The sequence below is a fragment of the Lottia gigantea genome (assembly GCF_000327385.1).
Source record: "Lottia gigantea unplaced genomic scaffold LOTGIsca_60, whole genome shotgun sequence".
Lineage (NCBI taxonomy): Eukaryota > Metazoa > Mollusca > Gastropoda > Lottiidae > Lottia > Lottia gigantea.
This window is the reverse complement of record NW_008710050.1, coordinates 1,156,742-1,228,830: the sequence shown is the minus strand read 5'-3', so window position 1 is coordinate 1,228,830 and position 72,089 is coordinate 1,156,742. Positions and strand designations below refer to the sequence as shown.

The window sequence follows — 72,089 nt, the reverse complement described above, 5'->3', positions numbered from 1 at the left end:
AAGTCTATAACGAAGACAATTGACTGGAAATGACATTCAATGGAGTTTTACGTCGTAATGCACTTCACTCCATTTCACTGCAATTAATTGACGTACCGTAATCGACCAGAGAAAAGAATTTAAATAAAATACACTAACTAATCAACTCGAAATTGTTTAAATTAGCTTGTTAAATCAATTTGTACCAATCCAACTTTCAGTCAGACGCCTGTGGTTCCTGCAATCCCACTAAAACTAAGTGTTGGGTGACGTCACAAATCGCCAGATATGTTTATCACATGAGGCCTTTCGCGATTAACGACGTCATTTAGTTTTAGTTGAATTGCAGGAACCACAAACGTCTGATTGAAAATTGGAATGATGCAAATTGATGTTATGAGTGTTTCCGATACACATAAAAAAAAATATAGAAAACTTCTTTACAATATCTTTAAGTATACAATAACGACAATTAATATTAAATACTATTTAATGAAGTTTTACGTCTACAGTTCACCTCATTGTACTGTATCTAAAAAAAACATAATTAACCCGAGATCGTAATTTACATTAAATACGGTAACTGATCAATTTGAAACGTTGAAAATAACTGAATTGTATTGAGCCTAATGAAGCAATAGAACTTGTGTATAACTGTATAACTATAGAAGAGACATTGAGTAAACGTTATTGTTATTAACGGACTTTAAATTTTTACTATTAATACAAAATATACTGTTCTTCTGAAACTTAAACGATTTTCTGCTTCTCGGCTTTTTCTATCAAATTCTGATTTTAATTCTAAAGAAATAGTGTCCTCCATTTCTAAATAAACCGGAAATTCACATAGTCACGAAAACCAAGCACGTTACCTCCTCAAAATTACACGTGACAAATGTTTATTAAGCTGGGCGGGATCGAGTGAGACGTAGTAAGATTCCAAATGGATCAAGGACCCCACAACTCAACAATTCCTTTTGAAAAACATTTTGATGTCCATTCGAGTTGATTGAAAAATATACAACTTTAAATCCGTTGAGAAAATTGAGTTTAGGCAGAATGGGGGTTGTGAAGAGAAATCAGTTGATTATTTGGTTTGGGGACAACGAAACCCGTTAGTTCGAGGGCCCATAGCTGCCTAGTCTATCTGTGGTATTAAGTTAACCTGTCTCTGAAGGTAGTTTAAAGAAATGAAGTATGATAATTAGATTGTTGTACTAATAAAACCACTGTGTAGATGTTAATCTAATATGTCTAATTCTGTCGTTTATCTTTCTTATTGAATCCGTTAAATAGCCACCAGGGATTTTCTACCAGACGTTCAAATGTTGAACCCGGGACACCTGTTTTCGCTTTTTGACTTTATCAAACAAAATAACTACTCTATTTTTCACTTTTCTAATTCAATGCATAAAAATATAATTTCTGTTCCGTTTTTGTATCGCCTGGGACGCCCGATTCCGGTTACTGAACTTGTGAATTTAAAAAACTACCGTACCTTATTTCGGCTGTTTTCGGGGCGGAATGGGACAGGGGCGATAAGGGGCAGATGCAAAATAGTAATGGGGGGAAAAAGGAAAGGGTGGAATGGTAATAGATTGGGGACCAGTGGTTCATCTAGATGAATGGGGCTCGTGGACCTTAGTGGATTGGGCCCCCTGCCCATGGAATTTAACATATACTCTCCTGCAATCTGAGACCCACCTGTAAGTCAATTTACAGTCCAATTAGAATTAAACCAATCTTCCGTTCCGCTTTTAATAGTATTTTTATAGCCACTTCATTTAAATCAAAAATAAAACCTGGGGTGTGGGCCCATGGACTTGGTTCAACCAGCCAATTTGGTAGTTGAGCCACTGTATTTGCATACCAAAAAACTGACAAGGTCATTGGGTTGTCTAAGATAATGAGGAAAACTGACTATCAGACGCTAACCGAGATCAGAACCCACGACCAACATTACCCGCATACCCAATCAAGTGTCGTCATGTAAAGTTTCCACAACTTTAAAGGAACCGTTGCACCTTTTTGGGGTTTGATTTTAGTCTTGACTATTTAAATAGTCTTCAGAAGTACTAGAAATAAACAAAAATTGCATAATTCCTTAAAGAATAATTGAAACTTGGAATTTTACTCACTATTTCTATAGATGTCTGCTCTATGTATCACAGAACATCTTAAAATGACGAGTCTTCAAACGCGGATAATTCTGAACGCGCATGGATTTGAAGGCTTAAATTTTGACGATGAGCTATAAACACTATCTTAGATTGGCTTTGCTAAAAATTTCCGTTTCTGAGACTAAAGTATGATTGGTAAAAATAAAATTGCGCATCTATCCCTTTAATCAAGTGTGTTACAGACGCCTTCAATACCTAATGTACTGATTCCTTTAAAGCAATAAAATCACCGTTATTAATTTGAGATATTTCAGAATAATGGCAATCGGTAATATGATATGATAAAGATATGATATACTTTGATCAATAATGTGTTATAGAGATATTAGAAATGCATTAGCTGCACACGATGCATGTAAATAAATGTACCATGTGTTGAATGTTTATGACTGTGTAGTCGATATTAATTCTGTATCTATAGAAATAAGAATAATAATAATACTGATAACAATAATAAAAATAGTAACAGTACTAATAATAATAATAATAATAATAGTAATAATAATAATAATAATAATAATAATAGTAATAATAATAATAATAATGATAATAATAATAATAATAATAATAATAATGATAATAATAATAATAGTAATAATAATAATGATAATAATAATAATAATGATAATAATAATAATGATAATGATAATAATAATAATAATAATAATAATGATAATAATAATGATAATAATAATAATAATAATGATAATAATAATAATGAAAATAATAACAATAATAATAATAATAATAAAAACAAGTGTAAAAAATAATTACAATTTTGATCTGTAAAACAAGATAAGCTATCAATTAAAGATGAGTTTCCTTATTCTCATTTAATGTGGACTCTTTTTCTGAAATAAGGTCATAAAATTGCCCCAGCATAAGATGTATACCTTCATATATAATGTCGTTCAAATCTTATGTGTGTTAACCTTTTTAGTTACGTAATTCGGTACTTTTTTTCTGGGGTGGAGCCTATGGGCTTGACACAATCAGCCTCTACAATAGTGGAGCCACTGTTTGGGAAGAATGGGGCAATTTACTCCCTTATCATTGTAATTCAAAATGAGCAATTGAACTAATTCAATAATTTGATTGAAATTTGATAAAGCGTCTGATAGATATTGAATCGATATTTAAAAAGTGTTTCGTTGTTAAAGTCAAATTTGAAAATATACAAATTATGAAAAAAATCCAATATTTCACAAGATTAAGTGATTAAAATTGTCTATTGTGTGTGTTTCTAATTATGTTTCATTTTAAATTATTTTCGTCACGTTTGTAATCTTGTATATATTTAAATTGTATGACGAATGGTGAGGAGATAATCATTTTCTTAAACGATCATCGACATTAGTCTATTTATGTCCATAGAGCCATAGAGCTAAAGTCGCAGATCGCGGTAAGCACAGGGACAGGTCGCAGATTGCGGCAAGCACAGGGACAGGTCGCAGATTGCGGTAAGCACAGGGACATGTCGCAGATCGCGGTAAGCACAGGGACAGGTCGCAGATTGCGGTAAGCACAGGAACAGGTCGCATATCGCGGTAAGCATAGGGACAGGTCGCAGATTGCGGTAAGCACAGGGACAGGTCGCAGATTGCGGTAAGCACAGGGACAGGTCGCAGATCGCGGTAAGCACAGGGACAGGTCGCAGATTGCGGTAAGCATACAGGAACAGGTCGCAGGTCGTGGAGGCACAGGGACAGGTCGCAGATTGCGGTAAGCACAGGGACAGGTCGCAGATTGCGGTAAGCATACAGGATCATGTCGCAGGTCGTGGAAACACAGGGACAGGTCGCAGATTGCGGTAAGCACAGGGACAGGTCGCAGATTGCTGTAAGCATACAGGGACAGGTTGCAGATTGCGGTAAGCATACAGGAACAGGTCGTGGTAGCACAGGGACAGGTCGCAGATTGCGGTAAGCACAGGGACAGGTCGCAGATTGCGGTAAGCATACAGGAACAGGTCGCAGGTCGTGGAGGCACAGGGACAGGTCGCAGATCGCATTAAGCAAATTGACAAGTCGCAGATCGTGGTGGGTACATAACTAATGCCTTCTAAAAATCCTAGGCGCTCGTTTGCACCCCCCCCCCCCCACCCTCCCCTTTCTCCTGTTAATGGATCCTGGCTAGGTCACTGCTTACTATCGTTATTTTTCATTACAGGTTATGGTCACATAGCTCCTAAAACCTTCTATGGACGACTGGTAACAATCTTCTACGCCTTGGTCGGAATACCATTAACTTTACTGTGTCTGGCCAACATGGGAAGCTTCCTCAGCACTTGCTTTCGGTGTTTGTATAAACATAGCTGTAACTGTCTTCTGTGGTTGTGTTGTCCGCAGCATTCGCGTAAAGCCGACAAACAAAAGCCAAAGGCAAAGCCGCGAACCAAGTTTACCAAAAGAAACGAGCCTCCTACACCGGAAGAGGATCCATTACGCGGGAAAACTGACGAGAGCAATGACGTCATAGTGACTATTGAAACTGACTGGCGAAAAGTAGTGACTAAAGATGAACCGGTGCGCGTGCCGATCTTCGTCAGTTTACTAATTATAGCATTGTACATTTTTGGCGGTGCTGTGATATTTTCACTATGGGAGGAGAAATGGGACTATTTGATTGGTTCATATTTCTGTTTCGTTACCTTGACAACAATAGGATTTGGTGATTTTGTTCCTGGATCAAGCAGTGCCACGTGGGGAAATAAAGAAAAGAACATTTTCTGTGTATTTTACCTAGTATTTGGACTATCTTTGATCGCCATGTGTTTCAACTTAATGCAGGAAGAGGTTCGAGCTAAATTTCGTTGGTTAGGAAGAAAATTCGGAGTTCTCGACGAGAAGTCGTGATTATAGAACCAAATCGTAGCCCTTATGACCATTTACATATCGACTGTCTTAAGTCTATTTGCCTTCGTAGATTAGAGACATTTTGAAATGTTAAACATATTTGTGATGAAACCGGTTAAAGATTTATAGACGTGAACAATGAAAAGATAGAAACAACCATTTTTTACAAGAATATCAAGGTCGGGAATAATGAAGAGAGAAGACTTCAACACCATCAAACTTTTACACGCCGACCGAAATTAGATCCCTCGACCACCATTTGTTAATAATCCCGCACCAGACATCGTACCTCGTTACTAGTAACACATTCAAAAAACGTTTAATTTTAAAATTGGCCATTAACAAACCAGTTATGTTGGTAAAAACAGTGAATTTATCAAATGATCTACTGTGAAAGTTCTGCTAGCGAGTATACAACGTATTCGTATTATGCTCTACGGAGACTGCCGAGGATTGCCGAACGTTAATTTACGTGTGAATACCCGAATTAACCGGTTAAATTTGTTGATATTTTCTAGAATTTTATAGTTATTTTTGTTTGTTAATAATCATATCGAACCTCATAGATACATCGGCGCCACATTGTACAGAATTTGTGCTTTGAGTTTTTTTGTTTTTTGGGGTTTTTTTTTCAATTCAATACTCCCGTTTAGAAATCCTTAACAGAACCATACAATCTGACTAAAGTACAGATAAGTTTCGTTTCTTGTTATTACTGTGAGTGACTCCACTTGTCATCTATTAGTGTAGTAGCCTGCAGAAAAAAATCACGAAATAAAATATTAAGATCTGCATTTATGTAAGATTGTATATCACAATTTTAGAGGAATCGTTTCGAGATATTCTCCCGAGATGATACTCTTAGACACCACAGTTAACACAGGACGTAGGAAGCGTATTCCCTCATCGATCCCCAAAATGGCTCACTTCTAATGCACGATTTACAAAGTTAGCAGTTTTAAATTTGCCTAGACTAGAATCTGTTAAATATATTGAAGCGTCTTTGAGCATGCTAGAATGACCCCCTGCACTCAAGAAAATAATTCTGCGCAGAAAGTAGCTCGACAAATCTGACCCTAACCGTTCCACAGTCGTGATGTGATATATATCGTAACTGTAACGATATCAGTATATCATGTCCGAAGAACGGATAGGGTCAAATCCGTCGGATTATTCAGAGAGCAATGATACATCCATGTTCCTTTAACAACGGTACGATGATAATTCACATGTAACCGTTGCTAAAGGAACACGTGATATATCTCGCTCTTCAGTAACTAATCCTCTCATTTCGTGCAATACTTGATATTAAAATTGATTTTGTTATTTTAGATTGTTACATAATATATAGATTCATTAAAATTTGTTAACCCTTAACCGTGTGTATTGGTATCTGTACAGTTGAAGCAAGTCGAGCAACGGAATTGTACAAAGTGCCCACCCATGGACGATTCACCCCATTTACGCACGCAGTTAAAATCAATAGTCTTTGGAACACAATCAGTACTTTTTAAAATATAGTTTGTTTTGTTTTGTTTAATCGTATCTGGACGTCCACAAATATTTTATGAAAGACTTTTTATGAGCATAGGAGCCATTGTGATTTGTATTTGTTCTTATGACAAGATTAGAGGCCGTAAAGATAGTGGAATCATAAAACGCTAAGGTTTTAATTGGATTGCAAGAACCATAGACTGGAATGGGGCATATCTTCACTATCAGTATCTCCAATTCCCAGAAAAAGTAAGGAAAAACTTCTTACAAACCCTTTTACAAGAAGATCTGATACATATTATATTACAGCAGTGGTTCCCAACCTATTTCTGCCTTCACACTCCAGGAACAATCATGTGAATCTTTGAAACACCCAAAAATTTGTTTCATCCACATTTTTAGCATGTGAGGATGAGAGGTGCTCTCTCAATTCAAAATATATTCTTCTACCCCAGTTGACATCCTAGTCCCACACCCCCAAGAGGTGAAAACACCCCAGGCTGGGTATCAGGGTATTACAGCAAGCTGTGCGTGCGACTTCCAGCAGAGATTTCATAGAACTGATATTTCGTGACTAGATGCATCATTAAAAAAATATCTATATGAATCTTATACATGCATGCAATCACTCTGATTAAATAGTAAAATACATATAGATATTTCGTCTGGTTATTTTTCTAAAGTTTCTAAAGCATCACGCATACCATGATCTGTCATTATACAAGACAATGGACATGAAAGAATTGCTTAGTAATGATGCAGCTTGTGCATATAGAGAAGAAAAGAAAGGAATATAAAGAGCTGTGTTTTGATAAAGGCCCCACATCATACTGATCACCAGCTGCGTATAGTTGCGAATAAGAATAGCGTTTTTTCTTAAGTTTCAAACGAACTCTCAGGCAACAAGGCTGTGAATTGTGTTCGTCCCAAAGAGGATTCTCTGTTGTTGATGTTTACATCTTGAACGCACCAACCGTTCACACCCACCGTGTAGTCTTCAATGATTCAGATGATTGCTTTCACATAACCAACATATACCTACGCAAAATCTCAAATCAGATATTTAACCATCTTCACAATGTCAAGCTATTACAAACTTCATCTTCACAATGTCAAGCTATTACAAACTTCATCTTCACAATGTCAAGCTATTACAAACTTCATCTTCACAATGTCAAGCTATTACAAACTTCATCTTCACAATGTCAAGCTATTACAAACTTCATCTTCACAATGTCAAGCTATTACAAACTTCATCTTCACAATGTCAAGCTCTTACTAACTTCATCTTATAATGTCAAGCTATTACAAACCTCATCTTCACAATGTCAAGCTATTACAAACTTTATCTTATAATGTCAAGCTATTACATACTTCATCTTCACAATGTCAAGCTATTACAAACTTCATCTTCACAATGTCAAGCTATTACAAACTTCATCTTCACAATGTCAAGCTATTACAAACTTCATCTTCACAATGTCAAGCTATTACAAACTTCATCTTCACAATGTCAAGCTATTACAAACTTCATCTTCACAATGTCAAGCTATTACAAACTTCATCTTCACAATGTCAAGCTCTTACAAACTTCATCTTATGATGTCAAGCTATTACAAACCTCATCTTCACAATGTCAAGCTATTACAAACCTCCTCTTCACAATGTCAAGCTATTACAAACCTCATCTTCACAATGTCAAGCTATTACAAACTCCATCTTCACAATGTCAAGCTATTAAGAACTTCATCTTATAATGTCAAGCTATTAAAAACCTCATCTTCACAATGTCAAACTATTACAAACTTCATCTTATACTTGACTGTAATATCGACCTTTATTGTATCATGGAATTCAATTTGATTGGAAAATACAGCCAATCAGAGCAATTGACATAAAGGCTCTGATTGGCTGTATTCGCTTACGTACAATCCAACTAAATATCTACATTTACAAACGTCTGTGTTACAAGAAGATGGTAGTCTGTGTATAAGACTTGACAAGCTTGATATTGTGAAGATGAAGTTTGTAATAGCTTGATATTGTGAAGATGAAGTTAGTAATAGCTTGACATTGTGAAGATGAAGTTTGTAATAGCTTGACATTGTGAAGATGAGAAGATGAAGTTTGTAATAGCTTGACATTGTGAAGATGAAGTTTGTAATAGCTTGATATTGTGAAGATGAAGTTTGTAATAGCTTGACATTGTGAAGATGAAGTTTGTAATAGCTTGACATTGTGAAGATGAAGTTTGTAATAGCTTGATATTGTGAAGATGAAGTTTGTAATAGCTTGATATTGTGAAGATGAAGTTAGTAATAGCTTGACATTGTGAAGATGAAGTTTGTAATAGCTTGACATTGTGAAGATGAGAAGATGAAGTTTGTAATAGCTTGACATTGTGAATATGAAGTTTGTAATAGCTTGATATTGTGAAGATGAAGTTAGTAATAGCTTGACATTGTGAAGATGAAGTTTGTAATAGCTTGACATTGTGAAGATGAGAAGATGAAGTTTGTAATAGCTTGACATAGTGAAGATGAAGTTTGTAATAGCTTGACATTGTGAAGATCAAATTTTTAATAGCTTGACATTGTGAAGATGCACTCGTCCAAGCTGGATTCTCTAATGTCAGACAACAGGTCGTTTGGATTAATTTCATACACTGCAGTACAATAACTCTAGTATCATGCAATCCGTGTCTGATCTGTAACAGCTATCAAGTTAGCAGAGTAATGACAATCACTGACAGTAATATGCATTATTGATACTGAATCGACATGATTCTAAAAAAAAACCTTTCAAAAACAATGTAGAGTCAATTTTAAATATCCAATTCACAGAAAGCCTCAGGAGAGTTCAGATTCATTCTTTCTGTAGGCGATAAACGCTCTGTGACGTTTCTGCTTTGGGAGGGATGTGGGGCGGGGCAGAAAAGATGCTGGCTCAGCTTCCCCCTCTCCCCTTTTTTCAAATTTTTTTTAACATTCTACATAGTGGAAGGATGGTCTGTGTAGGAATTCTTGTTGCCCCTGTTAGGCCCCCTCATCTAATTTTTCCCAGAAACGCTTGAAAGAGGGACTGACATGGAGAAAGCGTCTTGTCTTTCGGATGGGACAACAAATTTTGAATAGCGGATCGTCGTGATAAATTTGAATATAGGATAATCATAGGAAACATTGGATTACAAAAGGTGTTGATTTTGATTCGTAAAACTCCGGGTTGATAACGCTTGAACACTTCTCAGCAGAAATCATCCCAAATGTTGGTTTTCCTGAGCTGCACTGAGCACCATAATCGTTGCCTTCTTGACAGCGATATCAACATTGGACACTATTTGGACGGAGGAAAACAAAAAAGCTAAACGTCGAATCTCTGATTCTAATCTACAATGTACTCAGCGCCACCGGTTGACCCGGTGCCCCGATATTAACAACAAGAGGGTTAAAGATCGGGTAGCAATCTCAGAATGATTCTAATCTACAATGTGCTCAGCGCCACCGGTTGACCCGGTGCCCCGACATTAACAACAAGAGGGTTAAAGATTCTCAGAATCTCAGAATGATTCTAATCTAAAATATACTCATCACGACTGACCCGGTGCCCCGTCAAAAAACAGCAAGGGAGCTAAACATTGGTATGAATTCTCTAAATAAAGCACCAGGCAAGACAGTCCGAACCCGGGTACCCGCCAAGCTCGAGAGAAATAACAGAGCAATATTTATTGAAACACTGCAATTTGAATTACATAACAACATTTAAAGTTCACTAGGTATAACCGTCTAAATTCTCAAAACCAGGTTAAAGACAGCTTGTTTGATGGAAAAAACTGCATTGATTAAAAACTGGCCGTGATCAAAGTACATACCAATAACAAAGAAATTAATATATTGAACACAGCACGGGTGAACAGTAAGTATGACAATATTTTCCTAAATTATACACCAACATCATTAAAACTGCACCAAGCACGACTGTATAGAGCCAAAAACCAGATAATAACACAGAGCATTTTTATGGTAAACTGCACGGATTAATAATGATCAAAATTATATACCAACAACAAAGGGCAATATATTGAAAGCTGCAACGAAGACAATCTATAGTCCGAAACATCCACCTCTATTCCAGCTTCTGATAGATATTTTGACAGTTGTCGGCTGGAGTAGAGTCAGAAGAACTAGGCTCTGTTTAATGGCGATTTTCCACACCTCGGGGGGTGCGTTTTCTTCAAAAATACCTGTATTATTAAATTACCTTTACGATGACTGTAAATTAGTATTGGGCATCACCGTAACTTTAATTTTGATAGCATCATGTGACTTTGCTAAAAAATATTGACGTAAATGGTGTAGACGATTATGATGGTATGATCTGAACTACAAAAATATTTATTGAAAGGCTTAGTTTTTCTGTCTCTACACCAGCCGACAACTGTCATGATAGCTATCAGAGGCTGGAATAGAGGCATATGTTTCGGTCTATATTTTCTAAATTCTATACCAACAGCATTAAAAGATGAACTAAGGAAGACTGTCTATAACCATAAATCAGGTAATAACACCGGGTAATTTTTATGGAAAGTTTCACGGAATAATGATGATCTTGTTATTATATACTCAGAGCAAACAGCCAATATATCCATTGAAAACTTCACGGGTGAGTCGGCATGCTATAATTTAATGTAAATTTTTAAAAGCAGAATAAAGAGATAATACACTGTTCAGAGTAAGTTCCCCAAAAGTTTGGTTCAATTACAAGACACTTATTGGAAACTACACGGGAGAGCAATGATAATACAATTTGATGTAGATTTTAAAAGCAGAAAATGACAATACTTTAAGGTTTGTAGTAGGTAATTCAAGGTTTTGGTTCAATAAGAACATACCTATAGGAAATTGTACGGTAGAGCAGTGGTACTACAATTTGATTGACATTTCTAAAAGCAGAATAATCATTTAAATGTAAGGTCTGTAATAGGTAATTCGGGGTTTGGAAATTAATAATAAAATCGAATCGACATCCACCATGAACATCTGTTATTATCCACGCTGTATGAATATGATCAAACTACAAGTGGTATTACTAGAAAAAGGCACCAAGGTCAGACTTTATGGAATCAGGCACGGAATAGGACAAACCCCCCTATTGAGATAACGATCGTTCGATGTCGTACATGCTTTTTATCACCGGCTCCAATCACGAATTTTCATTTATCAATTACTGCTGATGAAAGTTTTCTACGCACTGATTAAAGCCAACTGACAACGTTTAATTTTTTGCTGTCGTAAGTCGGCCATTTCCGGTTTTATATATGCTCCAACAAAACTATGTGAGTGACGATATTCATTAGACCAATAGAAATAGGCATGCGTAAAACTCCGATGTTTACACAGGACACCGTACATTATTAAGACACAACAATGTATACTGCATTATCGAAGTATGAAATTGGCTTTTGGGGAAATTTGGGAGCCTCTATCATCCAGCCCGGCTTTGTTTTCTAATAGCTGCAACGGTCGAAGACAGGAGAAGTCTGGGTGTCAAAGACATTGTACCAGGCAAAGTCGTCAATTCGCCTTCTCATTTTTTATTTCCAATAGTCCATAGCACATGGGGATAAGTTCATTGTCCTATCCAAACTACTACATAGCCTATATCAGTAGAATCAAGGTAGGTCCAAATCAAGGGGATTAACTCAACTGAACGGAAAGCTTGCAATGCTTCAAGAAGGTAGAAGTAATTCAGACATAACAATATAGAGTTAACCAGCCAGCGATCCATCTATCGTTACTTGACAAAGAACAAATACTTCATTACAAATTAATGTAATCGAAATATGACAAAGTTCTATTGAAAATAAAACTGAAAAGTGCGTTAACTTGCAATTTCTATAAGATCTGAGCCCATTAACAATTCATATATTCATTCAATCAATCACGATGGCATACAGAAATGGTGATATAATTTCACCTTTTTTATGGCACAAGGAAATAGATATCACTACATGTAATAATTTCTGGTTAAAGCAACATACCCAGTTAGTTCCATTGACAGTAAGAATATTTGAATAATGGCGGGGTTTCTGTCAACACCAAGAACTAAAGGGAGCTCACTCGCTACTGACAGAATCCAACTGTTATTACCTGATAAAATGTGGGAGAATCTCATCAATTGGTGAATTTAGTCGACTAGAGTACACTACAGTACTACCGCAGTGAGGGAGTTGCCATAAGTTGCGACAGATCACTACTGGACTAGAGCCGAATGCAAAGGAAAAGCCAACTAAACTTCTCTGTGCGTATCTTTTGAAAAGCTAACTTTTGATTCTTTTGCGGATATTCTTCATCCTACGACAAAATGGGCATGTCGCTTTAAAGATCTATGGTTTATCTAAAAGAGATTTTAATGAGCTTTTATTCAGCTTCGATTTCTCTTAATATTATTCTACTTTATAAAAGACGGCGGTTTGAAACTCGATAAATTGACTAACATTCTAACATGCTCTTATTGGATATTCTTACTCGTACACACTCGACTATTGGTAAACACGAAATGAAATGAATGGAGTTTTAGGTCGTACTCTTCTGCGCCTAATGGACTAATGAAGACTGGCAACGCCATGCAGTCTGCAATGGGGGACTATTTTGACTTCACTGAAGTTGTGTCTATTTGAAAAATGCACTTTTGTCTAAGTCAGAAGTGTTTTTTGAATTTTTTTCCCTTATTTTTTGTATAATGTTTTTGCATTGATAAAGACAAGAAGACATTTAATAGTGGCTGTAAACTGAACTCTATCTAAAAAAAAACACTCTAAAACAATCAACTTGGAGAGAGATTCATAAAAACTGTATTTATTTTATTTATTGTCACAGATTTAATTTAACTTCGTTACATGAAGATTTATCTTCACCACTAACTTGGATAGATTTCATTTTAATAGTCCAGTCTCAACAATCTTTACACGTCCTTAATTTACTTTCACAAACCTTCTCCATTTTACCAGCTAGTTAAACATTCCCCGACATTTGGAAATCGAAAAAGAGCAGGCTAATGCCGTTGTCCTGGCAAAATGTCCCTCATGGCACCCTGCATGGCGTTGCCCGTCTTCAATTGCCCATATGATGCAGAAAAGTAGGACGTAAAACTCCATTCATTTCATTTCATTTCCATTTGACCAACTTGATTAAAATAAAACTCAGAGGCCCCGGTCTCTCAAAACATCTCACCGAAAATTACTTCCCTTTAGTGGTATATATATATATATAGTAATATATTTGAGCAGAGAAAATAAAGATGAGAAATTGAGAGGTGTTTCTCTGGGGGCGAGACCCGAATGGCGCGATCGCCTCGAGGCAGGAGGTCTGGAGATGAATGTTGAGAATCGATGGGTTAGTGATCTCTCATTCCAATGATGTATTACAAATGATTTTAATCAATATTGCTCTCTTTAAAATTTGTAAATATTGAGCATTGAGGGCTTAATTTTCAGTTTAAAATTGACCTTTGACCTGAGAGGAAATGGGTGTATGACCCGATGCCCAACCCCCTACACACGCCTGGTTGTGTCAACATTGAACATTGAAGTGGTTTAAAACGTGACCCGTGATGATTTTTAAACAGTGAAGTGTTTTACGTCCTATTTTGTGAAACTGGTTGGATCAATGAAGACCAGCAACCCAGGACCCAGGACAGCGGCATTAACCTTCTTATTTTGAATTTCCATTTTCGATGGTTTTTTAACGTGCTCAGTTGATTTCTTTATAACCGCGCAAATCTCGCGAGACTAGGGGTTAAAAAAGGGGGCAGACTCATTTAATGTAACTTGGAGCTTATAACTCGTATTTTGGGGATTAACATTACAAATATCATATTTCAAGATTTGTTAGAAAAGAAGTGGATACAAATTATTTTCATTATTTATCAGAGTGTGGGGGGGGGGGGGGTGATATCGACCGTCTAACTTACTGAACCACTACTGACCCTACCGGGGACCAGCAGTTCAATATTCCAATTATAAAATAATTACTTAACCTCCTGCATAATATGTGGTGTTTATTTTTAATAACATTGATACTTGGTTGAAATAAAACAAACATTCATGCAATAAACACACATTTATTAAACAACCAGATCGATATCTTATACACTTCACTAGAAATTTTAATTGACTTGAAACGAAAGATCTTAGTATTTCATTGTTTTTATATCAAACATCAAGAAATATTAATTGAGCGAAACAGCCTTTATTTCGCAACTTGGGGCATAAAATGAAATTACTTGTTATGAATTCAGTTCGAATGCATTGAATCCTCTTCAAAGAAATTAATTACTTTCTCTGTGTTTTTGCTTTCATTGGTCTTATTGATCTATTTGTATAGATTTTTTATAATTATAATGGAGCTTTACTCCCTACTTTCACACTGAAGACAGCAGGCAAATATTCAGTTACATCAAATTTATCATCTTTCAGATTTTTTTTGACGATTGGAAAAGTTAAGTGTTCGAAATAATGAAAATATAGAGAATTTGTTGAAGCGTCCCATAGTTCATCTGAAAGTTTCAACTAAAATTATGTTGCAATTAATTTTTTGGACGCTGTAACTACTAAAGGGTTCCGTAAACAATTATTGTATATATGAGAAATATCAGTTGCTCAATTGACAGTGGCGGAGCCAAAGGGAGGGGGTCAGAGGGGGAGGCCGCCCCCCTCGCAGCCCCGAAAGCAACTTTTACGGGCGAAAATCTCATAATTAGGTTGGAAATTGGGGCAATCTCAGATATTCCCCCCCCCCCCCCTTGGGAATTAAACCTGGCTCCGTCACTGGGGGTTGGGGTATCTAAATTGATAACAAATTTTAAAGTGGTGGGGGGTGCGCAATAGTTGTATTTTATCCAATAGAATTATTATGACCTGAAGAATGACTATGTAAATAAAACTATATAGATATCTAGAATTCAATGATCACTATAGTTGTATTTCTTCATCTAACAGAATTACATGATATCGTGTAATGAATATGTAGCTTTAATAAAATACAACCTATACAATCCTGGAATTCAATTACCTTCAGTTTATATTCTAATGATACTCAAAGACACTACAGTGATAATAACGGTTCCATGAGATCCTGCAATAAAACAGGTTCCATGGAAATCAATTCTGAATTCCAAACCCGATGTTTATTTCAGTGAATACCCTATTCATCAGAATAAAACTAGAAGATAAAGTTTATAATCACTGGGTTTTTTTTGCTCGTAAATGAAAATACTAGAAGCACTATTTATCATTATCAAAGCTAAACTCGTTATCAAAGTTCAGAATTCAATCAATGTAGGTGTAATACAGGTCTTTACCAATCCTTCCAGTATAATTTAGACAGATTTGTCACAAACTGAATAACATAGTCCGAACAATCTAGCCCCTTGGTGTACTTCCTATGTTCCTGTACATGCAAGGGCAGCGCCAGTGAGGGTGCATCCCCATTTATTCTAACAAATATAATAAATAAGATTTTTAGTTTATGCCCCATAATATGTCTCAGAATGCAAAAATCAATTGGATTTTTCGAAAATTTGTACCTCCAAGTCTCGGGAGGCTAGTGCCGCCACCACAACTGCGTACAAACTTTTATGAATACTGAATTTATTTTTTCCATTACAAAATGTAAAGTTTACACGTCTTGTCTCTGAAAGATAGAGTTTATGAAGTTATAAAAGACTCACATTACAAAGTGATTTGAATTATATTGTGTAACAATATCACTTCGTAATGCGAGTCTAACTTCATAAACTCTATCTTTCAGAGACAAGACGTGTTGGCAACTTTCAGCCTTACTTCCACTGGTATTTAACATGACAAATAATTAAAGAATGTCACACGACCAGGGAAAGTTCCAATAAAATCTGACGATACATTATTGCCATATTACATTGATCAATATTGATGGTATGATTTTTGTCGAACGGGAGCACAGAATCCACAAGAGTGAGCAACTTTCGGACTATCTTATCACTGATATTTGAATAACAAGAACGAGACTAAATATGTTAATTTGTTAGAAATTAGGTTGTAGAAAACAAGTAGAAGAATTCTAGTTGTAAACATTCTAAATCTGTGATTGCAATTGAATGAAATAGTCCACATATCTTCATCGTGAATACCTGTCTACCAGAAACCGACATATTGAAATAAAGTTGATTTTTAAATAGATTTAACATCTTATTCTTGTTCCATCTTTTAACATCGATATTTGACCTTGATGTGAGAGCATCAGAGTGAAACGGGCGTAGTAATTCCGGGGTCTAAAATTTTGTTTTTTGGGCTACAATTTTTGTGGATAATCAATATTCTACCTTGAAGTAGACACACAATCGAGAAATATACGATTACAGTATCAAACCGAGTTTATTTAGTCAGAATTAAGCGTAAGGGAGGCTAATGAACTTCCAATTCTAAATGAGTTTGTACGTCGCAAGTCGTTGTCTTTCACTTTTGATTCCAGTAACATGATCATAGTTACGTATGGCTAGAACTAGGTATACTAATATTTGATGGTGAGGTTGTTATGAAATCACGGGTTTTTAAACACTTACATCATCCACGCTCAAAACGGTTTTCTGTTTTTAAAAGATGCAAATCAAATCATTATCTGAATTACAAAAAGTTTGCAGAAAACCAGAAATTGGCAGAAAGTTTACTTCCCATGGCAGTATTAAAATAAAAAGATACAATTATAGACAGATTTAAGTCTGTAATAAATCATACAAGTCGACAAAATATCTCAATGTCGGAAAACATCAAACGATTTAAGGACGTTCTTATAAATTTGTAGATGAGAAAAAGCCTAAAGAGCGTCTTTGATGTTGGAATCGAGCATCTTTATCAATGGATGGATTTAATCGGGATATTGCTGCAAGAAAAATTGAGACGAGTAAAATCATATTGATTGAAATATTTTGAAAACATGTTTTTTAATCATGAAATAACACTTTCTCTTCAATACACGGGAAATTACAATCTTTTTAACATTTTTTCTCGTAATTCAACCAAAATTCCGACATCAATTCCTCCTAACTTCTTCAAAGAGCACGGTCATTCGATGCTATTTTATTTTCATTAGTTCCGTGTTGGTTTAGACTATAGTTTTAAAAACGTTCAGTCGTCTTATTCAACCAAATTTCCTATATAATTTCCTTCGACTTATTTTTCATCCGTTACGGTTATAGTTTAACCATATATGTTGGCAACCTACTTTCCAAAGCAAAAAGTCGTCCCCTCATGTCCCACGATAAAGGGACATTTGACCGAGTTAGTTTTCTTTATTCTGTCTCTGATGACTTTAACACATATAGGTGCCCTCACATCATAGCGATCACCAGTTGCGTATATTTGCAAATAATAATAGCTGTCATAAGATTCGAACGCATCTTTCAAGCATGTGAGATAAGAAATCGCGTAAATTTTCATTATTCGCCAACATACTGGTAAAACCTATAGTGTGGTACCTTGAGTCCAATAAAGACCTCCCAGTATGTTTTACGTAGGTCAGTGGTTCCCAACCTTTTTAAGCCTTAACATCCCTGGAGTAATCATTTGAACCCCCCACACCTCAAAAACAATGGACATTCAAAACATTGTAAATTTTATAATTTTTATTCACACTAATCATAATAATCACACATAATAATTGATATATAATCATACGGCCACAATAAGATTCTCATATGAACCATTGGTTTAAAATTCAAACCGACTTCAACCGGAAGTAAAATATGACTCAAAAAAAATCACCAACAACCAGTATGTCGCCTTAAATCTATAGTCGCATTTTGATAATTCCAGTAAAAAAACGACGCGTTATACACGAGTCCTATATTCTATGAGTAATAGAAGGACAGACCTTAGTGAGCCTGTGAGTTGATATAGGTTTAACCTCCACAGAACAACGGTATCGATTGATAATCATTGCGCGAGAATGACTTGCGCATCGCCATTTAAACCAAACTCAAGCGATACAGTCACATACTATTAAACAATGAAATTAAACGAATATATCCCTTCAGTAAGAAAATGAAATTAATGGAGTTTTACGTCCTACTTTTTCTGCACATCCTATGGCAAACGGGGCCTCGGTTTACTGTCCCATCCGAACTACTAGACGCTTTTTCCATGTCAGTCCCTCTTGCCTTCATCACTGACAGGGGTTAAAAAATTCGAAGGTATTATCTCGACCTATGCTGGGATTGAACCCTGGACCTTCAGTTATCGAGCGTCTAACTCACTGAGCCTCCGCGGCTCCCCTTTCAATAAGAAAGACTGGAATTGATCTTGATATAAACCATAGTCTGTGGTCGTCTAATAAACATTATCTACCAGTTTGATTAATGACTATAATATGGACAGTAACAATACTAACAGTGATTAAATCATCATTTACAGACTCGCTGTCTGCTCAATTCTTTTCCAACATGTAGTCTTTTAAGATTTAATGTGAGAATGATGTTGAAAATCAGCGACGAAATCGATTTCAAGGTCGTAATGAACTAATATTTCTAGAATAAAAGCCGGCCGAGACCACCTTCTGTTGTGCCAGTCTGCGACTAGGTCAGTTAACATAAATTGTGGTTCCAATGTATTTACTACATTGGGTGGTCCATAAAAACGATATTAAGGTATTTTATTATCGTTTTTATGGCCCACCCAATATATATATTAGACTTACAAATATATTAACTGTAAAAAGTTCTACTTCAAAGGGACATTGTGCCATATTTGGAGGTTGATTTGGGTGTTGATAATATGTAAATAGTCTTCAGAAGTACTAGAAATGTAAGAAAATCGCTTTATTCCTTTAAAAATACTTCAAACTAGGAATTCTACTCACTAACTATTTCTATATGTCTTTCTATATATCACAGAGAATCTTAAATTGACGAGTCGTTATTTTAACATTCAAACAAAGATAATTCTGGACACACATGGATTTGAAAACTCAAATTTCGCCGTTTGGTTGTGAACACTATAACTGATTAGCTTAGCTAAAACATAATCTCGTTCCTGAGACAAGGTATGATTGGTCAAAAAATGGCGCATCTGTTCCTTTAAGATGTCTATTGTTAGAAACTGTGTATATCATTTCTCTTGATAATTCTGACCGTAGGAGCATAATAATCGACACAACTGTTTATCAGCATTATTTGGTATTCTGATTTTTATTTTTAGAAAGGTATAACTATTACTAGATATACTGACAAGCAGACAACTCTGTCAACAATAAACAAAGTGATAACCAGTTTCACTGTCTGTGTTGATGACATGTTCCATAAATTAGATCAAGAAAATCCATTTAAAACAATGCAAGTGTGAATTTAAATCGTACAAGCAAGACAATTCCGTTAATCAAAGTATGGCAAAACCGGGAGTAAAAGCCGAGAAGTTATAAAAGGGAGGGAAATCCATTTAACAAATGGTATACCAATCGGTATTGAGTATGCACTAGAACGTCAAATATCAAGATAAAAACCTAAAATGAATTTTATCAAAAATATATTTATCTTTCAAACAAACTAGCAGAATAAAACAAAATAAAAATTCATCATAAACTGTTGAGTAAAATTACCATTAAAACAATTTAAACATCAAACAATCAAATCCAAGCATACTCTAACAAACAAACAAACAAACATAACATATTTATACTGATCAGGTATATCAGATGAAAGGGAAAACGGTTTACTACTAGAATTCTTCAGTTTTATTGAAATCTGAAGGAGCTCTGACATTCAAACCATTACACCAAAATTAATGATTAGGGTGGATACAGGAGTTAAATGATTAGGGTGGATACAGTAGCTAAATGATTAGGGTGGATACAGGAGCTAACTGATTAGGGTGGATACAGGAGCTAACTGATTAGGGTGGATACAAGAGCTAACTGATTAGGGTGGATACAGGAACTAAATGATTAGGGTGGATACAAGAGCTTAATGATTAGGATAGACACAGGAGCTAAATGATTAGGGTGGATACAGGAGTTAAATGATTAGGGTGGATACAGGAGCTAAATGATTAGGGTGGATACAGGAGCTAAATGATTAGGGTGGATACAGCAGTTAAATGATTAGGGTAGATACAGGAGCTAAATGATTAAGGTGGATATAAGAGCTTAACGATAAGGGTGGATACAGTGACTAGATAAATATGGTGGATACATTGGCGAAATGAAAAGGGGAGACTATAAGGTTAAATGATGATGAAATGAGGGTGATGAGGGATATGATAGAAGTTGAAGCTAGGATGACTACATGGTGCTAGGAACAATGAAAGAGGCTAGGAACAAAGAAAGAGGCTAGGAACAATGAAAGAGGCTAGGATAATGTAAGTGGGATAACTGTAGGGGCTGGGATGATGGCTATGATAATGTGGGGGCTACGATAATTTAGGATGTCTAGACAAGGGTGTTGAGATTATTCTAGTTCTTGTTTTCTTGTAAGGAGGAGTGGCTGGTGTGTTCCCATCTTCTGTTCTTAAACTATCAACTAATGAACATTGTATCTCCACCATGGGAGCAATATGAGCATTCTTCAACACACTGGCTCGAGTATGGAATTTCATTTCAGTCTACAAATAAATATAGCTTGTCAGGCAAGGTAACATACGCCCACTGATAGAATGATTGTAAGTACAAGTCTTTGTTTGCTGCCCATTCAATTGTAGACTGTAGAGTGAGCACGAGTTGCACAATATAGCTAATGGAGTTAAACGTCAAGTCAGACACGATATTTCGGTGAAATATTATCCGATCATCACGAAAATCGATGGGAATCATCTTCATAATGACATTGACACACAAAATAAAAATCAAAGATTCTGTACAGAATTGTAGCCTGTAGAATGAGCACAAACCAAATGTGAACAGACTGAAAGACGGAGGGACGGACGGACAGGGTAATTACAATATACGCCCATCTTATGTGTGGGCGTATAAAAAGGAAAAGTCAAACTGTGCATCTGAGCATGGAATAAGAAAGTTTATACTTTAGTTCAAGGAACTCTCAAAATAAAAGGATTGTAAAGAGGTTTTCTAAATTTTGTATGTGTATAAGGGACACTGATTGCTTCAATTTGCACCATTTCAATTTTCATTCTGACTTGTTTGGTCTCTGCAATTCCTCTAAAACTAAGGCGTTTTATGACGTCACTAGAGGGGGCTACCGGAAACTACTATCAATATCTATGCAGTTCCCCTCTAGTGACCTCATAACAATATACGTCATATGCAATCCCTTTAATACATCAAAAATTGCAAGTTTAATGGAAAAATAAAATGTCACTACTTCTAAGAGACAGAATCTTCCTGTTTTTGCTATGAGTCAGAGTCAGGGACTATATACTGTGAAATATACTGATTGGGTCCCATACCATTGAAATGATCATTGTTTATCCATGTCCAGGGTAAGCAGCAAGACAACAGCTCCAGTCATCTTAACGACTAGATCCGAATGATACTCCTTTGCTATAACAGTACAGAATTGATGAAATCCTAAAAAACAAAGTCAACTTACCTTTGGTAAATGTCTTCGAGTTAAAATTCCATCAGAAACTTTTAAATGTTTGAGATTTTTATAATCTTTAGATACTGATTTTAGTTTTTTAACAGGGGGTTCATCATTCTCTGATTCTTCATCAGTTAAACTTGTCTCCATTAGACGCTTCTTATTCTCTTTCTCTGGGGAGACGTTGTTGGCATAGCTTGACAGTTCTACAGAGCCAGGTATTTTCAAGACCTTCACTTGTTGAGGAGTAGAACACGATGTAAGAAGTGATAAACCCATACCAGGTTTGAAATTGTCATTATTAAAAGAGACACAGTTGGAATGGTGGCTGGTTTGAAATAACTGAGATTCTCTTTTCTCCTTCACCAGTTTTGTTAATTTCTGTTGTAAATTGTAGTTTCTGAAAGCTGCAATAAAAATGTACATCTTATTTGCCATTTCTACGGCTTCATTGACTAGAGCTATTCTGATGCTGTTGCTGACATGACATGTGTTTTAGATAATCAATCCTCATCAGGGCAACTTTAATGACAGCTTATCATAAATTCATATTTCTAAGGATCTAACTGACCAGAGCTCATATCTAGCTGAAGACAAGTTTCATTTAAACAATCCTCATTATTAGAAATGGAGATTAAATGGATTGTAAAGAGGTTTTCTAAATTTTTTATGTGTATCTGGGACACTTATAGCATCAATTCATCCTGTTCAAATTTTCAATCAGACGTCTGCGGTTCCTGCAATTCCACTAAAACTCAGCGTCTTATCTGATAAAGCATATATTGCGATAAGTGTCGTCATGAAACACTAAGTTTTAATGAAATTTCAGGAACCACAGACGTCTAATTGAAATTTGGAGTAGTGCAAATTGAAGCTATCAATGTCCCTGATACACATAAAATTTAGAAAAAAACTTAGAGTATAAAGTTTAGTATGGACCCATCTTGATACTGAAAAAAAACCAGAAAATCACCAGACCTCTTTGTATCATACCAGCAGCAATGTTCCTGATCTTTCTTCTACGACGTTTTCTATAGTTCACCCAACACTTCCAGATTTTCCTGGCACAGAATGTCCGATGCCATCGAGATTTGATCAGGAATCGTCTGATCGCCCATTGTAAAACTATGATATGTTTAGTTAAGATCTCGGCTCGTACTGACTCTAACTTCACTAACTGTGGAAACAAAAAATTTAAAGTATGAAATAATTCAACGAAAACCAAAAACACATGACACTTGAAAACATCGTTGCAGAACCAGCAAATACACTACACGTTCATTTCAGATGGGCATTGCCAATCATGCTGAGATATACAGGGTTCATACAGCACTTTGCCTCAAAAATTCAAAGACTTTTCAAGGACTCTGGGCTTTGAAATTCAAGGACTTTTTAAGGATATTAGTCTGACAGAATACACATGTACCTTACTTCTGAACTGTGAAATCAATAAAGATAGTTAATATTTCTCAATGGGGTAAATGATAAAAATATACACAATTTGACTCAACTCAAAATTTAAGGACTTTTCAAGAGGAAATGGGTTTTTTATGGTGTTTTCAAAGCCTTTTTTTGAAATCAAGGTTTTTTCAAGGCAACAGACGGAATTCAAGGGTTTTTCAAGGCTGTGCGAACGCTGGATATATATATTCACCTGTGATTGTTTCAAGAAAAGTTTAGTTTTACCAAACTGTTTAGTAAATTGAGACATTTCCGTCAAACCAAATACATTTCTTAAAACTGCAGCACAACATTTCCTTGCATGGTCTCCTGGTGATAAACCTAAAACAGAAAGATGAAATGGTGTTATATCTTTTACTTTCTGTACCTGTTTGGGCTGTTTAACCTAAATACAGTCAGAACAATGCCATCTTTTTCGGTTTTCCGTCATGGGATCTTGAGCAAATTATGGCATCTAAAAGAATATCTGACGCTTTTTCCAGATCATTCCCTTGACCTGATATTTCAACTGTCCAGAGATTATTAACGTGCACAGCAAAGTTTATTGTCCCCTCCGAAAAACTAGAAGCTTTTTCCATGTTAGCCCTTCCCACTTGCATCACTGACAGGGGGAACCCGGGTTGAAAAATCCGAAAGTATTATCTAGATCTATGACGGTATTGAACTCTGGACCTTCAGGGGGAAACAGGGTTGAAAAACATTATCTTGAGGAATTAACCACGGAACTTCAGGATAGTAAGCTAGCATCAAATTCACTGATGTGGAATCGCACAATATCAGATATATTCTAAATTATTTTTAACAGCCCTCTTTGAGCAACATTTCCAAATTTTATCTCTCGAAAATAAATGGATCCGTATCAATCCACATTTATTCCTGAAGCAAACTACTCTAAACAGCCTACCTGTTCTTCTACGTAATCTTTTTTTAGGAGTAGGAGTTCGTTTCGGAGCGTCTGGTAAATCAAGTTGACGTTTTAATAAAGCATCAAGAGGGTCTAGAAAGTTATAATCTGTCTCGTGACCTGAAGAATCAGTAGAACTCTGTTCGAGACTCTGTATACCTTCTGGTATCATCATACCATATCTCTTTAAAAACTCCATATACTCTACTCTGTAATATAAATAGATACATTAATACTAATACTAATACATTGTTCTGTAATATAAATAGATACATTAATACTAATACTAATACATTGTTCTGTAATATAAATAGATACATTAATACTAATACATTGTTCTGTAATATAAATAGATACTAATACTAATACATTGTTCTGTAATATAAATAGATACATTAATACTAATTGTTCTGTAATATAAATAGATACATTAATACTAATACTAATACATTGTTCTGTAATATAAATAGATACATTAATACTAATACATTGTTCTGTAATATAAATAGATACTAATACTAATACATTGTTCTGTAATATAAATAGATACTAATACATTGTTCTGTAATATAAATAGATACATTAATACTAATACATTGTTCTGTAATATAAATAGATACATTAATACTAATACATTGTTCTGTAATATAAATAGATACATTAATACTAATACATTGTTCTGTAATATAAATAGATACTAATACTAATACATTGTTCTGTAATATAAATAGATACTAATACTAATACATTGTTCTGTAATATAAATAGATACATTAATACTAATACATTGTTCTGTAATATAAATAGATACATTAATACTAATACTAATACATTGTTCTGTAATATAAATAGATACTAATACTAATACATTGTTCTGTAATATAAATAGATACATTAATACTAAGACATTGTTCTGTAATATAAATAGATACATTAATACTAATACTAATACATTGTTCTGTAATATAAATAGATACTAATACATTGTTCATAAGACATATAGAAATAGATAATATAACAAGACTAACAATATATATTGTTTGTCTTGTTATATTATTCACTTCTCTTGATAACACTGTCTGTATGAACATGTGAAACGTTGAGTTAATAAATGTCAGAAATAGTATATCTATATATCTAGTGATTCTATATAATATTTGATAACACTGTCTGTATGAACATGTGAAACGTTGAGTTAATAAATATCAGAAATAGTATATCTATATATCTTGTGCTTCTTTAGATATTAATACATTGTTCTACTTATTGTCCTTCATTTTAACACATAAATTGGCACATTTATTTAGATCTCCCTGAGACAGTAGGCCCTTGTTTCTCAAACTGTGGGACTAGTGATAAAAGTACCTCTTACAGCTGGGTCGACTGGAAAACTAGAACTAGACTAGTGGTAGTATTAGCTTGAGATATTAGCAAACAACTCTCAGACAATTTACTAACATTACTTTATAAAACTTTACCTTTGTCAATTCACAAATGATTAAGAATTACATTTATCAAATAAATCAAGGAGTACCAAGAGATTGTGTATAAAAGTAATGGTAACAGCTTCTCCGTTATTGGCCTGTTTTAAATCATGTGACATTATGAATATCTATAGAGTCAGTCGCAAACAAGCTTTACCTGCTTACATGAGGCAAGGTAGAAATATGTCAGTTTGGGACTTGTTTAAGAGATGATTGGGGTACATTAAGGTTGTGGACCAAGCATGTTAATATATTAAGACAAACCTAGAAGAATAACCCTGTTTACAGATCTCTACAGTCTCTATAATACCACTAGCTCTCAGTTGTTGTATAACATATCTTCTATCAAATATTCCTGCTAAGTTACTAGAGTTAGGTTTAATACATCTTATATAGTGGACATCAGATTGTTGTAGAGTAGACATCAACTCATCTAGAGAACTCTGAAATAGACATCAAGTAAGTTTGGTTTGCTGTACATGGAAAGTGCATGACAATCAAGAACTGTGTGTATTGTTTTATAGATATTAATTGTTGAAGATTACCACTAAATGGATACAACTGAATGTAACAATGGTAGAAGCTCATGAATATTTAAAATGCAACTTATTCTTCTGACTTAGTCTCAACAAACTTCTATTTGTTCTTCGTTTTCTTTAATTTTGGCATGAAACTGGGTGAAAAGACAATCCAAGAGAAAGTCATACCTTAAACTTAGAGAGAACAGTTTTCTTCTTCTTGCCAGGAGAGTCCATCAGTTGGTAATTAGAGAATAATTCCAGTATATAATTATTGCTACTAGTTTTTAGTAATCTGATTAGTTCCACTGGTATATTATCCTAAAAATATTAATAATAAATAAACCAAGTACTAACAATCTGAACTTTAAAATGATACCCGAAATCCAAAATAACAGTTTGGCGAAAACATTTGTAGCAAATAATGAACTTTTCACATGAGGAATAAGGTAAGTATTTCATAAAATAAACCTTAGGAATCCAGGTGATATTTACCAAATATATGTGCATAGGAGAATAAGAACTGTACTGGGGATATTTGTGTAAATCTAAGCATACAAAGGGTGTAGCTAGTAGGTGTATTAAAAATGTTTCAGGCAAATACAGCTGATCAGAGCACTGTCCAGAACTCTGATTGGTTGTATTCATTAATGTACAATTCCAATCAAATCGATATATTTAAAAACTTTTGAGATAGAAGAATATTGACTAATTGCAGTCAAGGTATAAGAAAATGATTTGACATATACTGAGGTCTGTATTTAATAAGTTGTTTTCAGTACCTTATTTTTATTGACAAGCTGGTCTACAGAGTATCTGACCTCTCCTGCATAATGCTGAACAACAAAACTAGGATCAGAGGAGAATTTACTAGGTTTCTTTATAACAGGTGCTTGTTTATTACCACCAATATCTAATATACGTTCTGTTAGTATCTTTATATTACACTTCCTATTTAAATATACTTCCTAGAAAATAAAATATATAAGCTGTCATAAAATCTATGAACAATAAGTGGCTAGTAACCAGCGTCTGGTTTCTCACAATGCCATAGGGTTTGTTCATACTGAGAGCAGAGCGGGGCAGGATTTAACTAAAGATTAATGCTGCTACTTACCACTCTGCTCTGGCCGTCCTGCTCTGCATGTAGAGTGAACAAATGCTTATGAACAAGTTCTTTGTAAGTTTGGTTTTTCTCAATATAAAATTCAAAACCATTTTTAAGGCTGCATCCTTAGTATGAATGGAATAGGGCCAGGGCTGCATCAATGAAGTTTTCATAGTAAAGACATAAAAAAGTTCATGAAATATGAAAAAATGTTGTCATACCTCATTGAGAAGACCGAAGATACTATGTGTACCCTCTAGAGTATCTAAACAATGTTGATTATCAGTATAGTTTATATTACTCCATTCTATTCTTTCTATCTCATATTCTTTCTGAAAACAACAGTTTATTACATTGTATAACATTGGTCAGAACCTGATTAAATAGGCAACACTATGAAGTGTGCAATGAAAGTAATTTGAAGCACACATGAACATGTTTTATCTTTCAATCTGAATGGTTGTTTATCTAATGTAGATAGGCAATGCCATGAAGTGTGCAATGTATTCACATTGAATTGGGAACTAGTTAATATTTGGATTGGTGTTTTTCTGTACCATAGTTTTAATCATAGAAAATATTGAAGATAGTATAATGAGATCAAAGCCTTCAACCGTGTTTCCCAATGTCATAAAACTGATTTTGATTGTAAAACCTTTGACCATTTAGATGACTGAAGCACTAAAAATTCTCACATTAAATTCCATAAACTCAGCCCATTGGACCTCTAGAAGTAGATTAACAAGGGATTCACTCAATCAGCTAAACACTTGTGACGAGTTACACAAAATATACAATCAAAACTGAGACTTATTTGTTATTTCTTCCAAGAGTATTTTAACAAGATTTGAGACAAGAGGTTTAAAAAGATGCTAAAATACCTGTAAATCTTTCATAAAATGTGAAACATAAAGTTGTTGTATTTTTTCATTGGCGTAATTAATACACAGTTGTTCTAGACTGTTACTTTCAAATATTTCAAAACCATATATATCTAACAAACCTAGAGATATAATAAACATTGTTTAATGCTATATATATCTAACAAACCTAGAGATATAATAAATAAAAACAGGTGATAAATAATAAATAAAAACAAGTGATAAATAATAATAAAAACAAGTGATAAATAATAATAAAAACAGGTGATAAATAATAAAAAAAATCAAGTGATAAATAATAATAAAAACAAGTGATAAATAATAATAAAAACAAGTGATAAATAATAATAAAAACAAGTGATAAATAATGATAAAAACAGGTGATAAATAATAATAAAAACAGGTGATAAATAATAAAAAAATCAAGTGATAAATAATAATAAAAACAGGTAATAAATAATAATAAAAACAAGAGATAAATAATAATAAAAACAAGTGATAAATAATGATAAAAACAGGTGATAAATAATAATAAAAACAGGTTATAAATAATAAATAAAAACAAGTGATAAATAATAATAAAAACAAGTGATAAATAATAATAAAAACAGGTGATAAATAATGATAAAAACAGGTGATAAATAATAATAAAAACAAGTGATAAATAATAAATAAAAACAAGTGATAAATAATAAAAAATTAACAGTAAAGCAAAAGTAAAATCAATGATCAATTGTGTTTGATACAAACGTTCAAATCATATATTATATGTTATATTATGTGTTTAATATTGTATTAAAGAAGTGTGTTTTATTATATAATATTGTCTTGTGTTTGTGATATCTACTCCTCACTTCTATATATGGTGTTAGTCTTATAAATAATCTATAATATTCAGGTAGGTAATACAATAAGAGATACCATGTGTATTTTGTTACAGGAAAATTTATAAATGAATACATGACTATTTCCCTCAGATTAAGAGAAGTATATCTTACCTATAGTACTGTAAAACTCTTCAGATTCTATAACATTATTTATATAACTAACAATCCACTCAAATAATCTACAATTAATAGACAATACATTAAATAAATAAGAACACTATTATGGATAAACAACTCCTAATGTCATTTAACGATTATTAACAATATATGTATATCAATTAATAGTGTAAATACACTTCAATGGTCTGTTTTAAGTAGAATTGCAGAAGAGTCTTTCATGAAATTTCAAATCTGATAAAGGTGTGGGCACACAAGTGGTCTTGGTTGGAGATTTTTGTTGCTGATTATTAAGTTTTGATTAAAATCATCATTATCCAATCAGATTCATTTTCCTTTCAAGTGCATGCCCTGCAAGTGATTATAGACAAGGTGTAAACCGACCAGCTAAAGATTTTTGTCTCCTCGTGTGCCGGTGCAAGTTGGCAAAACTTCTTACAAGACTTAAGTCAGCAACAAACCAAGACTGCTTGTGTACCCACACCTTAAGTGATCAAGTATCTAATTTGAGCTGTATAGGCTAATAAAGGATAATTTAACAAAATTAATCCCTTATGAATTTTTATTAGAAGGTAACATCTTTCTGTAAATAAATATAGGCAGAAGGTCTTAGATACAACTTACCTTGAAAATAACAACATCGCTAGACAGTCTCGTCTAGTTTTAGCTTCTACTATAGATACAGGTTTAATAAATACACTACGTCGTTTACTGGACTGGATATTACGATATAAAAATACTTTCTCTAAATCATCACTATACTCTATACCTAATAGACTAGCTGCTTGATCCATCGCTGTTAGACTCACTGTAATATATAATATAATATATAAACTTATGGTAGAGAAAGCACTCCTAATAATACCAAAACTGTACTTATTTTAGACTCACTGTAATACTGAAAATATAAACTATTTGACCTAATATCAAATATACAATACGTAGACAAAGATATGTGGACTCTCTGAAAGGGACAAAGACAGTAGCAGAGTGGCACCCGATGTAATGGAATAGTAAGCATGCCCTGCTTTTACTAAGAACACACGCAACAATTTTACATTTCTAAACATCAAGAGTATAAACCATTGAAAAATGTCATAAATTTCTCATAATAGATTTAAAAATACTGAAATATTTCACGAATTACAAATCTGAAGACAGTTAAAATCATATTACATTTTAAAAAAAGAAAATGAAACAATTGTAAACAAATCATTCAAAAAGGACAAAAACCACAACAAAATCACTTCCTGTGATAAAATAACAGAACACATATTGAATATTTATACCTGAGATATCTATATATGACTTCTCTGATAATCTTGTATTATCTACAGTTTCATAATATCAGAAGTTATATTTTAGATAGACATAGTTCCAGAGAAACATACTGGACTTATAAACACATCCATTCAATAATTGGTCTGAGAGAATAGTTTCAAAAATGTAGAAAAGCAAGAACCAAGTTTATTAACAACATAGTTTCTATTGACCAAGCCCACACAATTACTAGGTGTTTTATTGTATGATGTTAAGTTATGAAACCGGGAAAGTCCACAGGTGAATAAGTATATACTCCTATTGGAGATATTTTTTAATTTGAATTTTATGTTCATTCTAAGTGGCAGAATACCTTTAATTATGTCAATTTAATTTATTCCAGATTAATCTTATCAAAATAGTATTAGTAGTAAAAAAAATATTACAGAACTTACCTAAATTACACGACATGTTAGTACTATCATCATCACTAGGAGTAAAATCTACATTACCAAGATATAGTATAGCTTTTAACAACTGAAAAAATAACACGGAAAATTCCAATTTATAGTCAAATATTCTATAGAAAAAATACACTAAAATTTGTCAGTTTGAGGCCCTACCATTATTTAAGATTGAACTCCTCCTTCATTCATCTTTTGAAAACCAAGCCCAATAGATTTTTTGATGGAATCAAATGAAATTCGGTATGTGTATACATATTCATAAAACGAAGATCAAGTTCGAATTTGAGCTATTTTCGACCGTTAGAAGCAGAGTTATTGCCCTTGCCCAAAATCTTGAATATGCTATAACTAACTCTCTTAGTTTTCAACTGATTTTGATGAAACTTAAAATGGATGTTTCATTTTAACCATCAACATGCCGTGGTGGGCGTATATGGCTGTGGTCCACTATTTTTAAGGTCTTTAAGGACACAATTAACCCTAATTAATGACAGGACACCGTGTTATATACAAGAGTAAAAAATTCTATTGAAACGTATGAAATGACACTGAGTGATGTCCAAGACTAAAGACTCAATCTACAGGTAAAACAGAAGATATAGTATATAATTAGATTACCTGAAAGATGTTAGTTTGTTGTGTTTGTGTCATACCAATATCTGTCATAGCTGTGATAGTTTCTAATATCTTCCCATGTTCACTTATAACTACAAATATTCAATGAATTTACAGTTCAATTTAACCACAGCACTAATGAGTTAAAGCATAAAAAAATTGACACCCATCTAAAAAATTTCCAAGAGTATTTTTACTTCTTAGACATCCATTCTAAGTTGAAGAGGTCAACACATGATTCATCACCAGACAGACATGATTTATTATTTATTTATTTAAAGTTTTTGAGAATAAGGCCACAGTTTATTGTTTCTCAAACCATGAGTACCACCCAGTCTGTTCTTGGCAGATTCACTATAAGATTTATACACAATAAAGATCCTACCTGTATTATTATATGGTATAGTTTTAAATATAACATCTGATATCTCTGACTGGAGATCTATCAACCATTCTGGTATATTACTGGTATCTTTCAACAACTACAAACATAAAAATCATTATTAACTTTTTAATATTCATGAATCTCAACTGTCTATATACAGCCCTCAAGACTTAAGGCATTCTAAATTGGTTACCTAAATTCTTTATGAGTACATGTGAAGCTGATAGATTCTAATTTTCAGTGGTGTGGTTTTGGAAATTCCACTCAAACGAATATTTTTTTGAAGTCTTTATTGCAAAGGTCCTTATGTTGCCCTCACACCATAGTGATCATCAGTTGTCTTCGGGTGTGAATAATAACAGTAGTTATAAGTTTCGAACACAATTCTCATGTAACTGAGATGTTAGTTGCTTCAAAACTCATTCACAACAAAATGTAACTGGTAATCACTATGGTGTGAAGCTGTTAAAAAAGACGCCCTCATATGATTGGAAATTCCACTCAAACGAATATTTTTTTGAAGTCTTTATTGCAAAGGTCCTTATGTTGCCCTCACACCATAGTGATTACTAGTTTCCTATTGGTGTCAACAAGAACATCAGTTATAAGTTTAGAACACAATTCTCATGTAACTGAGTTGTTAGTTGCTTCAAAACTCATGTCCCCTTTTATTATTCACAACCAAACATCACTGTTAATTGTTATGGTGTGAGCACCTATAGATATGTTTAGCTTCTTTTTTTTAACCAATAAATTTTATATTTCATGCAATGACAACAAACTTTAAAATTGTTCAACAATTGGATGGATGGATCTGTTTTACCTGATAAAAGATATGAAAATTACACTCTCCACTATTCTGATGAACTATTCTAGTTTTCTCTAGTAAATATGTCTGTATAGAACCTCCCTGAATCACTCCACATCTATTAAACTGTAGTTGTATAAATTTACCAAATCTAGAACTGTTGGAATTTCTAGGAGTTGCAGCATTACCTGTTATCATAAACAAATATATAGATACATACATGATTAGTCTTAATATTGCAATTTTCATTCTGCATTTCAGTCTTTCCAATTTCTGTTTGAAGTGACCATTATCCAACACTATTTAAGTGGTGAACTATGCTATGCTAAATATTTGAAAGATTTTCTGTATCATAATGTAGAATGATGATGAGTATAAATGGTTGTTTAACTTTTAACTAATTTTTTCAACAAAATACGCTACATAAGAAAGGTCTATAAATTTATAACTTACCAAATGCCTCTAGTATAGGATTAGAATCTAGTATTTTATTCTGGATTATGTCCCCTGTTTTAGTTTTATTATTGATTGATTCAACATTAGAAACTTTAGTTAAATACCGTAATAGATGCTTGGCTGACACAGTCTGAAATTACAAATAATACATTGGTTATAACATTACATTGATATTGTAAGGCCAATTAAACTTAAGCATGCGCATATTGAATTTCCTATTAAAAAACCTCTTTGAAATGAGATACAACATTCACACTGGAGATAAACCAGTAAAGATAGACGTCTTCTATAAAAAGGTATATTTGAACTACAAATTTTCTTATTTCTAATCAGATCTCAAGTGATATAGATAACTGAAATTGGGTTGTATCAGCTGGTAAAACAATTATCAAGCCAACAGTATATCTTTAAGACAAACAGGAAGAATTACTTTAAATTGATATCATGATCAGGTTACTGACCTTACCAGCTCCACTTTCACCACTAACTATAATACACTGATTGATCCGTCCTAACTCTAGTATAATATTATTATAACATCTCTCACTGATTTCATAGATATGAGGTTGTTTGCCCTGAAATTGGAAGAAATATGAGACAATAGGAATAAAATGAAGATTTCAGTGTCACATTTTGAGTTTTATTTACATAGCTTACAACAGGCCATATAATAAAGTTTTGGTAAGAATGTGAAAATCTAGATATCTGTTATATGTCATATTTCCTCAATCCTCAATCGTCCAGCAGGACAAGGTTTGGACTGGGGCTTGCTTGTGGTAAATATCATCATCATTTCAGTTTACTCAGCAATAAATGGTTCCAGATAATCTGAGAAAGATCAATGCCAAGAGGTTTAGCCAAGGACCAGCTGACAGACAGGATCCTCATAATTTCAGTTGATCCAGCTTTATGGGACAGATAATCAGAGAAATAACCTACAATAAAAGGTTTGGACATAGACTAGACAGAATCCCAATAATTCCAATCGACATGGAAAAGCCAGGAAAGATCAATGCCAAGAAGTATGGCCAAGAACCAGGGAGATCCTTGTGAAACTAAGATTTTATCCTAATCACTGCCAGGAAGTTTGATCAAGGACCAACTGGTAGAAAATTAAATGGTAAAAACTGGTCTTGTGTTTTGATCCTTACCTGAGCTACAGTATGATAAGAATGTATATTATGATCTGTATATAGATAATCTACAGCTGTAAAAGGATTTAACGCTATAATAGTTGAACCAGTTGATGTATAGAATAGATTCTTGTTATATCGACTGTTTAAACAGCACAACACTGAAATATATAACAGAATGTTAGAGATATCAGCACAACACTGAAATATACAACAGAGTGATAGAGATATCAGCACAACACTGAAATGTACAACAGAGCGTTAGAGATAACAGCACAACACTGAAATATATAACAGAGTGTTAGAGATAACAGCACGACACTGAAATTGATGCAATCAGTGTGCCTGATACACATTAGAAGACTAGTGTTTGATATTACCTGTAGCTTCATTCAATGGTGTAAGACTGGTTAATGTTTCTATCTGACCAACATTAGACTCAGATCTCAATAATATCTCTTCTTTTTTACATTTGACTACCTAAAAATAAAACTATAATAAAAATCTGTACAAGCAAGACAATTCCGTTATAAAATCTCATCAAAAGCATGGAAAAAAAAAGTAGTATAGTAGTGGACTCTGCCAAAGAGAAGAACCACCAGATGTTTCAAAAAGATTTAAGCATGGTCTGCTTTGCGCGATACCTGCCACTACTACAATGGTCAAAATCATGAGATACAACCAGTTTCAGTACCTGTTTATTAGAAGACAATATCAGTGTAACTCTATCACCCTCTATTGTCTGTATAGTTGCTGGTACCCAAACCTCTTTCTCATTGTAACAATACACAGCCTGAGTCTGGAAAACAACAGAATCATGGACAGAGAAATAACCAAGGAATTTCTGACAAAGACAACAGAAATAGTTGAGAAAAATGTAGGCAGATAGAGTAGAAAATATTGCCCTGAACTATTATAAGAGTTTATACCTTTCAAGATAAGCATGAGTTTTTTGGGGTTTTTTTCATTTATCTAAAGAAATTGCTGGATGATTTGTTTTGAATTACTATGATCATTACAAATCCATTGTCTTTTTCAATCATACAATAAGCCAGTAGAGATTGTAATAAAAATAAAACCCCTTTTAATTTACCAATTTAAAGGAGCACCTTCACTATCTATTCCAGCAATCATATCTTAGTTTCAGAAACACGAATTTTTTAAGCTTACATAATCAGTAATAGTGTTCACAGCTCATCGTCCAAATTTGAGCCTTCAAATCCATGTGTATCCAGAATTATTCATGTTTGAATGTTAAAATTCGACTCAAATTTTAGTGAGACTATGCCATATATAGAAAACACATATATAGAAATAGACAGTGAAATTTCTAGTTTGAGGTATATTTGAAGGGAATATTCGATTTTCGTGTGTTTTAGTACTATTAAAGCACAATAAAGACCTAAATCAATCCCTGAAAATGCTGACTGTTCCCATATAAATTACCACCTTATATGGATGTTGCTCACCCCTCTGACAAAACATAGGCAGTTGGAAATCAAAAAAAGAACATGCTAGTACCGCTGTCCCAGCAAAATTTCCCTCATTGCACACTGCATATTGTTGCTTTTCATCATTTCATTTCCCACAGTGTTTTTTTCCCAAAGTTCTCTTTACCCGATCAGGACATTTGAATAATAAAACAAGAATGCTTGTAGTACCTGGCTATAGACTTCTTGAGTTCCACTCGACTTAGACAACCCCTCACCACAGTTTTTGGCAGACTGTAGGTCATACTTTATCTTTCTTTTAGGTGTTTTATCCTGAAACAGATTGACAGTATAGACACATGCTACAATAAACAGATTTATTGTCGAAAGCAAAGCCAACAAAATTAAGTTTACAGTATTTCTCTTTTTTTGACAGTGAAGTATGTAATGGAAAATAATTCATAAATCTACTTGTTTGCGAAGACAATAACACTAAAATTGATACCTGACTTGACAAGTGTGCCAGTCTAAAAAAATAAATCTAAACATAGAGTTAGTTCAGTCATAATTCAGTGATTCTCACTGCAGCTGAATGGATATATGGGCTCATAACAATAACATCACTCAGTGAACTCTTGTAACTCTTGACTAAGTGCTGATCACTCACTAATGAGTGAATTCAACCATGGGTCAGTTACTAGCAATTCATCCAATGATAAAAGTGAAACCATCATGTCAATGACAATGGTCGAATGTGGAGAATGAAATCTCAATCAATTTTTTGGAATTTTTTTTATTATTTTTATGAGAATTGTAATATCAGCATCAAAATAGGTCTATTAGTCTTAGAATTTCTTTATCTTTAAGCAAAATCGTATCAACACAGATCAAAGTGCGCATTTATATAAGCGAAGCACTTACAACGATTGGCCTACAATACACATTTATTCAAGCGGGATTTATCCAAATCATAGCTCACAGTGCTTTGGTATAATTTGTTTGAGATTTAAGATGGCAGGCAACATTGAACAAGTAAAAACATTTCGAGAACTTGTTGCAAGATTATAGGAATCAAAAAAAATAAAATATTTTTACCAGCGTTTCAACTTTCTAACAACAAAGAAGATCTGAAGAAAATTCTATTCGATTGGTAGATTTAACTGTTTAATTATTAAGGCAATCTAATTTCAATTTTAATTCTACAATGACATGCCTTCTAATTCTATTAAAATTAGTCAAACACGAGTTAATGGAAGTCAATTGCTTTGACATTTCATGACCACGAAACAGCAAATCGCTGATGGCCTTCAAGTAAATGGCAGAGAAAATGTTTTTGTAATTTTTACTCCTCGCTGATCAATCAATGTTTGCAATAAATAAACATAACAAGGAGTTGACATTGAAGGACTTGGGTGACATTGTGGCTATGTTGATCTATGCATATTTGATCGATTTCAATGCAAGGTAAGTTCATAATTTGACCATAAATCTTGTAAATGAAGTGCAAACAAAAAACTGATTGACAAGTTGATAGAGCCAGAAAAAGCCACTATTTAATTTTTATACGTTTGTAAAGGCTTGCCTTCGTAAATATGTTGATCTTATTTTTATTGTCTATTTTCAATGTATCGTCATCATCGGTTCATCAGTGTGCATGCTTCATGCATACCCAATGCCAAGGACTGAATATAACTACATACCATCTTTGTTTTTATTCGATCAATTCAGTGATATATAGCTATCAGGCAAAGATTGGAAAAAATGATCATTCTTTCTTCTTTTCGACTTTCTTAATCACCGCCATACTGAATCAGTCATCCAATCAAATGTCGAGTCAATATTGACTAATAGAACAACTTTTACGTTTGATTAACCATGAACGAACAAGACATTGGTTTATTAAATAATTGATGCAAATGGATTAACAGTAAAAGCTTCTTAACGACTAAGGAATGTACTTTATGTCAATCATATGACTGAATGTTCAAAGAACTAGACTATTTTCTCAAAAAATACGAAAAGACTTTTATAAGACTTAAGAATTCAACTATCATGTCTTGCGTGAGATTAGTCCCTGTATAAATACGAACTTTGACCACAACAAAAATGGCTCAGCTGAAATATTACTATGATTTGATGTCGCAGCCTTCAAGAGCTGTGTACATCTTTCTGAAAGCAAATAAAATTCCCTTTCAAGATAAACCTGTTGCTTTAAGAAAAGGTAAACAAAATAGTAATATTGGGATATGTGTCATTCTATATGGGAGACGATATCTTGTTTGAAATCCAGACTATTATGTAGGGCTAGTCCGAAACATCTGCCTCTGTTCCAGCCTCTGATGGATATTTTGACAGTTGTCGGCTTTAGTGGAGTCAGAAGAAAAAGACCCTGTTAAAAGGGGCTCTTCCAGAGATTCGTTTTCTGTAACATGATATTGAATTACCATTAAGATGATTGTAAATTAGTGTTGGACATTACCGTAACTTTCGTTTTATTAGTATCACACGACTCTGTGACCTTTGGCTTTGAACTTTTGGCTGCGCACTCAGTTTTAGATAGACTATGCTAGATCAGTTTCGCCTTAAAGAAATTTGATGGAACCGGAGACATGACAAAATAGTATGGGGAGAAAATGATGTTATGACTGAACTACAAAAATATTAATCTTTCCAAATATACCTGGGTTATGCAGATCTGAAGTATCTAAATAAGTTTAAAACCTGTGGAGATGTGAAAATGTACCCATTTAACAGGGCCTATTTTTTCTGTCTCTACACCAGCTGACATCTGTCCAAATAGCTATCAGAGGCTGGAATAGAGACAGATGTTTCTGTCTAGTGTAGGGTCCGGCTAATATAGGCTCTATAGCAAGTCCTTTGCCAAAGTAAAAATAAAAGTAAAATATTCAACAAGAAATAAACTAACGAAATAAATAATTCATTTTGTTTGCTGGCCATCCAGGTACACAACAACTCTTCGGCGTAGCGAAAAAGCTGGTTGTTTCACCATTATGTACAATCAATGAGGACAAGACGTCAAATTTGACATCTTTCCCCCAAACAAAGATGGCGGCCTTGTTTACAAAATATCACGTGATAATTGCCGGGATGTCCAACTTCGAGAATAGGTTATTTTTAATCAATATTCCAGCGAACTCTCCAGAGACTCACACATAGAGTTCAAGTATCATTCTAGGATAGCCAAAATCATCGACTGCTTTGACAAAAGGAAAAATGTGAAATATTCTAGAATTAACCCAATAATTAACGAGTTATTACTAAATTAAGAACCATGTGAACTCTCCAAGGAGACCGAATTTACAAAGTCAGTCACAGAGTTCGATTGCAAGAACTGTCTTACTTGGGTTTATATCATTGCAATGAGTTCGAATTCACAAGAAATAGATTTGGTTCAAAGGTCAAGTGTGAAAGACAATTTTTGCTTTTTTTAGGTGAACATTTCAGTGAAGACTTTAAGAAACTCAACCCCATGTCTAAAGTTCCATTTGTTGATGATAATGGTTTCATTTTGACTGAGAGGTTAGTACCTGAATATTTTCTTTATATGGATAGGTGCGGCATTTTTGTGAGCAACCATACCTTAGTCACAGAACTTGACACTTTTAGCTGGTGTTAGTAATAGTGTTCACAGTTCACTGTTGAAATATGATCCTTCAAATCTTAAACGTTAAAAGCCAACTCGTCATTTTAAGATACCGTTCTCTGTGATATAATGAAAAGACAAATAAAATATAGAGGGTAAAATTCCTAGCTTAAGTTATTTTTCGTACATTTCTATTACTTTTGAAGACTATCTGCATGTATTCAAGACCCAAATCACCTGTCCCTTTAAAGCAGTGGTTCCCAACTTTTCGCAGCCTTCACACCCCTAGAGCAATCACCGGGACCTTTCACACCCCCAAAAATTTCTTTCATCCACATTTTCAGCATGTAATGATGTGAGGTGCTCTTTCAATTCAAAACAAATTCTTTTCCAACACCAGTTGGTCACACCACTGACACCCTAGTCCCACACCCCTAGGGGGTAAAAATACCCCAGGTTGGAACTGGGGCTTTAGATCAAGTTAAAAAAGAAAATATTTATTTATTATTTATGTATCTCTTCATTTTATCTTTTTTTGTATTCTATCAGTTTATTGAAGTCAGAATCAATCTAAATACCATTCAGTAAACATTCTATTGAAGTCTCAATGATCATCTCCTGCCCTGTATCTTGCCAGCCCTCTCCCTAATTTCACAATTCTTACAGACAATTGTTTCAAGGAGTATCAAACAATTCCTTTAAACTATCAGACAGTTTCAGGTATTTTCATGTACTACACTTGATCAAACATGTAAGAACTCAACTTTCAACAAGTCATAAATATTTTATAGATTGACTGAACCAGAACCATGACAGTCAATTTAAAAACCCCTACACCATGAAAAATACCCTGAAACAAAGGTCTAATAATCTGGGTCCAAAGCCCCACAAATATATAAGAAATTCATTTCTCTAATATACAGTACACTACTTACGTCAAATTAGTTGTTATATATTTTCGGTGTAGCTATATTAAAGTATCTATTTGGTTGTTATATATTTTCAGTGTAGCTATATTAAAGTATCTATTTAGTTGTTATATATTTTCAGTGTAGCTGTATTAAAGTATCTATTTGGTTGTTATATATTTTCAGTGTAGCTATATTAATGTATCTATTTAGTTGTTATATATTTTCAGTGTAGCTATATTAATGTATCTATTTAGTTGTTATATATTTTCAGTGTAGCTATATTAAAGTATCTATTTAGTTGTTATATATTTTCAGTGTAGCTATATTAAAGTATCTATTTAGTTGTTATATATTTTCAGTGTAGCTATATTAAAGTATCTATTTGGTTGTTTTATATTTTCAGTGTAGCTATATTAAAGTATCTATTTGGTTGTTATATATTTTCGGTGTAGCTATATTAAAGTATCTATTTGGTTGTTTTATATTTTCGGTGTAGCTATATTAAAGTATCTTTTTAGTTGTTATATATTTTCGGTGTAGCTATATTAAAGTATCTATTTGATTGTTATATATTTTCGGTGTAGCTATATTAAAGTATCTATTTGGTTGTTATATATTTTCGGTGTAGCTATATTAAAGTATCTATTTGGTTGTTATATATTTTCAGTGTAGCTATATTAAAGTATCTATTTAGTTGTTATATATTATCAGTGTAGCTATATTAATGTATCTATTTAGTTGTTATATATTTTCAGTGTAGCTATATTAAAGTATCTATTTAGTTGTTATATATTTTCAGTGTATCTATATTAAAGTATCTATTTAGTTGTTATATATTTTCAGTGTAGCTGTATTAAAGTATCTATTTGGTTGTTATATATTTTCAGTGTAGCTATATTAAAGTATCTATTTGGTTGTTTTATATTTTCAGTGTAGCTATATTAAAGTATCTATTTAGTTGTTATATATTTTCAGTGTATCTATATTAAAGTATCTATTTGGTTGTTATATATTATCAGTGTAGCTATATTAAAGTATCTATTTGGTTGTTATATATTTTCAGTGTAGCTATATTAAAGTATCTATTTGGTTGTTATATATTTTCAGTGTAGCTATATTAAAGTATCTATTTAGCTTGTTATATATTTTCGGTGTAGCTATATTAAAGTATCTATTTAGTTGTTATATATTTTCAGTGTAGCTATATTAAAGTATCTATTTGGTTGTTATATATTTTCAGTGTAGCTATATTAAAGTATCTATTTAGTTGTTATATATTTTCAGTGTAGCTATATTAAAGTATCTATTTGATTGTTATATATTTTCAGTGTAGCTATATTAAAGTATCTATTTAGTTGTTATATATTTTCAGTGTAGCTATATTAAAGTATCTATTTAGTTGTTATATATTTTCAGTGTAGCTGTATTAAAGTATCTATTTGGTTGTTATATATTATCAGTGTAGCTATATTAATGTATCTATTTGGTTGTTATATATTTTCAGTGTAGCTATATTAAAGTATCTATTTAGTTGTTATATATTTTCGGTGTAGCTATATTAAAGTATCTATTTAGTTGTTATATATTTTCAGTGTAGCTATATTAAAGTATCTATTTGGTTGTTATATATTTTCAGTGTAGCTATATTAAAGTATCTATTTGGTTGTTATATATTTTCAGTGTAGCTGTATTAAAGTATCTATTTGGTTGTTATATATTTTCAGTGTATCTATATTAATATATCTATTTGGTTGTTACATATTATCAGTGTAGCTATATTAAAGTATCTATTTGGTTGTTATATATTTTCAGTGTAGCTATATTAAAGTATCTATTTGGTTGTTATATATTTTCAGTGTAGCTATATTAAAGTATCTATTTAGTTTTTATATATTTTCAGTGTAGCTATATTAATGTATCTATTTAGTTGTTATATATTTTCAGTGTAGCTATATTAAAGTACGGTATCTATTTGGTTGTTATATATTTTCAGTGTAGCTATATTAAAGTATCTATTTGGTTGTTATATATTTTCAGTGTAGCTATATTAATGTATCTATTTGGTTGTTATATATTTTCAGTGTAGCTATATTAAAGTATCTATTTGATTGTTATATATTTTCGGTGTAGCTATATTAAAGTATCTATTTAGTTGTTATATATTTTCGGTGTAGCTATATTAAAGTATCTATTTAGTTGTTATATATTTTCAGTGTAGCTATATTAATGTATCTATTTAGTTGTTATATATTTTCAGTGTAGCTATATTAAAGTATCTATTTGGTTGTTATATATTTTCAGTGTAGCTATATTGATGTATCTATTTGGTTGTTATATATTTTCAGTGTAGCTATATTAAAGTATTTATTTGGTTGTTATATATTTTCAGTGTAGCTATATTAAAGTATTTATGTAGTAAATATAAAGTGAAAGATCACTGGTATCCTCAGTCTGATGTGAAAAAGGTAGCCAGAGTAGACGAATATTTGAACTGGCAGCACACAAATACTAGATTAAACGCTGCTTTAGTCTTTCAACATTTGGTGAGTTGGAATCTTCTCCAGGCAATAGAACACTTTCATATAGAAGACAAATCGGCTCAAAATTCAATGTTCTTACTTCTTAATGGCGATGTTGTAATTGATAATTCCTGATTTCAATTTAATAATTCTTTTTTCTTTAGCTAAGCTGGAAATTTATTTTAAAAAAATCATCCGCCAAAATCTTAATTTGAAGTTGAGAGCTGTCGTAATTTTAGTATTAGATTTTTTGTTGATCGGTCTTCTTTTTAATTTAAAGTGTGGTACAGTCATTAGAATTTTTGTAACTCTGAAAAGGCCGTAGACCGAAATATCTTTCTCTTACAGCCTCTGATAGCTATTTGGACAGATGTCAGCTAGTGTAGAAACAGAAAAAATAGGCCCTGTTAAATGGAGACATTCCGCATCTCCGCATGTGCGACTGTTTTAAACCTATTTAGATCTTTCGGGTCTGCAAAACCCAGGTATATTTGGAAAGATGAATATTTTTGTAATTCATTCATATCATCATTTTCTACCTACACCATTTATGTCATGTTTCCGGCTCCATCAAAGTTTATTTCTCGAAACTGATCTAGCATCGACCATTTAAAACTAGCGCACCTATTGTTCTTATCTTATTCGTACCGTTATTAGCAGCCATAGAGAACACGCATCGTGACGATGCAAATAGCCAGTGCGTTCCGAAAATTGACTGCAAAATACTTTAAGTTAAAGATGGGTTTCCATAATTGTCAAATTAAGCAAATTGTTTGATTAATTGGTGTTTCTTATGAATTATCGTGTATTCCTAATCATATCATTATGTTCTTGTTGCATATGATTAAGAACCCATCTTTAAGATAGTCAGATAAGTTAATAAAATAACTTAGGACTTTTGTCTATAATTTGTTTTAATAGGAGCACCCAACTTTCTTATTCTTCAAAAAACGACATTTGGAAGAGAGAAATAGAAATAATAAACACAAGACAATATTATAGAATTAACACACTTTCATTAAAGAAGTGTGCTTATTCTATATTATTGTCTTACGTTTGTTATTTAACACTACTATGAAAACAAAAAAAACTGCCTCTTTCAGAAGACAATAAAAGAGACAAAAAGAAAGTCCCATATTAATTGCTTGTTGAGAATGTGAATATGTATAATTTATGAAAACATTTCAAAGATTGTCAACCATATTGTCTGTCTAGCTTGTATTGATTTTGAAATAACAATCTTCAATCTTCCAATCTTGTTTAAAATCATTTAGGTGTGTATTTTTTTATGAATTCCATTGCATGTTAAAGATTCCTTGACAGTTTGAACCGTTTGAATGTATGATGCCTATTGTCCCTGGCAACAAGAGAAACAAGATATGAGTAATTGCATTATGTTACCTGTATTCAAAAACTAAAACAGGAGCAGAAAATAGTAGGGAGCACAGAATTGGGTTGTGGGGTGCTTGTCACTTGGCATTTACATGAAATGAAATGGAATTTTACGTCCTACTTTTCATTTGCACCAATTGGGCCAATGAAGGGTAAACTAACCTGTCTCACGACGGTCTAACCCCAGCTCACGTTCCGTGTTGGTGGGTGAACAATCCAACGCTTGGCGAATTCTGCTTCGCAATGATAGGAAGAGCCGACATCGAAGGATCAATCAATTCAACGCCAGGAAAGGTACAATAAGGGAATGCCAGGACAGCTTGCCCTTTTTCGATTTCCAAAGGGACCTTTAGCGTGCACAGCCTGTCACCTGGGTTTATTGTCCCATCCGAACAACTACACGCTTTTTCCACGTGAGCCCAGTTAACCTGCATCACTAACTCTGGGGAAACCGGGTTGAAAAATCCTTCAGGTTAGCGAGTACTGGGCCATGGCGGCCCCCACTTCACATTTAAGATCTCGTTGATAATTTAAGCCACTGGAATGTAAGGCATAGATTTCATTTTAATTCGGCTGATATGCCTCTTAATATTGATCTTAGTCAAGGCTAAACCAATTTCTTTCTTGATTTCCCTCCTGTCTTTGCAGATTTATCAAAGACAGGAGGCAAAATTTTCTGAAAACTAGGATAGACCTGGATTTCCTTGCTTTCTCAATATTGGCCTTATCTAAAATTGAAATACTATTTCTCATTGCAGTTAATACTACCAAAAATGACAGGCAAAGGTGTGAATGAGAATCAACTAAATAAATTCAAAAAAGGTGTAAAAGAAACGGTGTCCTCTCTTGACAGATATTATCTGAATGGAAAACCTTATCTCTGTGGTGATGATATTTCTATTGCTGATATCTTAGGTGCTTGTGAATTGATGCAGCTTAGAGCCGTCCACGAGGAACATCTATACACAGAGAACCCTACAGTACTGGCATGGATGGGGCGAGTCCGTGAAAAACTTAATCCTGAATTCGACTCGGCTCATAAATTTATTGAACGAACCAGAGATGTATATCCTCACATTAAAGCAAATTTATAAATATATATATTATAAACATTTATTAAGAATCATATACCCACTGCTAGCTTTCATTGGTGGCGCCACCAGTTTGCCTGGTAGCGCTATGGCAACCTCAAGGATATAAGAGAGTTCACCCCAGAAAAATAAAATAGTTTGACTCTGGACTCTTTATTTTTAGCAAAACACAGATAAAATCATATTTCTTGGAAATGAAGTGGAGGCACAACGGGAGGTGAAAACGGTTTTTTGTTTAGAGAAAATACCCAATGTAGCCCCATCGGCGTGGCCATTTATCAGAAGAAATAATCACATATGTTGAGTTTGCAAGATGGCATTTAATTTTACAGGTAGATTTGGTTGGATATAACATGATTAGATGAAGTTTATATTGATTTTTTTATATCGAATATTCAAATCTAATATTCAACAATCAATACACAATGTCAAGCTATTACAAACTTCATCTTCACAATGTCAAGCTATTACAAACTTCATCTTCACAATGTCAAACTATTACATACTTCATCATCACAATGTCAAGCTATTACAACCTTCGTCTTCACAACGTCAAGCTATTACAAACTACATCTTCACAATGTCAAGCTATTACAACCTTCGTCTTCACAATGTCAAGCTATTACTAACTTCATCTTCACAATGTCAAGCTATTACAAACTTCATCTTCACAATGTCAAGCTATTACTAACTTCATCTTCACAATGTCAAGCTATTACTAACTTCATCTTCACAATGTCAAGCTATTACAAACTTCATCTTCACAATGTCAAGATATTATAAACTTCATCTTCACAATGTCAAGCTATTACTAACATGTCATTTCACTTTTGCAACATATCACGTGATGACGTGATTCTGGTAATTTAAATATCAGAAGCTGGTCATTCCGGACTACGAGCATTATTTCAAAAGAAAAAATATTATAATCTAACATAGGCTCTATCTGTGAACATGTGTGCTTTTTATGTGTAGCACATGATAATGTGGAGGAGAGATCTTTCGTCAGAAAGTATTGTTATTTTCTTACATACATGTGGCTATTGTGAAATATTAATGCGGAACAATTGCTAATTCGAAACAAGAAAGATTATTGATTAGAGAAAGTTTTTAGTGTAGATTTTTCTTATTAAATTTTACATAATAGAAATAAACTCATGCAACGACTCATGAGATTTCTTATTTTCTTTAAGCCCGACATCAACGACACTCGCGGTACCAGAAAGAGTCAGTCGAATGTGCATTGATGTAAATAGGTTGAAAAGAGGGTTTCTAGCTTTTTCTCTATAAGGGGGCCTAACAATGGCTTTTATTTGCATCATTCCAATTTTTCAGTAGATGTCTGTAAGTGTAGAAATGCAAAATCTGATACATATAGCAAAGTTATAAAACCACTTACAACCCCTTATCTTATATCTGGTGTTGGATATCAACCAAATGGCATGCCTGAGACACGAAGAAAACTGACTTGTACCTATTCAAAAAGGACATAGCATGTCAGAGCCAGAAGACAAAACTGACATGTTCGTATTCAAATTGCAGAAGAAAACCGACATGTACGTATTCAAAAAGGAAATAGCATGTCAAAAACTGACATGTTCCTATCCAAATTGCAAAAGAAAACCGACATGTACCTATTCAAATTGCGGGAACAAACCGACATGTACCTTTTTAAATTGAGGGAGCAAACCGACATGTACCTTTTTAAATTGCGGGAGCAAACCGACATGTACCTTTTTAAATTGCGGGAGCAAACCGACATGTACGTTTTTAAATTGCGGGAGCAAACCGACATGTACTTTTTTTAAAAGGAAATAGCATGTCCGAGCCATAAGAAAAAACCGACATGTAACTATCCAAATTGCAGAAGAAAACCCACATGTACCTTTTCAAATTATAAATTGCAAGTTTGATTTAAAAGAAGAAAAAACCGACATGTACCCATTCTAATTGCAGAAGAAAAACCGACATGTACCTATTCATATTGCAGAAGAAAAACCGACATGTACCCATTCTAATTGCAGAAGAAAAACCGACATGTACCTATTCATATTGCAGAAGAAAAACCGACATGTACCCATTCTAATTGCAGAAGAAAACCGACATGCACCTATTCTATTCAATTTCAAATCAGGTCCAAATCGCACGAAGAAAAAGGACATTAATCTTTTAGTTTGTCGCCTATACTGAATGGAATAATGACGTATAAGATCTGTAAAGACCTTATCTTTTATATCTCAAACGGGAGTCATTGTATACCAGACTTATTGATGCCGAGGTATTTAATTGGGAATAATAAACAACAGTATCTTCAAAATTAGAATCTCGGGAGAATTGACACAATCGGGCGATATAATTGCATTCAAGAACATCGTCTCGCTTCATCAGGCCATTAAGATAAAACTTTAGTCTCATACATTTTCTAGTTTTAAATATTTAATAACAGTCTCTTTATTTCACTGTCAAGCCCCAGAGAATCCGCGTCTACATAATAAAGGTTTGTTTCTGTGGTGCTGACGTCTTGTCGATGCAGAAAGAAAAAATAACAAGTATTCCAATAAACAAACTTGTTTAGAACATTGAAACAGTTCTGGCTATCCGCACGTGAAATACGGAAGGGATTATTACACTATAACTTGAAAGATCGTAAGTTAGATAGCTTGTGATACTTTTTTAGTAATTGTACAGGGACTCATTGCAGAAATTTCATCTGAAAGAGGTTTTTCAGTATTTTTTTTTTAAATTTGTATCCAGGATTTTTTCAGCTTGTATCATTCCATTTATCAGTCAGATGCTCGTGGTTCCCTTAGTTATAGAAATGCTCAATGGGAGACAGATTTACCATTTTTGTGGATTGATTCGGGTCTTGAATTTTTGTGAATTGTCTTCAGAAGTACTGAAATATACGGTGGCTCACATACGACATAATTTTGAATTAAAAACTTTAATTTTCACCTAGGTGATAATTCAACAAATCTTGTAAAGAACATCCTGTTTCTGAGATTATGGCACGATTGGTCAAACAGGTTGCAAACCTATCCCTTCAGTCATAAATGAAATATTTTATTTATTGTGAACTACATTGCATTGGTTGTTATCAGTAGCCTAACAGAAAGGCAGGGCGTAAAATAATCATATCATTCTCGTTTTTCCCAGTGGCCCAACTACCCAAATGACTGGTTGAACCAAGTCCACGGGCCACAACCCTAAAAATAAAATTATTAACGGCATTAAAATGACTTAAAGATGAACCTCAGAATGCAAGAAAGAACATGTTAAAAATATTCCCAGGGAGAGGGCCTCAACCTACCAAAGTCCTCGACCCTGACTCAGCTGAGCCACTGGCTTGTATGTAATATATATGAATCTTTATTTATAGGCTATGAAAACAAGATGAAAGCCTTGTTGTTAACACTATTAATCAGTAAGTTATTATGGCTTTTTTAAAAACTACCAATTTCAATCATAATTTTGTGGGGTTTTTGGATTTCCTATATAATATTTGTTAAGAAGATTTTTTATATTGATTTATCAATAATACCAAAATGGATACTTCTCCAAATCCAGATTATCAACAACCGGGGGAATATTTCTTATAGACAAACAATTATATTTTTACTTCCTGTGCCGGTGCTTTCGTGACAATTTGATTTGACATTCTTGTTTCTGACTATCCCTTTAACACATATCTTAACCTTTCGTTTAAAAACATCTTCTTTTTATCACGTTCAATAAGATTTTGTCAGACGTTGTTAGAAGTTGAGCAGACAATAAACATCCGAATATGTAGTAAAAACAATATTTTTTTTATCAGAGCTATTGATTGGCAGTGGCAGAGCCAGATCCGAGGGGCGAAATATATCTGAGATTTCCCGAATCTCTAACATACTTATGTGATTTTTGCTCGAAAAACTTGCTTTTGGGGCTGCGAGGGGCTGCCCCCCTTTGGCTCCGCCACTGTTGCTTGGTGGAAAATATTATTTGAATCGGAACATGAGATGCGTGACATTTTCGTCAGATCACGGATAATGCGTGGAGTCACCAACAGAAAACATTACGAAACGAAACATTGAGATTAACATTATTATTACATACTTTAATTTAAAATAGAGGTCACCAGTTGCGAAGGGTTGCGAATAAAATTAACTGTCATAAGTTTCGAATGTAACTTTCATGCAATTGGGTTGTGAGTTGCGTTCGTTACTCACGCCAACTTTTATTATTCGCAACCATACGCAACTAGTATTCGCTATGACACCTGTAGGCCGAATGATCTGATTCTATAATTTATTAGGTTGCTTGAACACTGATATTTGTTATGGATCAAATGGACATATTAACTTTGGTACCGCCAGCACCACCCCTAGCTGCGTTAAACTCAACATATCAGTTGAGACACCCATCGGAAGTTTGGTGTTTTCTGATAGTAGTAGTGAAACTTTATCAACAAGTTTATCAGATACAAGTTCAGTATTGATAGCGCCACGGACTGGTTCAACCTGGCCCGGCCTACTAAACATGAAGATTGGAACACCTGTAGATGGCACTGAAAAGAGCCTCGTGCTAACTGGAGGGGAGGTAAATACAGACTTCTATATCCCCCTGGGTGCATTAACAACTATTACTGGTCAGCTGAAAACTGATACTAATATTTATTTCATGGCCGATTATGATAGTCAGATATTGGTGAAACACGACTGTACCACTTCCAACTCATTTTCTCTAAAACACACCTTCAACACGGCTGGTCATTACACCCTAAACGTTCACGGATCCAACTTTAACCCAGCCGCATCTGATTCTAGCGTCGACCTCCGTGTAGCATCACCGCTAAATGGTATTACGCTAGCAGCAAACAGTGTCATACTGGATTCAGGAGAATACCTTGTTTTTAATATTGAAATAAGCGGTAGTATTATCAACCCGATTGCTGATTTAAAAGTTTTCCTAACATGTGAGTCAACAGTGGAAATCATCACTGTTTCTACTACAAAATCATCAACACAATCTTGTACCTACAACAACCCTGGTTTTTACTCACCTCAACTTAAATTCACTGATGCTTTTGAGAATGAATTACTTTCTACGCCGGAGGTGTCCGTTAACGAGCCATGTACCCTTAACACCGGTCCTTACTATTACACCGTTGGCGATACAGTGAACATTTGTAAGCCACCATTTGGGTTTTCATATCTGTTTGACTTTGGTGAAACGACAACCGCTAATGGAGGTGATTTTCAGGACGAGCCAATTAACACACCTGTTTATTCAGAAGGTACGTACACCATTACAATGACAGCATCACGGTTTGAGAACATCACCACCTCTATGACAGTGAAATATGAACACCCGATACCAACGACACAGATGACAAACAATGTGTCTAGTACTGGACTCATAACACCTCCCGGAATCGTCCAGTTCGAACTGAAAGACACCAGCAGAGCTACCTACCCGACACCGACCGATGTAACTTGTTATCTTACTGACGATATTTCCAGCTTTAATTCTCAACTTGATACAAGCTCTGTTGCTGTTTTGGATTTCATGTGGTTTACCTTTGATTATACCTTCACCCGTACAGGACCGACTACAGTCACTCTAAATTGCTCGAATCATATCAGCAACACCGTTCAGGCCAACACCTTTACCGTGAAGGCCTTTGCTGCCCAGGATGTGATAGTTGGTCACCAATATGTCGTACCGATGAATAATTCAGATGCCAACGAGTTTACCATAACATATACCATCACGGACTACGATACTCCTCATCCTGGCATTACAAAAACGCTCGTGTGGGATGGAAGCACCAATGTAACAGAGATGACCGTTCTATCTGAAGTCCAGTCTGTAAACCGTCGAGAAAGTATCAGTCTAAATATAGATCTAGAGTACTACGGCACGACTAAAGAGGTCAGAGAGAAGATAAAAGGGGGTATATTAGAGTTTACGAAATCAACTCCTGAAGATAAAGGACAACGTGGGGTTACTGCCTTCAGTTTTCAAATTTCGTCCTATCTGTATCATTTTGCTCATGACGTTACAATAAATTGGGATGACGGAACTCCGGAAGAAACATTTACGTATACAGCTACGACCACTCCGGACACAACTGTTACAATGCCGCCTAGAGTGGAAACGAAAACGCATATATTTGACGATGCGCCAAGAAATGTGACTCCATATTTAACTGTTAGCACACCGATTGGTTTTGAACGGTTAGATCTCAGCGCTCCCATCTTTATTGACAATGTTATAACTTCGATCTCCTTTAACTTGGAAGAGCAGTACGGTTTTAACCAGACTAACACTGGAACATACAATGTGTTGGGAAACTTTTATCCTTTAACCAATATCATTTGCAACTATGAGCATCACGAAGGTACAACTGGTCCTGAAATCTTTACAATCACCTCCTTTTCGGAGCTTAGTAACATCACCATACCCCCGGATATAGAGACGGGCTTCAAAAATATCAGCTTAACCTGTGAAAATAGGGTATCATCTGTTACTAACATCACTGAGTATAAATTGGTCTGTTTCGAATCCTCACATCTCTTTGCCATGCTTCACAGAACAGTGGATGACGCAAAGAAAGTCCGATCAGATCTACAACAATTTATCACCGGTCGAGTCAGCAAACCCTGTGTCAATGCTTCCAAATTGGTATATGAATGGAAAATTGAAAAAGAAGACGGGACATCCGTGACGATGGTACAGCCCAATGTCTACAGAATTACTGCCCAAGATCATCTCAAAGACGCTGGAAAATATCTGATATCTCTCAAAGTATCTCTACCTGATCTCCCCAATGTATTTATGGAAGATCGTATATGGGTTGAGCTGATCATTCCACCACTGGTAGCTAAGATTAAGGGCGGTACAGAACGAGAAGCTGGCCAAGGAACCCCCGTTGTCCTCGATTCCACGGAAGTCTCATACGACCCTAATGTTGGATATGGGAATCCTGATACAGAGTTACAATTTGAATGGAAATGCTTTGTGATCTCCGATGAAACTACTCTGAAATCCTACGTGAATCCAACTTACAATGGAACTGTCCACAGATCTAAACCAGTTTGTAGTGTGACCTTACCACAACAAGGGAAGATAACAATGGATACGAGAAATCTGGAGCTGAATAAATGGGCTCTGTTAGAGGTTTCGGTGAAGAAAAATACTCGAGTGTCTATCAGTCTTCAATCAGTAAAAATCCTGAATGGAGATCCGCCTGAGATAGAATTAAGGTAAGTTTTTTTTTAGGTTATTTTCAATCTTGAAATCTTTCAGATTCATTGGATATGGATAGTGAGTAAGACTGACTGTCAATTCCCAGAATGATAAGAAACGCATTTAGTAGTTTTCGTCCTCTCTAGATATCATAATAATTCACAATAAATTAGTATAACCAATTTAGTAGTGGCGTCTCTAGGAAACATTAGTTGAGGGGGCTAGGCAGGGGCCACAAAATTTTTAGAGGGTGAGAGGAAGGGGGTGAAGGCCGGGCCAGCCTCTCCCCCACCACTCGTAGAAAAGCCACTGAAATGTAGGTTAAGTTAGTGTCTGTAGGCGCGTAGTTGGTGGTCCCGTAGAGTAAATATTCTCTGTCACTAGTAACATTTGAGGAACTCATCTCCAATACCATCTTCAGTTCTGAAAGGTCTAAATTAGTCCACAACAGCTCGTGACTCCTCAGAACTAATGATGATATTAGTTTTAGAAAATAGATTCAGATTTTAGGGTTAAAAAGTTTAAAAACAACAGGCAGATGACTCCACGGACCCAGCCATATATCCATCCTGCCTCGTCCATCTAACCCCAACTCATCCATCCATTATAGATGTGTGCTGAACTGTCAAGAGAAAGTGGTGCCTGACGACATCACCTCTATAGAATCCGTGGTGACCTGTCCACAATGTACCCCAGAACAGATGTCACAGGTCCAGTACCAATGGACAGTGTATAAATATTCACAAACTGAAAGTATTGATGTTGAATTGCCATGGAATCCGCTATATACCTCAGGTATTGTTCTCTAGTGCACATCAATTTGTTTTTCTCTTATATTCTTAATAAAACAAACATTAAAAAAACACACAATATATCACAATCAATAATAATCAAATTAAATAAGACTATTATTTCGTTTCATTGTAATCTTTGATATTTTTCATTTCATTCAAACGAAAACGAGTTGAAACACATACGAAACAATTTTCCTAACCTAATATAGACTATGTTATTTATTTGTAAGAACGACAACGAGTGTCTTATGATTTTAAGTACTTAAGTCTTTGATTGGGTATTAGGACATCTTCACAATGGTCAAGGTATTACGTCTTCTTCTTATAACTTGACGATTGTGATGATGTTATTATGTGCACATACAACTTATTGTACCCATGTTCAGACATGATACCACTTTTCATTATGAAATACTTACTCACATATGATTGATATACTTCCTCATGTGAAAAGTCCATTTGCTTCTACTACTGTTTCGTCAATATTTTTTTAGGGGAGAATTTTGGGTTTCGTTTTGGGGTTCGGATTGTTAGTATTTGGTTTATTTATGTCGGCTACCATATCTATCGTAAAAACGTCCCGAAAATGACATTCTAAACTTTCACGGTGCGTTTATTTTGAATTGTCATAGAACAAGATGTCGCCTTTAGATTCTGGAACATGATACACATGGGTTGATTTGGTTCCTCAACTTTTCTCTTCTCTATTTGCAGCTCCAACCGACAAAGTTTTTGAAGCTGATCGCCATAGTTTTGAGGAAGGGACCAGGTATCTACTAAAATTGGTGGTTACTATAGAAACGCGACTACCTGGAACCACTAGCTTCCGGTTTAACACAGACTTTAAACCTTACGGTGGGACATGTAAAATAGTTCCTGAGACAGGTAGGAATTCGTTTTTAGTCATTTGGAATATTTTCATAAACAAATAACACTTCATTGTTTTTACTTGTACCCTAGACAATTTGTCACGTGACTCTGAAACTGATATTATCAATATTAGTTATATTATTGACTTTTTGAAATATTTTCAGGTCGAGCATCGTTAGATGATTTTTATATGGATTGTTCGGGGTGGAAGGATGAAGGGTTGAGACTAGAACGTGGGGACCCCCTAGACGAGAGTGAACCAAAATTTTATCAGACTACCCAAATAGTCAGGGATGAACATGTGGTCGTATACGATGGAGGTAAGTTTAACAGGAATTAACATATAAGCTTCCACACTTTCAAAGTTCTCACCAAAGTTACGCCACTGAATAGAAACGTATGACCATTGTCAGTGGCTAATACACCCCCTCACCTCTTTAAACTGGTGAAAGGTCTTATTTTTAAACTAAGGTCCCCATCTCAGACTATCTGAAATCCATTGGCTTACGGGGTCTTCTGGCCTCCAAGGGTGTTTGCTTTGCTTTGCCTCGGAGAGACACCACTCACCTTTAACACCAATCTCAGGCATTTTAGGATACGTCCCTGACCATCGTACCATGTTGTATTTTAGCCGATAGTGTTACACCGACGTTTAAACTTCAACTATGTCCAGAGGAGACAGGATTTATATGTCCTGTAACGGTGAGGATATCGGATGCTATGTTATATTATACAACCTTTAATCTCAATGTAACGGTAAGTCAGCTAGAACAGAATTGTGCCAAATTCTTATCGAAACCGTTCTAGATGTGGGCTGCCATGGAAACATTTTTGAAAAAGGGCTTAAATCCTGCATTTTATGCAGTACTCTTTCAATGTTATTACATTTTTATATAATGAAATATATATATACGTATATGTTACGTATTTCCTCAAATAATGTATTCTTTAGTCTTTGGAGGGGGTCATGCCATCCCGACCCCCACCTTTGTGTATGAAAGTTGTTTTGTTTTCAATCCAGTCTGAATGGAACAATACTTGAATCTTGTTTGTCTTGAATTAGCCTCGAAAAACAATATTTAGTGTGCAGTAAATGTAGTTGTAGTGGTGGAGGCGAAACTGGGTTGGACCAGCCTTAGAAAGCCGGACAAGTCTCAGTTCGAGAAGGAGAGGGGAAGGGGGAGGTGGCAGCAGTGTTTTGTTAATTTATATAATTAATATATTAATGATGTATTTATTACAGGTGATCTCGCCGATACCCACAACAGCTGCTGGTAATAATAGTGACAATCAGGATACATCTGAACAGTTTCAAGCTATAGACGGTCTAACCGAGGCTACAAGTAAAAACTTTGAAGAAAAAACAGCTACGGAGAAAACTATGTTGGTTTCTACAGTGGCTAGTGTTATTAACGATGTGGTAAGTCCTTACTGTTCCATCTTTATGACTCCTCGTGATCAGGGTTCAATTCAAAAATTTTGGCTAATCCTATTAAATTTTGATAATCGTGTAATTGAAATTCGGTTGCTAATCAGTTATAGATTTAAGATCGAGAATTTCGCGAAATATGTACAATTTGATTTGATTTACAGATTGTTGGGATAAATTCATATTTTGGTAAATCAAAGGAATATCGGAACGCAAAAAGGGCCAGCTTAAATTGGACCTTGATCGTGCCTCTAAATGTTTATACAATCGAAAGAATGTATTCAAGGCCCACAAATCTATCAAAACCACAGTGTTGTTTATGTGATGCGTCTCGGCCTATCAAACTAAGAGGAAAATCGGTTGTTGAATCTCTTTCAATCTATGGGCGCCGCCATCTAGAATAATCGCGGACTATTTTGAGTGATTTTAATACATACATCTCTGGCTATTTAGAACTTAATATACATATAACCACTGCCAAAATATAATCCATTTACATGTAAAATGAAGCGCTTAGTTGAAATATTTACTACCATTCAAAAATTCGACTGATTGTGTTGGCGTACTGATTTTAATGTTGGTCAACTATGTTCGTGTCTAATACTTCTATGTAACACGTTGATTCGTACGGGGATCACTTCGTACTCTCACTCTTACACAATCTCTGGTTCTCCGTTTGTCCTACTTACGAAAAATTACCCTTATTTCGTGCAGTGGACAGAGGACGACATACTAAACATTTAAAGGGAGGGAAAGAGGTTTTCTTAATTTTGTATGTGTATCAACATTCAACATTAATTTGCAGACGCCTGCAATTCCATTGAAATTAAGTGTTTGAAAATTGGAATGGTGCAAATTGATGTTATCAGTGTCCCCGAAGCCAAGTGCAAGACTTTCATACCAATGAATCAAGGACGGGGGCCAATTTTAAATTGTATGAATTGTCATATTTTGTTGTATTATTTGAATGACATAAAGGCGTGTATGACTGGAAATAGATTGAAGCTATAAGCGTATCCGGCACACACTGAAAAGTTGGAAAAAATCCTTTACACAGTTTTAAGAACTGACAACCATCCGAGAATGACCAAGATATATGGTGTTGTGTAGTTCTAAAGAATGAGAATCTGTCGATACGTCAGTAACATTTCAAATGATGCTCAATGATTTATATAGTACAATTTATGAAGCGTTACTATTTTAAATTCATTAAGTAAAACTTTAACCCATCTTCAATATGTCAATCTATTACGAACTGCATCTAATACCTTGAATCCAACAATCACCTTTCTGGTATCATGCAGCGATTTGATTGGATTGTACGCTACCGAACACAGTCGACACCAAAAGCCAAAATGTTTACTGTCTTTATATCAAGGGCTTTGATTGACTGTATTTTCTTGCGCACAATCCAATCAATTCGCTGCCTTGCTTGATAGAAGAAAGGTGGTTATTGCAGTCAAGGTATAAGATACTCGAAGTCAATTAGAAATTCAGTAATTACGTCTCTTTAGAGATGACAATAATTTTGACAATGTGAAAAATTAAATATTTAATGCATCAAGCTTCGCCTCATCTCGTGACATATTTACTTGTCCCACGGGATTTGTGAAGATCAAAGACTTGCGTAAGATTCCTTTCTGTCTCTAATACACTGATACATTCTATCAAATATTCATTAAGTCTTTCAGGTACAAGCTGGTGTCTTTTACCGTAAATCTGAATCTTTCTCGGTAATGAATGGTTAATTTCGTTGTGTCTTCTTGGGCGAAACTCTTTACATCCGCCAATTCACATTTATTTGTCAAGTGATAGTAATATTGCGACCTGAATATAGTCCCTAGCTTTAGAGCTTTCCAGGGGAGAATTCTGACACTTACTTATGCATGTAATACTTTGTTGTGACTATCTGTTTTTTAATGATACATTTTATTATCAGTTTGCATACATATCTTACAAAGGTTTTGTTCTCATTGACTTTGTTTACAAACACTTGTAGTCGCGAACGACCAGCCTCTGATATTTACGTTACCAGAATCACGTGACAATATTGACATAGTTCCGGTAAATAATGTCTGCCATTAATTACTCTGATATGTTGCAGAACGCCAGCGTAACTCTCACTGTCGGCCGTTTTACTCTACATTTTGATAAGACGTTTCGCTCTGTAGACTTTTTGATGATTAAAGTTTCGGGAATGCATACAAATTTTGAACTATATGAGCTATTATTTCAGCCTGTACCAGAACCAGCAGTAGAGTCTGTAAATATAGAAGCCGTCAATGATTCTAATTCTCAGTCAGAAGTTTTAGTCGACAGTCTTAAAACAGGCGACCCAGTAGAGGAGAAATTAACTTCGGTACGTAGCCAATATCAAAAACATTTTAATCTAAAAATCAGAAGCTGGAATAAGGGCAGATGTTTCGGACTAGTTTTTATGACTATGATTACATCAGTAGACTAGTGGATGATAATTGGAGTTCTAAATTTATATTTTATTCTTCATTATGACTATGATTACAGGCTCTTGAAATGATGATGAAGATGTCAACAGAGGCAGTGGATGCTGTTGTACAAGCAGGACCTGTATCATTGAGTCAAATATTACAGTTCAGTACTACAGTCGGATCCTCTATCTCTAAACCAGAAATAGTGTCAGAGAAAGTTCAGGTAGGACTTCTATATTTTATATTATGACGATATCGTTCAATTAGTGGTGCGTTTTATATCATTGATGCTATCAGTGCCCCCGATAAACTTAAACTATTTAACAAACCTCTCTACAATACCTATAGATCCTTACCAAACCTCTCTACAATACCTTTACATCCTTACCAAACCTCTCTACAATCACTTTAGATCCTTACTAAACCTCTCTACCATACCTTTAGATCCTTACCAAACCTCTCTACAATCACTTTAGATCCTTACTAAACCTCTCTACCATACCTTTAGATCCTTACCAAACTTCTCTACAATCCCTTTAGATCCTTACCAAACCTCTCTACAATACCTTTAGATCCTTACCAAACCTCTCTACAATACCTTTACATCCTTACCAAACCTCTCTACAATACCTTTACATCCTTACCAAACCTCTCTACAATACCTTTAGATCCTTAACAAACCTCTCTACAATACCTTTACATCCTTACCAAACCTCTCTACAATACCTTTACATCCTTACCAAACCTCTCTACAATCACTTTAGATCCTTACCAAACCTCTCTACAATACCTTTACATCCTTACCAAACCTCTCTACAATCACTTTAGATCCTTACCAAACCTCTCTACAATCTCTTTAGATCCTTAACAAACCTCTCTACCATACCTTTAGATCCTTACCAAACTTCTCTACAATCCCTTTAGATCCTTACCAAACCTCTCTACAATACCTTTAGATCCTTACCAAACCTCTCTACAATACCTTTACATCCTTACCAAACCTCTCTACAATACCTTTACATCCTTACCAAACCTCTCTACAATACCTTTAGATCCTTACCAAACCTCTCTACAATACCTTTACATCCTTAACAAACCTCTCTACAATACCTTTACATCCTTACCAAACCTCTCTACAATCACTTTAGATCCTTACCAAACCTCTCTACAATACCTTTACATCCTTACCAAACCTCTCTACAATCACTTTAGATCCTTACCAAACATCTCTACAATCCCTTTACATCCTTACCAAACCTCTCTACAATCTCTTTAGATCCTTAACAAACCTCTCTACAATACCTTTAGATCCTTAACAAACCTCTCTATAATACCTTTAGATCCTTACCAAACCTCTCTACAATACCTTTAGATCCTTACCAAACCTCTCTACAATACCTTTAGATCCTTACCAAACCTCTCTACAATACCTTTAGATCCTTACCAAACCTCTCTACAATCTCTTTAGATCCTTAACAAACCTCTCTACAATACCTTTAGATCCTTACCAAACCTCTCTACACTCCCTTTAGATCCTTACCAAACCTCTCTACAATCACTTTAGATCCTTACCAAACCTTACTAGCTAACTATACTTGTGGAAGAAAAATGGCCGATCAATGGCCGATGGTACACATAATTTATTTCTTAATAAATGATAAATCTGACGTTAATAAAACACGATAGCTTTAAGAATGAACTATTGATGTGTCCTCGCTTGTTGTTTCATACGGTTGATTGGTTGATATGAATACCACGCCTCGTGGTCTATACAATGGTCCACAAGGAAAAGGGTGTATAGTTGTAAATAATAAATAAAATAAAGACATATTGTTTAAATCAAGCTGAGCATAAAATATTGATGCGTCCATGATATGAATGGAGTTTTACGTCCTACTTATTGGCGCATCTAGCCTTGACCATTATGAATTATACATTGATAGGAATCAATAACCGACTCGGCTGTAAAATTAAGCGAAATTTTATTGTTAAATACAGAGAGTAATCTGAAAGAAGCTGATATTCGTCAAGCCCTGGAAGGTGAGTACCAGACCATACATCCTTTGTTACACCTTCCCAACAGGTCATGTTGTACTTTAATACAAATAACAATCATATTAATATTTCATAACCTAGAATAATTCAACCGTTTGAAGAATTGTGGGAAAGCGAAACCAAAAGTAGAGTAATGCGACATGTACAACTATGTATTTATGTATAGGTCTAGGGGTGTACACTCATGTATAACTATGTATTTATGTATAGGTCTAGGGGTGTTACACTCATGTATAACTATGTATTTATGTATAGGTCTAGGGGTGTTACACTCATGTATAACTATGTATTTATTATAGGTCTAGGGGTGTTACACTCATGTATAACTATGTATTTATGTATAGGTCTAGGGGTGTTACACTCATGTATAACTATGTATTTATTATTGGTCTAGGGGTGTTACACTCATGTATAACTATGTATAGGTCTAGGGGTGTTACACTCATGTATAACTATGTATTTATGTATAGGTCTAGGGGTGTTACACTCATGTATTACTATGTATTTATGTATAGGTCTAGGGGTGTTACACTCATGTATAACTATATATTTATGTATAGGTCTAGGGGTGTTACACTCATGTATAACTATGTATTTATGTATAGGTATAGGGGTGTTACACTCATGTATTACTATGTATTTATGTATAGGTCTAGGGGTGTTACACTCATGTATATCTATGTATTTATGTATAGGTCTAGGGGTGTTACACTCATGTACAATGATGTATTTATGTATAGATCTAGGGGTGTTACGCTTATGTACAATGATGTACTTATGTATTGGTCCAGAGGCGATACACTCATGTACAATTATATATTTATTTATAGGTCTAGGGGCGTTACAAGACAATATAATTTCTATCGGTGCTCCTGACATCCCGGATGAGTCGGACGTAGATTTTCCTGAAGAGGATGCTACCAGTAAAAAGGGATTCAACCCACAAGAAGTCGATTACTTTAAGAGATTTAAGAATAAGAGGAAGAAAGTCAAGGCACGAAGGAGACTTCGACAGGTAGGTACATTGTAGTTATAGATTTAAACGACATTAAGAAGCGGAGAGCACATATAACAAAAAACACAAGGGAATATATTATATAACACACTTCTTTAATAATAAATAGGGAACCGCAGTGGCTTAGTGAGTTGGACGCTTGCTCCCTAACCTGAAGATCCAGGGTTCAATCCCGGCAAAGGTCGGATTTGTCAACCCGATTTCTCCCTGTCAGTGATTCGGGTAAGAGGGGCTGATATGGAAAATGCATCTAGTTGTTAGGTTGGGACAATAAACTGAGGCCCTGTGTGCTACAGGCTGTGCTCGTTAAAGATCCGTAGACAGTTGGAAATCGAACAAGAGCAGGCTAATGCCTGGAAAATTTCATTGCGTTGCCTGTCTTTCTTTGCCCAAATGCAGCAGGAAAGTAGGACGTAAAACTCCATTTATTTCATCTTTTTTATAACAAAGTACATAATGTATCATTGCTTGATAAAGACAAAAGTATCTTCGATGAAACGTAGCAAGCAAATATATCATCATAACTGTTATCTGTATTATTGTTTGGGGGATTTTGGCAGTGTTAGTAGAATACGTTATTTATTTTTCTGTCCCTCTATCACCCTCCTCCCCCCTCTCAATACACCTCTACTTACGTCCTACACCTCCTTATATGTGTCTACAGTACAGTGTTTTGTGAGCTAAAATATCGAAGGATCTTTGATATGTACTGAACAATAAATTAGTCAGTTAGTCTTGCGTTTTTGCCAATCCGAACGATTAGACCGGATTCATAGTCATTCGTAATATTCTTTATTATCAAAATATTCTGTTCCCTACAGGCATTTAGAAATATCGAACAAAACTTCAAATTGTGGAATAATACTTTCGCCATCTTGGAAAGATTCACCAATAGTGATACACCACGTGTTATGAAACAGAAAACCTTCACCATAAAGTTCCAGAAACTGAAGCTGGCCTTGTTGGCTGAACGATCCAGTAACGATAGTGATTTCGATGATAATGGGATCAATGTCGATCGAGAGGGAATTGAATTAGATCCTGATACAGAGGTCAAGGTGAAGGTATGTATATCAGGGGGTCAAGGTGAAGGTCGGTAAATATTCAGGGGTCAAAGTGAAGGTAAGTCAGTAAACAGGGTCAAGGTGAAGGTCGGTAAATAATCAAAGGTAAAGGTGCAGGTAAGTCAATAAACAGGGCCAAGGTGAATGGTGGAAAAGGGTCAGGTGAGGGTATGTTATGAACCAGTCAGTAAAGGCAGTTCAATAACAGGGGTCAAATGGATTGCCCCTCTGAACCAACCAATATGACTACCGGCATATATGTTACATTTTCTATATGTTGAAATATATGTTGACAGAGATTTGCTTAAGGTTAAAAATAATGAAATATCTCTGTCTTGTAGACCTTGGTATTGAAGAAGAACATCTACATACAGGGAGCAAACTCGGCACGTGTTACCGGTCCAGTAGTATCCTCGGCTATCACAGACGTAAATACTGGCTCTCCTGTAGCCCCAAAGCGACAGAAAACTAACTTTAAAAATCCAAAAGACGTATCGTTCAGTACAGTAACTCCTATGTTTGTCGAGGGCGATGCTTCCGGGTTTTTTTACCAGAAGAGCTTGTATAAAAGAAAGGGAGACCACATCTGTATTTTACTGAGACCTGAGCGTCCAGCGATAACGTACGATGTATTCTGGAGGAGTCTGATCGCCCCGACAGATTCAGAGTATGATTTTGTTCACACTAAATTAGAACTAGGCTCCGATTCGAGGACTTTGTTAGGATGTTTGAAGCCGAAACAAGTAAAGAGGACTGGAATAATCTATGCTGGTCTGAGACCATCTAAAACAGACGGTAAGCCTTCTTATATTTATAGTAGTATCTATAATTAAGATCACATCAGCATTTTGTTTTTAGCTTCCTATTTTGTTTCATATTCAGCAACTATGGTGGGCCTGGCACCAGTCAGGGTAAGCGTAATCTACTAAACACCCGATATCACTTTTCGTTATGAAATACTTCCTCATTTCCGAAACTACATCTCGATTAATGGTTATTTTCGCACCGCAATTTTCAAACCTCAATTGCCCATAGTTTGATACGAATACGTAGCTTTTGTCTTGAAACATTTTCAGAAGCTGAGCAGCCATCAAGTAGAAAGCGTCGAGCAGCAACTAATACAAGTAGTACGGACTCGGACGAGTTGGCCACATCGTTTAATATCAGTATGCAGACGTTCTCCTGTATGACGTGGAGTGGAGTGAAACAGGACTGGGACGACGATAAGTGTGAGGTAAATACTTTTATATGACCCTCCTCCAGACAAAATGGTCAATCTTTAAAACGTGGGGACAGTGGCGTTTTCTGGGGTGGGGTAGGGGTAGGGGCATGGTCCTCCCAGAAAAGAGGCTGATCCGGCTTTGCCCCAATTTCAATTTATTTCACCATTTTGCATAGTGAAAGAATGGTCTGTTTAAATCCAGCAAATGCTATATATCACTACGACTACACGGTTGAACGAAAGGACCACAAGATTGTCAGGGGTGCTCACAGCATCAAGCATTTTGGAATTCAGGGATAAGAAATTTGAGACCCAACCTTGTCCCCTGCCACTAAAACCGCTGAACCTTAAACAAAATCGGTTGTAAAATCTCTGAATTCTGTTTTTTATTTCAGTTAGAACATGACCTGGTAAAGGGAGTGATATCTTGTCTTTGTCCCGGAGAGGAGAATTCTATCACAGCCTCGTCGTTCTTCGCGGCTCCAAACAGGATAGATTTCGCTACGGTTTTCAGTAAATTTGATATCCAGTCTCAAGCTGCTGTCTTATCAGTTCTCATCATTATTATAGTGTTAGGTTTACTGGCTGCGGTCTGGGGACAGTGGAAAGATTCTGTTGATGTTTTACAGGTAGGCTAAATATGATTTGTTATTTATTTTCACTGTTTTCACAGGTACACGATGTGGTCAAAGGTTATCAACTAAGAAGTGTCATCTGCATTTCGTGACCTTTTGACCTCATGACATAACTGTGTTTATAATATCTACCAAACTTGATCGGTTATCTATCCTAGCCGTACCTACTCGTCAAGCTCGTACCTACTCGTCAAGGCCGTACCTACTCGTCAAGGTCGTACCCAATCGTCAAGGCCGTACCTCCTCGTCAAGGTCGAACCTACTCGTCAAGGTCGCACCTACTCGTCAAGGTCGTACTTACTCATCAAGGTCGTACCCAATCGTCAAGGTCGTACCCAATCGTCAAGGTCGTACCTACTCATTAAGGTCGTACCTACTCATTAAGGTCGTACCTACTCGTCAAGGTCGTACCTACTCGTCAAGGTCATCAAGGTCGAACTTACACACCAATGTCGTAACTGCACATGATTATGTTGATCTGATCAAATTTTCTCCCTTTTAAACAATAAATATCTGAATATGTATTTCAGTGGGGTGTGACGCTACTAGAAGATAATTTTTCTGAAGATCAGTATTATTATTTAATAACAGTATATACTGGGTTTGTTAGAGAAGGTTCCACTCACTCTAGAGTCAGCTTTGATCTGTACGGTGAAAACAATAACACTGATGTTCGAAAACTCTCTGATGGCGTTAGACAGGTAAGAAGACCTATTGTCACATTATTATTATTTTCTATGGCAAGGAATTGCTATCTATTTAAACTTACTATTAGAGTTGTTCTCATGATGTTGTGTTTGTGCACTAAAAGTTACCACATTCGCAACATTTTCTCTGTGTTAAATGTTTATTATAGTCTGAACTGATACGAGTAAAGGAACTGTATAAGGTTGCAAGCTATAGTCTTTCCATGTGTATGATATTTAATCTGTTTTCAGGGTTTCCAAGCAGGAAGTGTTATGCATTTTCTGATGGCAGTTCCAGAACACCTTGGTAATCTCCAGTATCTGAGAATATGGCACGATAATTCTGGTAAAGGAAAGTACGCTTCATGGAATCTCAACAGAATAGAAGTGGTCGACATACAGCTGAATGAAAGGTGGGTCTTTTTTTACATCAAGAACTTGGATGTTGATTTGGAATTAGAAATAACTTCAAACAAGAATAAATTCAGGTGTTGACAAGTCTATATAATACAATATAGTATGTCAGGTATTTAAAGGGGTCGTAAATCCTGGAGCTGATACCACTGTTCGATTGGTTATGTCATCTTGTCCGTGTCGGAGAGTACTTAACATGCAGTGGCTCAACTAGATGAGTAGGAAATGAATGGAGTTTTACGTTCTACTTTTCTGCACTATGTGTAACTAGATGAGTGGAGCCCGTGGACTTAAATGGGATGGGGCCCCTTCTAAAGGATTTTTTTTTTTACATATTTCTGCATTTTTTCTAGGGGTACGGGCCCCATTTCTAAGTGTACTTGATTCAACCAGTCCTTATGATGGTTGAACCACTGTAAATATATTCATTTGGTATATTAGTAGTGAACTCGACATCCTTCAAAGACGCATACGAAAATAATACTCTTTGTTAATATCCTGTTTCAATTATTCTTTCAGTTTTGTCTTTATGACGAACAGTTGGTTATCTATAGAAGAGAGTACGATAGATAAGGTTATTCCAGTCTGTGGACAGGAAAATCTGAAAAACTTCAGAAGCATTTTCCTGGAGCATGCCCGAAATCACGTGACTGACGAACATGTCTGGTTGTCCGTCTTCTTCAGACCTATTAAAAGTCATTTTACTCGTGTTCAGCGAGTTGGGTGCTGCGTTGCCCTTCTATTTCTGTCAATGATTTCTAACGCCATGTTTTTCCAAGTCGGCACGGACAAAGACCGACAGAGAGCGGCCGCTATAGAATTAGGACCCATCAAATTCAACCCAAGTCAAATTTTCATCTCTGCAATAAGTGCCATTATCACTGCAGTTCCTGTTACCATAATTATGATAATGTTCCGTAAATCCAAGCTGAAAGCAAGAGTAAGGAAACAAAGAAACATACCGAATTGGTTACCCAAGAAGATCAAAGCTCGACTAGAGTTCAGTCAGAAATTAGAAGATATACTAGTAATTCCAGATAACGTGGCTTTGAAAGACGCCATATTGCCTCACTGGTGTACTTATATAGGGTGGATATTAGTCTTCTTATCGACGGCGGCCTCTGGAGTCTTTCTAATGCTCTTCAGTATGGAATGGGGTAAGGACATCTCTGAGGAATGGCTGACTACCTTTTTCTTGTGTTTTGTGGAATCGGTGACCTGTGTAGATCCCTTTAAGGTAACTTGAAAATTTATCATTAGTCGTGTTTAGACAGCCACAAATTATCTATCCCCCTAAGAAAATTTTGGCCACTCCCTGAAAAATTTAGATGACTTGTTGAGTCACTTTAGTCGAACCCCCTTAAAAAATATTGCCACCACGGAGACCCAGGACTATCCATAGACCTGCATCTTCAATATATGTATATGTAATCTTACAAGTTACTTACATTTTCCCGCTAAAGGAACCATGGTTTTGTAAAACTCAGAATTTCGAAAATAGTCTTAAATAAGTGAAAAATTTACGTAAAAGCAATCTTAGTTATTAATGCAAAAAAGAGGTTTGGAATCATTCTCAATTTCCACTTTCAAAAGAAGTTAATGATTATATTTGTAGGTATTATTCCTAGCTGTTATAGCAGGACTGCTATTTAGAACATTACGGATATCAAAACCAACAGTGTACGATATGGAAGAGATCAAACATTTCTCGTCTAAACATGGAAAAGAAACTTCAGGTAATATTAGGTAGTTTGAAATTTATATCTCTGATTGGCAGTGGCGTTTCAAAGGAGGGGCGTGAAATGATGCATTCGGCAATCTTCGGCAGTTTCGGTAAGGCTGAATCTAGCAGATCTTTCACGGTAGATCGTTTGGAAGTGAAACTGGCCCTGCTATATCATACCCCTTGTTAATTCTGTGGCCCCTACCCGACCCTATACCTTATGATTCATAGCAATTGCATCGCAACTGCTTATCGGATTTTGCAGTGATATATGTCAGGGCTCAATTCAAAATTCTGTGGAGGCGTCCCATGAGAGGATTCTAACAATAAAATTTTCGATAAATTGAATTGAATTGGTGCATTTCTGACGCATATTTTAGGGACAAAAGTGTAACAATCGTATTGTTACCTTTGTTAAAAATAAAGTGGGGTTACAATTGGGTGTGCAGACCATAATTCGATCAGGCAAATGACCCCCCCCCCCCCCCTCTATACTGTACTGGCGCCGCAAGTCTGCAATCATTTTTAAGGCTAGACACCCAGTTGCTGCATATCTTCAGTCTTATACTTTACTTTTGTTTACATTCATAAATGTCGATTCGCCTTAAGTTTGAAAAATAATTTCCATTTTTTCTTTTGATTCAGAGCGTCGACAAATATCAATCCATCTACCAGTACAAGACGCTGATTTCCAGTACACTAAAGCCAGGAAGCTGAGAGACTCAGAGTTGAAGAATACCATTAAAGAGATGGTGATTAATCTGTTGGTGCTGGTGATACTGATTTTCATATTGTATAGTAACAGAGACACTCAGAGTTATAATCTACATCGATACGTGGCTCAAAACTTCCTCGAACCACCAAAACCATTCAGGAAATATGAAAAGGTACGTTATTCGTTAGTTTCCTAACCAAATCTGAAATCTACATTCCTAACCAAATCCGAAACCGGGATCGTACAGAGATTTCTCCTATCGTTGTCCATGTAAATGTTTCCAATTAATCTTTCATGTTCTCCGTAATTGTTGGTTTCCCACTTGCCACATCCAACTTTAATAAATATTGTTTAAAAGATAGTGGTCATTTATTGGTTTGATTTTACCTTTTCTGGACATGGAAAGCTGTACAATATTGTAAAGTTTTACATTGCTGGGGTCGCGTAGGAGAGTCAACGAGTGCAAAGTGGTGAGCAAAGCGCAAACAAGATCATTGACTGCATTATCCTCATTTGTAACTTTTTATCTTTTCAGCAACACTACAACACCTGTCCTCACCATCTTTTCTTGTTTTCAGGTGATCCAAACTGAGCATTATTTTGAATGGTTAGACAAGACAGTGATAGAATCTCTGTTTCCCGAGAATGATTATACTGGGACGAGGATGACAGCCAGTCAAAGACTCTTTACGTTTGATAGCAGCAATCTGAGAGTTGGTCCACCGAGATTGAGACAAGTCCGAGCCGTTAGTGGTAAGTTACCCTGGATTAACTCGTAGGATCACACAGAGCATTGACCCTCACATCTTCACAATTCCTAAGTAGCTTTTTACAACTGTCTCATACATTGACATTAAGAAATTTGTAAATGTAGCGGTTTAATTGGATTGTACGCTATTGAATACAGCCAACCAGAGCTCTCGACAGAAAGTCTTAATTGTATAACAACGTTGCTGTGCGTGTATTTACTAGTCGGGGCTCAGATTAACTGTATTCAATTAAATTCAAATCACAGTACACACATCAGAATTAGATTGCCCCTCACCCACCCCCAACCGAAAAAATATATGACAACCGACTAATTTCATTACTGCAACTAAACAACATTACACCCTGGTCCCTCCAGATATATTACTTGCCCCTCCCAACATTGAATTGAGAGAAGCGTTACAGTTGAGAGGATCAAGGGGTTAGGTCGACCAAATTAGTTGGTCAGAATGCGTCCGTTTTGTCCAAAAGTCAAGAGTTAGGTACGGAATATTAAGGTACTTTTTTTAATTGGTCCATTTTGACCCTACCTCTAAAGAGAAGAGTTTACATACTGTGTACCATCTGAATAATGTCTTCGTTGATTTTATCTTTCAGAAAACTTTACATACCCGTTTATTGGAAAATCTGTTAAAATACCAGAATATGAGTTGTTAAATGAGGACACAGGCCATTATTGCCCGTATTGGACCAGTCAGCCGTGTAGTGACTCTGATGAACTGATGTTGACCATTGAAGCTTGGAAGTTCACCTCAGCTGCCGACATTTGGGGGTTGCCTATAGCTGGTTTAATTGATACCTACGGTGGAGGGGGGTACATCGCAAACCTGGACGTGAATAAAATAGTATCCACTGAATCTCTGAAGGAACTCTTTCATCAAAAATGGATCGATCGGCACACAAGGGCCGTGTTTTTCGAGTTTACTCTTTATAATGTCGATATTAACTTGTTCGTGTACGTCAGTATTGTGACAGAGTTCCCTGCAACTGGTGGAATCATAACGTATTATAACATCTATCCGTTCCGACCTACGCAGCACGTTGGTAATGCAGGAGTGTTCATCATTGCGTGTGAAGTTTGTTTTGTACTGTATATTATTATCAGTTTAGTTTTGATGGTGATCAAGTTAACCAAGCAGAAGTTGCATTATTTTAAGGGATTTTGGAATGTAGTCGAGTTGACCAGTATTAGTGTGTCACTAGGGGGAATAATCCTGTTTGTGATCAGAGATTCAGAAGCTTCTGGTGCCCTGGCTCTTTTTAAAGAAAACGAACGAGCTTTTGTTAATTTTTATCATATAGTGATATGGGATTATGCTTTCGTATACGTATTGGGCGTGGTTGTAACCATAGCTACATTGAGGTTATTGAAAGCCATGGCATATACCAGCATCACACAGAGTGTCTTCAACGTTTTGAGCGACAGCATGAAAGTCTTTCCCGGATTCGCTGCCTTTATTGTAATTAATCTGATCGGTTGCTCTGTAATTGGGTACATTCTGTTTGGTCGCACCAGCAAGTTTTACTTCTCCTTTGTCGCTGCCATCGAGACGATGTTTGTTGGTTTGTTGGGAGATGCCACCTTTAAAAATACGAATGCCGAAGTGAGCATGGGCGTTGTGGAGATCATATTTTTCTCTGTCTTTGTCATCACCGTGACGATCCTGCTGACCAACATGTTTATGGCTATTTTAATGGATGTGATGACCAGAGCTCAAGAAGCGCCGAAACACAAGGAGCTGGAGATGAATGTCTTTGTGTATATGTGGGAATCTATTACTGAAATTATTACTGGGAAACCATCAGGTAACCAATTACATCTTTGTAACACCCATAAGTTCCCTCCTAACTCTTTTTTTAGAAGAATGATCCGTTTATATACGTATACGTCATAGTTATCGATCGATATGTTATTAGCATTATATTGTTGATTCTTAGAGAGTAGTAGTTTTTCAATTATATTCGCAAGGCAACCATTATCATTTCTAGAGAGATATTCTCGAGAACTTAATTTGATATGATATTAATTTGTTAATCATCTGATTGACCAATCACTAAAATAAAACAATAAGTTTGTTTCATCATCAAATCAGATTACTGAGTTTCTTAAAATCTGGATTTTATTTTTCTAAACTTTTGAAAATGAGACCCCTAACAGTTGAGATTCTGCCCATATATAGATAGAAATAGTAAAAGAAATTCTTAGTTTGAAAATATTTTAATATTTTAATATTTTGAAGGAATTATGTGACTTTCGTATATTTCTAGTACTTCTGAAGACTATTTACATATATTTAAGACGAAAATCAATCCCCTCCCCCCCCCCCCCCCCCAATTATTGCAAACAAGCTTAATAGTTGTCGTATATTAAACACCTGTATATTTGATATAATTACAGACTATAGTTACCAGAAGAAAGATGTGCTGTACGACCCGTTCCAGGGACAACCCCAATACGAGGATACAGCCAAACCATCAACATTAGCCACCCCTAGCTTCGACCACCTGGTTAAATTTCAAGATAAACTCGATAAGGCAAATAATTTGACAATTTATCATAAACTAACATCACTAAATTATTTAAACGTGCCTCAAAAATCCTCTGATATGTGATTTATGGTTCTCTGTGTAAATATTTGCTAAACAGGTTCTTTTACATTTTATTTTCTAGATTTTAATTTTTTATCGGAATTTATCGCCAACATCTTTGATCAATTGTCCAATATGAGATTTTGTTTTTTTTAAATTTGGCTTAACACAGCGCTTTTTATAATCTTTTTAAGGTTACTAAGCAATTATCTAAGGTATAATTTTTGTTTTATTTTGTGGCTATTTGCTTTATTCTGTTTTTACCGTATTCATCACAAAACCTTCATAATATTATTTACAAGACATCCAAGTTGTAGGTCTATTGTGTACATGTGGACCAGCTGGTGTCTTTATGATTATATATGTTTGTTGTATAGTCTTATTAAAACCGAACCAAACTTTCGTTCTATTTTTTATTAACTTTTTTTCGTCTATTTAGTAATTTCAGTTAGAGTCTTACGACGGCCCTCTTGAACATTCATCAGTTTGGTGATACTGCCAGCCAATATAAATTCCTGAACTCTCCAACGTTGGGATTTTGTGACGCGAGCAAAAGGTCCATTGAGTATCTAATGCTTCTCGGAATTCACCTCTTGTTCGAGGCACAAATACTAGGGTTGATTGGCTGGCGGTATAATCAAACTGACGAATGTTAGACCCTAATTGAAGTGGCAAAATTAAAAAGTTGATAAAAAACAGAACGCATGTTTGGTGTATTTTTGTTTATTGTGGTAGTGTTTATCTCAATTTAAATATTCAACAGTTGAGAGTCCTCTCTACCATCTTGTCAAGCTATTACAAACTTTGTACTTATACCTTGACTGCCATAGCCACCTTTCTAAAAAAAATGGATTCGTCGTGTTTATTTTTGGAATCGGCCCGGATGTGTATTAATTTCTTTGATTGTTGTGCAATAATTTACAATAGTCCGAAACT

The 72,089-nt window shown here is 35.0% G+C and overlaps 4 protein-coding genes across 4 annotated transcripts in view; 3 read left to right on the top strand and 1 right to left on the bottom strand.

The window, feature by feature from the left end:
- LOTGIDRAFT_63595 (hypothetical protein) overlaps positions 1-4,990 on the top strand; it is a gene marked incomplete at both ends in the record, with an annotated part of 9,903 nt that extends 4,913 nt beyond the window's left edge. Inside the window, one exon of the mRNA XM_009064052.1 lies at positions 4,329-4,990. Coding sequence (XP_009062300.1) covers positions 4,329-4,990 — 662 coding nt within the window. The remainder of the gene's footprint in view (positions 1-4,328) is intronic.
- A 21,170-nt stretch (positions 4,991-26,160) lies between these two features.
- On the bottom strand, positions 26,161-34,715 carry LOTGIDRAFT_128142 (hypothetical protein; the record flags this gene model as incomplete). Its single annotated transcript, XM_009064143.1, has 14 exons — positions 26,161-26,358; positions 26,623-26,754; positions 27,216-27,401; positions 27,763-27,873; positions 28,423-28,544; positions 29,421-29,488; positions 30,051-30,222; positions 31,133-31,223; positions 31,772-31,853; positions 32,604-32,677; positions 32,977-33,149; positions 33,415-33,547; positions 33,879-33,992; positions 34,569-34,715. Coding segments are annotated over 14 exons (1,803 nt in total), but the record flags the coding sequence as incomplete, so codon positions are not given.
- Positions 34,716-38,086: 3,371 nt separating this feature from the next.
- On the top strand, positions 38,087-45,638 carry LOTGIDRAFT_207042 (hypothetical protein; the record flags this gene model as incomplete). The annotated part of the gene is made up of 4 exons (XM_009064142.1): positions 38,087-38,201; positions 39,433-39,520; positions 42,885-43,038; positions 45,165-45,638. The coding sequence occupies 4 exons, from the start codon at positions 38,087-38,089 to the stop codon at positions 45,498-45,500; spliced, it is 693 nt and encodes a 230-aa protein (XP_009062390.1). The 3' UTR covers positions 45,501-45,638.
- A 23,648-nt stretch (positions 45,639-69,286) lies between these two features.
- On the top strand, positions 69,287-69,928 carry LOTGIDRAFT_127958 (hypothetical protein; the record flags this gene model as incomplete). The annotated part of the gene is made up of 1 exon (XM_009064141.1): positions 69,287-69,928. A coding segment is annotated over one exon (642 nt), but the record flags the coding sequence as incomplete, so codon positions are not given.
- Positions 69,929-72,089: the final 2,161 nt, after the last annotated feature.